Source organism: Amphiura filiformis, chromosome 3, assembly GCF_039555335.1.
Source record: "Amphiura filiformis chromosome 3, Afil_fr2py, whole genome shotgun sequence".
Lineage (NCBI taxonomy): Eukaryota > Metazoa > Echinodermata > Ophiuroidea > Amphilepidida > Amphiuridae > Amphiura > Amphiura filiformis.
The window spans coordinates 27,054,462-27,126,550 of NC_092630.1; the positions used below are offsets into that span (position 1 = coordinate 27,054,462).

A 72,089-nucleotide genomic window follows, 5' to 3' on the forward strand; every position below is an offset into this window, starting at 1 on the left:
AAAAACATGTTGGTTAACGTAATGTAATGTAATGTAATGTAATGTAATGTAATGTAATGTAATGTAATGTAATGTAATGTAATGTAATGTAATGTAAGGTATATTATTTATTTAAGATTCTTAATTGTACACCCAGGTGAAGTAAAAACTGCATTGCTTCGAAAATTGCAATGCAGTGGGTACACTGATGTACATATGGTCACCAGTTCATATATGGTATGTATATGTAGATGTAATAGCTTAACAATACTGCAATACTGTTACAGAATGTACAATGTAAGCTTTCTGAAAGTGCACAGAGACTTGCCCATCACCATTGCAGCAGTTGCGAAATTAAAACGTTGTAACATGAGCTGTTTTGCATCGCTATAATAAAATCAAAAAACAATTTTATGACATTTTCATTAAAAAACACATGCATAATTCAATACCGTATATAAACTTTAGATACCATCAATAAAAGGAAGGGTCATTAATATTGATTTCACCAATCATATCACAGTGGTAATAATAGTTTAACCATACTGTATACTTTCCAATTACGAGGGCGGTATTCCAAAATGGCAAGAATAACCATTGTCTTTGCCAGAACTATCGCGAAACGTAGTTTTTAAATAGTGTTTTCACAGCACCTCAAGTATGGCGTTTAATAAAGCACAGCACAAAAAGGGAGAATATGCAGTAGAGGATCGAAGACCTCTTTTATCACGAGAAGAAAAAGATGAATTTACTAAGCATGTGTATCGTTTTGAGAACTTAGCATTAGAGGGCGGTGGTAGTAAAGGTGGCGCGTATGTCGGCGCTATCAGGGTAAGTGACTGTTTTTGTATGTTTGTTTATTTATCTATTTCATTTAAAGCATACACTCTAATTTAATTTTAACAAGTAACTATTCAAATTGACAAGATCTTCAATCAACTCATTACAAACTATTCAAATGTGGTTATTGCTGTTTGTTTGTTTGTTTTGGGGTGGTTTTTTTGGTAATTTTTGAAAAGCTAAACTACTCAAATAAGGCAATCTTATCAAATTTGATGAGTTTCTTGACATTTTCATGAGAATATCCAATTTATTTTGAAGGGACAAGCGAGGTTTAGGACTATATAGGACCTTAGGACTGGCGGACGTAGAAGCAATAAAGTAGCAAGTCCAACTATAACTAATTCGCTGAAAACACATATTTGTTTTTAATTTCATATCTAGGTTTTAGAAGAAATTGGTGTGTGGAAAAATATTCGAAGATTTTCTGGCGCAAGTGTTGGTGCAATTGTATCCATGTGGGCAGCTCTAGGGTACGATTCCTACGAGATAGCGAAGATGTTTGATGTCAATTTGTCCGAGAAATGCTATGGTAACCTTGTGAATATATATATATTTGCCATTGAGTCATCATTTGATGATGATGATGATGATGATGATGATGATGATGATGATGATGATGATGATGATGATAATGATGGTGATGATGATGATGATGATGATGATGATGATGATGATGATGATAATGATGATGATGATGATGATGATGATGATGATGATGATGATGATGATGATGATGATGATGATGATGATGATGATGATGATGATGATGATAATGAAGGAGAGAAGGATATGGTATGTGTATGAGTGATGAGTGATGAGTGGACTGCTTCGATGCATGGTATTCCAGGTAATATAAAACGTGCATTTATGTCGTGCTTGTCCGCAACAAGTAGATAACCCTGTTACAATTTGCAATTAACGAATTATATGAATTAAAATGAAACGCTGATTTTCCCATTTCAGATGCTTTCTTTGGTAGAGCATCTCTTCCTTATAATATGTTGAACCATTACGGATGGCATCCAGGTAACAAACTAATGAAATGGCTTGGCGAAGCCGTAGCCGAGAAGCTAGGACACCCAGATGCAACATTTGCTGACGTAAGTGATCGGATAAATAATTTACTCCGTAATTATACCATGGAGGTAGAAAATAAATTTTCTACCTCACCATGCCTGTGAGCTCGCAAACATGGAGAGAAAAGATGATGACATGAATAGGAAAAACAATAAAGATGACAACTAAGATTATGTATTACGCGGGTTTTGGATGTCAACATTTTCCCATTATGCACTGCGTATTTTGACCTCTCCATCAGCAAACGCTGGAGGCGCATCGTATTATGAACCGACCGAAATAAACTATAACTAACCAAATTTGGGCAAGACTTTAGAATAACTACCAACACTCGAATAAATTATTAGGTGGTTTAGGGTTAGATTTTGAGGGTGATAGGGATTATGATTAGGTTTTAGGAGTTAGGCTATTGGGATTAGAGTTTATAGGCCTTAATATTGAAAGTGTTCGGATAATACTTAGGGTGGGGAATATAAGATTTTATATATTCGCTCTTTAAAATGCATGTGACCATTTGTTCTGACAGTTATATGCAAAAACAGGACGAGAACTTTGCATTGTAGTAGTGAATGTGAACGAGCTTGGCTGCCTTTATTGTCATGTGAAAACCACTCCTGACATGCCAATCAGGATCGCGGCGAAGATGTCTAGCGCAATTCCAGGTAAGAGGTAACAGAATCTGTTGTAGACCAGATATTTTCATAAAGAAATTCCAAGAAAAAATCACTTATTTTCGGCACAGTTTCTCAATGGTAAATGCCAATCGATCCTTTGTTGAATAGTATGACGTCATCGAAAGATGATGACGCCCTCTGGATCAATTGGTCATAAATATGACTAAGTTGCCGGGGGGGGGGCATTTGGGGTCTACAGGTGTCCACAAAAAAAAAATGCCTCCAATTGTCATCCAATCTGTCTCAAAGTGTTCCTTTGGCAAAAATGAATTAAAATGAAAACAGTTGCATTGTTTTGGATGTTTTGTTGCATAGGTAACATCATAAAATAGGTCAAGGTGAACAGCGCCGGGCTCAATGGATTTTGATCTTCTTGGCCATTTTACTAAGGTACCAAACCACATGGGATATGGCAAACCATTCTTATTTAGTGCAAGCGGAGCAATCTGAGACCATTTTAATTAAAATTACTCTTATAGGCCTAACTCAAGAACTATACAGTTTCTAAATCCTTATGACGAGAGAAATATATTGGTATGGTTTTTAACAAGATTTGACTAACTCTGAAATTTCACTCCCTGCATAAGTGGCCATTTTGGATTTATGTAAAGTATCATAAGTATGCACTGTTCCACTACTTGGATTTTCGGGAACTTTTGATTGTTTTACTTTTAACGTTTTTGTGTGAGCTTTTGGCTTTAATGATGGCTTTAATAAAATTGATGTACTCGCTGACATTTTTTTGCTGGTTGCTTACTCGACAGCAAGTCTCGTGATGGTGCGCTCCACCCAGTTGAATAGAATTTCATATATTATTTTCAGTTTTGCACAAGTTTCTTTTTCACTTTACAGGAGTCGTTGCTCCTGTTAGGTACATTCATCATGGAACAGAGAATTTGTTTTGTGATGGCGGATTGATATGTAACTACCCGATACACGTCTATGATGGTGAGTAATCTTCGTATGAGATAATTAAAAGGTCTGTTGATATATGGTGTTCGATATGATAGACCACAACATCCCAATTGAGAAATGTATTCACTTGAAAGTCCGCAGAGCCATCGTTCCTTGGTTGTGTAACTTTGTCAGCAACCGTATGCAATATTTATGTCCGCTACAATCAATCACTCTCTGAGTTCAAAGTTCTCAATGGTGCCCTCCCACAAGGAACTAAACTCGGCCCAAATGGCCTGCTGACACTTATAGGATTTAAGATAATCTTGTTTTTGTTTGTCCACTCAGTGAACTCGTCCAGTGTGTCTTGAATCTTGCTTGGTTGAGGAAACAGACGATTTTCAGCACTGAAGCGTCAGGTCATCCACGTACTTCCAACAGTTGATGCTTCCATCTTTGGTCTGAACTGCATCATTAATTAAAACCTGGAAGTCAATTATGCAAATTTCTGCTCACTTTAATGCTTACTTTAGCCTCTATGAGTATTTCTGAGAATTGAAATTAAAGGCGCACAACCATATAATTCTATTTGGTGGTGTGAAATCACAAGAAATTAGTGGTTTGCTATATCACACCAATACTCCCTAACAAGATTTGGGTACAATGGATTCTTATCTTTATTTTTAAGGCTGGTATCTTTCAATGAAACCAAAGGACAATTTTCTTCGGAGAATACCAGACTTGAATGACGCCGTCGCCGCTTGGGACATGAGTTATAAATTTGGGAGCGAATCTAACAAAAATACTATTGGCATGTTATTGGTAAGAATAAGCACACACAAACACAGAAGAAAAAAATTGGCTAAAGCAGGATTCGAACCGGCAACTATCGGACTATGAGTAGTGCGCTAAAACCTGAGCTGAGCTATTCAGCCCTATGATGAAGGGCGATTCCAGTTACGAATATCTCTTTGCAGGTTCGAGTCCCGATTCGGCCTAATTTCCTTTCTTCGTTGAAAATTATTTCCTGGTTAGTTCGTTTAATTATCTAAAAACCGCATATTCACTGTCACATCCCGGGTAATGTATCGTAATGTGGGCGTGATCCTCGGCCTCGCGGTAGCACGGTTTCGTAGCTCTGACCAGCGCCCGAGTAAAGAATGGACGTAAGATTAGAATCAAATTAAAATTTGTTCAAATGAATACAAACATGGTGTATATATATACTTGCTTTCATTGGTTCTATTCTTAACTGTTGCTCTTTTTCACTGGCTTGTTTCATTCAGTATTCCGAGGGAGAGCAAGAGATATTTAAGGTGCAACTGCGTGAAAGGTTGCATAAATACACAACAGAATCCAACCCATATCCAGACACGAAATTGGCAAGGTACTAGTATGTAGCTCTACTTATTTGAACCTGCTATTATTATTAACCTGCATTGGACACATATACTAAAATATTCTAGCCTGGCTGGAATACTTTGCATTCATGTTCTAAAGCAAAAGCAGCATTTGGCATGGTCATTTTAGTTAGTTTGTTCTTGTTTCAAATTTTTACTGTAAGATCAAAATTTCACAGTTTAAACGTATTTATTGCCGTGTAAGATATAAAATATCATGAAAAGACAATCTTGAACCGTCTGTTGATTCTCAAAGAGCAAGAATTAAACATTCGGAGTAATAATGCTGTCTACAATATTGATATTTTATTTTATTGAGATGGTTATTAAAGTCGCTTTTCTTTACTTTCTGCTACTACTAACACTTATAGGGAACGCGCAAATTTCAAAGAAAAACAGACACTGATGGCTGACAAACACAAAGAGCTAGTTGAAGCAATGATGGCTTTCGTAACTTTGTTGAGAAAGAGTGATATCGATGACAGCGGGACGATTAGCAGAGACGAATTGAAGAATGCACTGGGAGAGGTAAACTTACAGAATCTGTTTTTGTCCTGATCTGACAAAGATTTACGCATAGCTTTGAAATAAAATTGAAGCGCACGATTTCAGATGGGTTAGATTTTGGAGTAAGAGCCCGTCGCCATCTTAAGAACAGGATCGTACGGCAGGCAAAATGAAAGTGGACTTGCCCACTGTCAATTGATAACAATCATTTGCAAAAATGTTACAATTTTGTGACCCTTAATATTGATATGTTTATGGATCATGTTTATTTTTCCCCTGTATGATCATAGGGCATTTTGAGTTCCTGTTTTAGGGTGATCGGGTTCACATACCGCTTGGGAGATGATAGTCAAATTCAGCAAACCCATATTAACACAAATAAGTTGGTTGTCAGCTTCAATACCTAATCTGTTTGATAGCTTTTACTTTACCTATAGACCCTTCCGCAAACAAATTTTACTGGTATTCAATGCTTTGTAGAAAGTTTTCTTGGTTTGTTTCGCAGGGCGGATCTCGATTCTCAGATCATCAAAAAGAGCTTCTATTTGGGAAGACACCAGTTGATGACCTGTTTGACTCTCTGGACAAAGACGGCAATGGAGAGGTGTGTATAACATGAGTCCAGGCCCGTAGCCAGGAATTACTTGGGGAGAGGGTGCGAGGGGCTAAGATGACCTTTTGTATATTTTTCTTCAATAATGGGCTGATTTCAACGTTTTTACAGAAAAAAACGGACCTTTTGTGAATTTGGCTTGACATTTGGAGAATGGAAAGGCGTCGCACCACGCATCCTCCTGCTACGGGTCTTATAAGCACGACATAAAAAGATAACATATCGCACGTCAAAGTTTGCCCTCCCTACAGCTGTATTCTGTAAATAAATGACATGGCTGATATTGCCTTTTGATTGTGGGATTATGTTTTGGATGTTTTGTTATAGGTAATATCACAAAATTGGTCAAAAAAGGGTCAACAGGGCTCAATGGACTTTGATCTTTGATCATGTTGCCAGGGTAACAAACCCTCTAACAAATCTTCTTTGTTTAAAATGTTGTTGCAAGCGGAACATCTGAGCCTGTCAAAATCAGAGAATTTGTCAATATTTTCCCATATGGAACCAAAATTTTGACATTTTATATTTTCTTCTATAATTCAAGAACTGCGCATTGGAGATAGGTCAAACTATACTTTTTCTTTATTTTTTAACAAAATTTTACCAATTTTGAAATTTCACCCCTGCAGACGCAGCCATTTTGGATTGATGCAAATTAGGCACTGTTCCACTACTTGGTTTTTCCGTGACTTTTGATATATTTTTATGTGAGCTTTTGGGAGATGGATGCATGTGAAATGGATTCTGTTGCAATTAATCATGTTAGTGGTGGGTCATATTTTAATTTATTTGGAAAGTATTGGCGCGGCTAGTAAATTAACACTTGATAAGGCAGAAATGGCTAATTCTGGAACGTTAACATGTCTTTTATGAGCAGCCGTGACATAAACCCCGCATTTTTCAGTTATTAGCAAAATCAACATAATAGTCAAATCATACACCACTTGCATAGCTTAAATAAAGTCATGCTAATGCTTGCGGTTGAAATTTGTAGGATGTTGCCTCATAATTTCTATTCCAGATTACTGTACTTGAATTGACAGCATTTGCTGAGCAAAAAGGAATGGCAGTGAGAAAGTTGTTTCGCGGATTTGAAAGCAGAAAGGTTACCGACATGACTGGTTATTTTGATGCTGTCGTCGAGACTTTGTTGCTGAACATGAAACGAATATTCATACGAGTAGGTATTTTAATGAAAGTATACATTAGTCTGGTACGCAACTAAAATACGTTATATTTTTCCACCCTGATGTGGCAGTGACGTCAGTGCGCATTCCATTGGGCACAGCAACGAATCGCTAGTGTTCGTTTTAGCGCGCACACGCATTGAGAGATTTCACCAAAAAAGTGCGGCCTCAATTTTGATCAAAATCCAGTTTTACACATGTACGCAATGTTTGTCCATATACAAATCAGCATCTGAAATGGTTAAACATCTTTCATGTAAACCTGCACGATTTTCTAAGTAAATAATTAATATCTGGATCCAGACATTAATTCCCTCGCACAGTTCTATATAGACCACTTGCCATGTGACGTCATTGCCCGGCAGTATGTGCGCGCATTATGGCAATTTCCATTGTTCTTTGCCCTGCAGTGTGCGTACACATCGTAGTCTGCTAAGGCCACGTGCAGTTTAAATCGCCCGCCACATTTCATATAGTACAGGAAAGCCATTGAACAGTGTAGCGGCTCGTTAGACCATATCGACAGATGAGTCCCTCGCCTTTGTTGATAAACAGTGATGTCAAGTGGTCTATAGGAGAAAAGCTTAGCACAGCGTTAACAATATGTCTCTTATTTTAAATTTTATAGGTTTTGTTGGCTACTGCTTGGTAGCTTATCTGAGTATTCAATCTATCAAAATAAAGCGAATTTTTCTGATTAAATCTTCTCAAGAATTCTCACCTTTAAAGACGCCGCATAGATGTCCCCGCGAAACAGCTCAGTGGCGTGCGCAAGGGGGAGGCGCCCCCCCCCCCCACTTTTGTTGGTCATTGGGGGAAATTCGGGGGAAACGCTAAAACCGCACCTTACACACCTAAATCAGACTCCATTCGGGAACATGCCCCCCCCCCTTTCAATGTGCTGCGCACGCCACTGAAACAGCTACTTCAACGCTTTGACGTCTGACTGCCACATCAGGGTGCAAATGATTTACCTGAAATTGTCGACACAAATACGCACATAATGTGCACACAAAGCACTTCCAATTAAAAAAATTTCAATGAAGTTTAGAATAGAATTCTTAAGGAGAGAAGGGGGCAGTTAATTAAAAAAAATGCCCTATATAATGTCTTTTTATAACTGTCTTTTGTTGCTCATCGGCGAATTGTAGGACGATCGGTAAATGCATGTATTTTTTTCTGTTTTTTCTCATCAAATTTTAAACCTTGCAATACTAGTTTTATCATTGACTAAACAGGGAGAGGACCTCCACAGAACCATTGGCATTGATACTGCCTACGTGGATACCCTGGACTTTGGCATGGAAAGTGCAGATAAACAGTTCTTGACCCAGGTGATTAAATTAAGAGACGTTTTACACATCAAATTTCCTCTTTAATGTAGACTATGCATAGTCGATATTTTGGTCAATAAAAATATGTTATTAATCATGATAACACTCATTTAAATTTTAAAAATAGCTCAACTATCAGATCTTAAATCAGATCTTCTTTTAAATCCACACTACACATGTTTCTGTTTTACCTGTGCGATATTGCAATGAGCTGATATTATAGTTTCAGTTGGGTAATACTGTATGGGCCGTTGTTTCCCAAATGGGACAACAGTCTGCATATTGTTAACCAGCATTCTTGAAAATGAGAAACATAAGTCTGGTTGTAGACTTAACACGGTTTGGAAATAATTTCTTCATTTTTTTTGGTGTTATCTGTCATTTACATATCAGGGAGGTACGACCATTTGCAGATGCCCAACCTACTCGGTTTTTAACCTACATGTATAATGTATTCATTATTCTTGATTGACATCAAGTACAAAAAATATCCGTCAAGTGGTTTAGCTTTAATGCCCTTCGCAAGAGAGCGGTACACAATGAGTGATATGATACATTTGATTTATACAGAACATTTTGCAGGCCATGTCGTGCCCTTCCTTCCTTCCTAAAACACCAAAGTGGGCATATTTCCAAACACCTAAATTAGCTAAAAATTTAGGACACGTTACAAAACTATATATTTTCTAGAATTTCAGAGAGTACTTTAAATATTGGCCGGTTATTTTTCACACAGTGACGTTAACTAGGCAATGCCCTATACCTATAACATACACTGTTTGTAGAGGTCACGCGTCAATGGTGAGAGTAATTTGTATTGTGTATAGGAAAATGAACAGTAACTGTAGTATGACATGTCGCAAGTATACATGTAATAGTAATACTACTGCTAGTGCACCCCAGTTGGGGTACCCCACGGTAGTTTACCACTCAGTTGTATTGCTGAGGTACTCCAGGGGTGTACTGAAGTATGTCATATACACGCATAGATTAGAAATCCTCAAGAATCTTGCCAAATGTAATCACAGGGCGAAATGAATACCACTTCTGATTGGAATCTAGGAATTAATCAAAGAAAATAATACTTTTTGACCATTTTATTTTTCTGTCGATTTTACAGCAAGGGAAACTAGCATGTATGGCGTTTCTTCGTGACCACCTGGCAAGAAACATCGTTGAAGGCGATTAACAGAACAGTCGACTGCAGATCCGTCGGATAATGCTTTTTCAATGGAAAATGAACGTTGCTGCTTGGATGATGTCACGATGAGGTTAGCATTTATTCCGTATTGAAAAGCGTGTTCCGACGGATCTGCACTCGACCGGCCTCTAAAATGCTATATGAAATCGAAAAGCAAGATAACAATTTGTGTACCGTAACTTTAATGTACAATACATATATATATAAAATCCACAACATTATTATCCCGTGTATAGTTTAGTATCAAATATTACCTTGTGGTGGTCAATAAAAGACCCATTCAGTGATTTGCCCATCCGAACGATCGTAAAAATTATCAAAATTATGATATTGGTTGTAGTAGATGACCTAACATAGTCTGCTGGTTCAGCCGAAGACAAAATAAGACATTTACATGAATCTGTAATTTATATACTGACAGTGTATATATAATTAGCTACATGTATTTGAATGGGACTTCAGCTTCGTTTCAAAAATTCCAAAATTTACAATTATTCTTCATTTTTAAGCAATTTATAAATAAATTTGATTTTGTTTACACTTTCGCTGGGATCACTAAATTGGACTTTAAAATCAGCAAAAATAGACAGAAGTATTGTTTTATCTTATTAGCTTTTAAAGATCGATTTATCAGCTTTCAATGGGTCAAAATGCAATAACAAAATTTAAAAAAACCCATAAATCCCGCGTACTGCAATACCGGCCTTTCCCTAAATAAATGAGACAGGTCTTTGTTTTAACCTAATCTACCCAAATTCAGATAATGAAACCCCAAATTGTAAACAAAGGCAGTTGTACATTTTATACAACATTGTTACCAATTGATTTGATTTCACAATAAAACTATGATAACCGATTAACTCAAAATCTCAAATGTTAAATTGTTACAAAACTTTTAGGATTTACACAAGGTGAAGTTTCTAAAATCTTGAAGGGACGTCGAGAGACCGGAACTACTACACCTAGACCAAGGTCTGGTCAGCCCCGAAAGACAACCGCCAGGGAAGATTGATCTCTCTTGAGACTTTGCTGCAATGGCGGCACGAAGCCTGCATCTTGGCTAGGCTACGAACAGAATGGCTGAGGTCCAAAAACGCGCCTGTTACCAGGAAACTTGTGACCCATGAGAAAGACGCTACTTCTGCAAATTAAGACATCGGCATGCGAGCTTGCGTTGGCCACAGAGATAAAGAAATTTACAGTAGGCCACTGGCGTAATGTGATCTTCAGTAACGAGGCCCGGTTCCTCCTCTACAGACAGTAGACTTCGGTTATATATATATAAATGCGCACGTGACCAGATGGCCAGTGCCATATTTGCATTACATCACTGTAAATCACTGAAATGACGACCATTGAGGGAGTGGCTGCAGTTGTGACCTTGTTTCGTGGCTAACACTGGCAAGGAACACTGGCTGGAGGTTCGATGCTATAAATTTGCCAGGATAAATCATGGATATTGAAGGATCATGATTATTGCACAGCACCCCCACCCATGTACAAACATAACTACTTTTTATTTATTTATTTATTTATTTATTTATTTATTTATTTATTTATTTATTTATTTATTTATTTATTTATTTATTTATTTATTTATTTATTTATTTATTTATTTATTTATTTATTTATTTATTTATTATTACTTATGTACATAAGAGAAGAAAAAAAAACCCTGTTCTACGGGCAAGACCGACCCAGATTTTGAACAAATTGGGAAATAAATTTTTTCGGTACAAATGAATGCCGACCCAAATTTCGGAAATTTCAGGAACAATTTTTTTAATTTTTTTAATTTTCTCAAATTGCAAATTATTTACAGATTTTGGTGATTTTTTGGGTTATTTCAACAACAACAAAACAACTGACCGACTGACCCTACTTGAAAGGTCCGTCCGCCCGTAGAACAGGGTTTCTTTTTTTTAGCCTTACTTATAATTTTATAAATATTATTTGTTCCCCCTTTCGGCTAGGCAAAACCCACCCTCCCCCCTTTTACACTCATAAATTACTTGTTTTTTGCTATGTTTCCCCTTCCGTGTAAAGTAAAACTTTATAAGCCGTTTGAACCAAAATACAATTACAATATATTATACCATGACAATAATGTGTATGACGACCATACTACCATAATAATTGCTCTGTGTGTATATTTAGTCAAACCCTGCCCAGTTGTTATTTCTATTTAGGGAGCAAGACATTTGAAATATTGCTGAGAGTGATGTGCTGGCAACCTCTCCTCTCCAGGGCTTTTACCGTGTTTTTTCGTCTGTGCCGGTCACAGCTTTTTGATTGTTTTTATGCGGTGGTGTGCTCGATATGCTGTTTTTGGGTTGTAGTGCAATTCTATTTTAAACTCTGTGTATATTTACATTTTATTTGCTTATTATGTGCTTATTGATATTATGAAATATGTTCTAAAGTCATTCTCCTCGTCGCTTCATATGTGCCTTTTGTCGTGCCTCCTCGTTTGCTTTTTTTTTTTTTTTTTGGCTCATGGGAAGCGGCGTGGATTATGACTTTTCTTTTTGTTTATATTGTTGTGTTTAAAATTTTGTTTATTTTTAAAATGGAAAAAAAATTGTATTTGTTAGGCCCTTAAATTTTCTTTGTTTGTAGCTTAAGATATTTTAATCTGTTTCTGGTTGTGTAAAGCGCCTAGAGGCATTTGCATTAGGCGCTATATTAAATCTGTCTTTATTATTATTATTATTAGCTGAATAAGCCATGCATAACATAGGTTATTGTACGTCAAATTGTCAGATAACGTATGAGCGTGATGTATAGTATGCGAGTCTTCCTCAACATCTTCCAGCCGGGATGATTAGATCATGTACAGTCATCTACGTGTTTATACTCTAAATTGTACGTCAAAGGGTGTACAGATTACCGATTTAGCATGGGGGACACAAAAAAGGTGCTTAAAGACACATTTCGAATTTGCTTTTTTTGTCCATTTTGATACTTAATTGAATGTGAGCGAGCGAATGAGTAAGTTGAGGTTGAGGAGGTCGGGCGGAGACATCTAGCCTATGAAGTTCGAGAGGATCATTATTCCGAAAAGGGCTAAAGTTATAGTTTCGTCAATTTACGTTAAAATTAGAGTTAAAATTAGGGTCAGGGTTATGTTCAGTGGCGGCACTACGGGGGGGGGGGAGTGGAAATACTTATCTTGACTCCCAAATAAATAAATCCATGACCCATTCCTCCCGTAGAAAATCACAGCCCCCTAAGTTCCCTATCATCATGTACAAAAATTATCAAATAACATCATCGGCAGCTACTCAGTTCTGACCTTAATGCCATCAATATGGCCAATTGCCACGCCCATTTAGCACGGAAATAATGAAATACAAGTTTTTAAATCAGCTATATCTAACCTTTCCGTCATTAATGTTTTTTGTCCGTAATGGAAAATCCAAATAAAGAGTTTATGTTTCTGGTCAAATTATTTTGCCCTTTGCAATCAATGCCACTATTTTGCAAAAACAATTTTCCTTGTAACCTGTCATTTTCGCCTATACTTTTGCGTGTGGAATTTGTGTACATCCGGGTACCTTACATCGTTGAACACGGTATGGCGACTTGTAGATGTCACGTGCGCATTTATAAAAGCGCATTTATATATATACCCGAAGTCCACTGACAGACAAGATAGCCGATTCAAGATCCGAAGACAGGGTGGTCAAGCCCTGCTTGAGGATTGTATCCTGCCTAGAAACCAGGAAGGTGGTGATGGAACCACAGTATGGGGAGCATTTCACAGTAGGTCGAAATCACACCTCTACATGCTAGAAGAACACATGAACCAGGACCAATATCTGGATGTTTTTGACACAGTTATGCTTCCGTTTGGAAGAAGAGACTTCGGGAACAATTTCGTGATCCAAGATGAAAACACCACGGCGCACAGAGCCGGAGGCGTGAGGGAATTCTTTGAAAATGAGAATGTAGAACACCTGGATTGGCCGGCCTTGAGCCCGGATATGACCCCTATAGAGAACTTTTGGGCAGGAGTATCCCGCAGGTTAGGTAACATGGGCAACCAACCAATCACCCTGCAGGAACGTAGACACGCACGCCCTCATTGCTTTCTGGCGAGGTATTCCACAAGCAACCTTGTCAAACCTGGTCGAGGGAATGCCACGTCGCGTATGTGACCTTTAGCTGAGGGGGAGACACACCAAATATTGAGTGTTTTCTCATGCAAGAGACCTATCCGAACATGTCACAGTGAGAGTTTAAGTTTTTGTTTAAACAATAAAGTTTGCTAGTGTCTTTAATCTCATTATGTGGTACAAAAAGACCGCCAAAAAGTGTTGCATTGTGTGATCATTCCATTGTAATGCGTTTCCTCAGGTAATTCTTTGCTTAATTGACAAACTGTGTGATGTAAACATCAAAGGACATTTTGTACCTTTCAATTAAATTCAACTGAGCACTACTCCAGAAAAAAAACCCGTTCCTAATATGTAATGATTGAAAACTGCGTTTGATACAAAAAATAAGAATATTCCAAACTTTTGTCCATGACTGTAATAAGCAATTTTTGTACCATTCTTTTATCCAAATCTCATTACCACAATCATGTATTCACTCCTAGAAATATCTTCAAAATTATAGCATTATATTTTCCAATAAATCAAGTTAACGCGTTTCTGTCAATTAGTAGCTATTAGTATCAGCATGTTTTTACTATAAAATGTTCATATTGCACTTTTAGGTGTAAATGGTATGTATGTAATCGTTTAAAAATACTGAAATATTGTTACAAAATGTACAATGCAAGCTTTCTTGCCAGACAACATTTGCTCATCATTGGCGGTAGATACAAAAGGTATAACGTTATAAAATAGGCTACTTTGCATCGCTATAATAAAATCGAAAAAAAAAACCGCCTCAATTTTATGACATTTTTATTTAAATATGTGCATATCCATTGAAAAAATACATGTATGATTAAATATCTTTGGATATCATTAATAAACATTAATGGTAATTTAAGTACAGCTGCTAAGCTCCCAAATAGGGAGCCATTGTGCACTTTTTAGTAGAAGCATGAGAATTTCCACACATGAAGTACAAGATCCAATGTTGATTTTAAGACGTGGAGCCATTTGGATTTGACCCCTGGTGACCGCTGTCACACAGGGGTAAAAATTGAAAATGCTCCGATCTTGTTGAGAGAAATACCAAATTACTCGCCTGATCACACGGATTAAAACAATGTATATTTTGTGCTATCTACGACCTATCGGTATGGAGTTATCGTACAAAAACCACATTTTTTGGTAAAAAGTCGCTGTTTTGGTTGTACAGGGGTAAAACTTACTCCAATTTTGAAAATCATGGTGGCAAATTGTTCGCGTAGCTATAGTTTTGCCTATGTGATGTGTTCCCCTACTGATAGAGGGCAAGCAAGGTCAAAGACCATTGGGTGTCCATAGGCCACTGTTGATCTTTGACTTCTATTCCACATAACAAGTAAACAGTTTAGAAGGCAAGTTTTATAGCATGTCTTGATTCTTATGTCAAGACGAGCAATTTGACACAATTTGCTAAAATCTGTGGAAGTTGAAACTTTTACCCCTGTACAACCAAAAATGTGATATTTTACCTATAAATGAGGTTTTTGTAGGATAACTCAGCTCCGTAACGATAGTTCGTAGATAACACAAACTATACATTTTTTAATCCTTGTGGTCAGACGAGATCGGAGCATTTTAATTTTTTACCCCTATATGACCCCTTGTGACCACTACCGGTCACAGGGGCCAAATCCAAAATAGCTCCACGTCATATATAAAATCAACATTGGACATTCAGGCGTGGAAATTCTCATGCTTCTACTAAAAAGTGCACAATGCTTCAGCTTAGCAGCTGTACTATCATATTAGAATCAATTATATTAAATAAAGACCATATTGTATACTTTGTAAGCACGAGGGCCGTTTTCCGAAATAGCAAGATTGCCTTCGCCAGAGCTATCGCAAAATAGAAACTGTTAGAAAGTGTTTTTACAATGGCGTTCAAGAAAGCGCAGTACGATGATGATGATCGAAGACCTCTTTTATCTCGAGAAGAAAAAGATGAATTTACTAAGCTTGCGTACTGTTTTGAGAACTTGGCATTAGAGGGTGGCGGGAGTAAAGTTGGCGCGTATGTTGGCGCTATCAGGGTAAGTGGTTGGTTTGTTTGTTTATTTATTTGTTTGTTTGTTTATTCAGTTTAATGATTATTACAATCAAAATCATAATCATCATTTTCGATGAATAGTGTAATAATTATAATCATGGGCAATGAAATAGAAAGTCTGATTTTGGTAAAATGCATTCTCTAACATTCTAATTCGCTGAACAACATCGCTTTGTTTTTGAATATTTGTTGCAATTTTCATCTAGGTTTTAGAAGAAATCGGGGTATGGAAATATATTCGACGATTCTCTGGTGCAAGTGGGGGTGCGACTTTTGCAATGTGGGCAGCTCTTGGGTACGATTCCTACGAGATGGAGAAGATGTTATCTGTCAATATGGCCGAGAAATGCTATGGTAACGAACACTATTCTTTGTCATTATTTCATCATTATAGATGACCATGCTTACATAGTCGCTCCTTACGGAGACACACTTGGGTTCTGATCACAGAGTAGTAATGAACATGTTCACGTAACCGCCTTCAACTCATTTGCATAGAATTGGATACAGGATCGTATTCTGATTCGTTGATCTTCTAATTAGCATACTTTTGGATACCTCCATATTTGGTATTACCTAATTAATTATTAATCCCCGAATTGTTGTCTGTGGTTGTTTACATAGTGACGTCATCAGAGCTGGTCACTTCGTTCTACAGCCGACGAACGAACGTTTGCAGTTTTCTTTCCATTAATGTTATAGTCCAGTATGATAGGAAAATATGACCCCATGTTCACATTGGCTAAATAAGCTGTAATTTCGCTGGAAAGGGGCCGAGTCATGTCCGCCAGTTTTTCGCAAAAGGCATGTACTTCCTCCTGGAACCCGGAAGTGACACAGCACCAGAACAAATGACATAATTTCTGGATTTCAGCCGGGACGGTTACGTTCACGGCCATGCATCAGGATACGCATAACCGGGTCTAGTTTTACTAAAGTAAAACATCTTTGGTCCTGATGGACAATGACATTGAAGAATTGAAGATAAAGAACAAGTTTTTAAAAAGTCCACTCCCAACAAATCATGTGAAGAATTTTAATGCTATAGCCTTTGGGGTCAAGAGAGAGAGAGAGGAAATCCTTAATTCAATCTCAGCTGCCATAGAGAGAGAGAGAGAGGAAATCCTTAATTCAATCTCAGCTGCCATAGAGGCTGTAGATGATGATACAGATGATGATGATGATGAGATGACGACGATGATGATGATGATGATGATGATGATGATGATGATGATGATGATGATGATGATGATGATGATTATTTGGATTAAATTTTTATTTCAGATGCTTTCTTGGGTAAAGCATCTCTGTTGTACAATATGTTGAACCATTACGGATGGCATCCAGGTAAAAAACTAATGAAATGGCTTGGAGAAGCGGTAGCTGAGAAGCTAGGACGCCCAGATGCAACATTTGCTGATGTAAGTTCACTCCATTACAGGTTGCTCTCGATAGTTTTTCAGTCATTAAGGACTTGGCATTTTTCTCTTCTGATAGCCCTCAGTCTCACCGTAACAGCTTTTAAAGATGTATCTAGGACTATAGGAGGTCTTCTTAACATTATCTCTCTGCTACAGCCGTAACCATGGTAACCCTCATTTCAAATCCTAACCCCAAAACATTATCAAAATGGTGTTTACCGCAATTCGTCTCATTTATCTTACAAATTTTATAAGGTTTTTGGCATTATGAAAAGACTTTAGGGTTATGATTGATGATTAGAATTGGTATTATGGGATTATAGAGCAATGGATAAAAGTTAATTTTAAGGGTTCGGATATTATGGTTAGGCGACGAATACTATTGAAACATTAAATATTGTATTATTAATTTTGTTCTGACAGTTATATACAAAAACTGGACGAGAACTGTGCATTGTAGTAGTGAATGTTAACGAGCTTGGCTGCCTTTATTGTCATGTCAAAACTACGCCCAACATGCCAATCATGATCGCGGCAAGGATGTCCAGCGGAATTCCTGGTAAGAAAGTAACACAGTCATTGCGTTGTCGTTACATTTTAGTGAAATAGTTTAACAACTGATTACTAGCCAATGTTCATTTAACATGAGAAATTATTGGATTATACTATTACATTTAAATGAACTCTTACATTAATTTAATTTGTGTTTTGTATAAACCAAGTGAAGCAACTACCCCAAATATTTTTCTTGTCAAGTTAGTTTTATATGACCACCCCGCTGTTTCATTTTATAACATCTCAAAATAAATGTTGCAATCTAGATTATTGTTTGCTTTTTGGAGTCTTGGTTAGCAGCGACATAGGACAAGCATGCCAATGTATAAGCTTACAAGCATGCCGATGTATAAGCTTACAAGCATGCCGATGTATAAGCTTACAAGCATGCCGATGTATAAGCTTACAAGCATGCCGATGTATAGGCTTACATGCATGCCGATGTATAGGCTTACAAGCATAGCGTAGCGTAAGTAAGGGGGTCGTTCACTGCTGGCCATTTGGCGTTTTGAACGACTCCTTCATGTCATAATAACAAAACAACTTGTCCAATTTTCTAAGTCTCATAATGTAATGTAACCACCATATTGACTTACATATATATGTTTATGTTTGTAATATGACATATATAAATAAATTTAGATAAAAATTTTCTAAGTCTCATAATGTAATGTAACCACCATATTGACTTACATATATATGTTTATGTTTGTAATATGACATATATAAATAAATTTAGATAAAATTTATATAAAATAAATGTATAAGCGTAAAAGCATGTCGATCTATAAACTTAATTATAAGCATGCCGATGTAAAGCTTACAAACATGCCGATACGAGCCGTATGTATAAGCTTATATTAAGCATGCCGATGTACGCTTACAGACATACTGATGTGTATGCTTACAAGCATGCCGACGTAAAGTTTAGACCCCTACTGGAAACACTGTACGTTACCCCGAAAATAACAACAATAATTGGGGTTCGATGCCTTTGACTTTTGAGCTCACCAAATATTACTTTATTCGCTACATTGTCCTTGTACCACTTACACAACTACACCGCCTCGTTGGTGCACATCACGTACCCAGGTTATAATTATATTCTTGTATTGTGCTTGCCTGGCTGCTGCCGAATGTTATAAATAGATAAAAATAAATAAAAAATTCTTTTTCACTTTACAGGAGTAATTGCCCCTGTTAAGTACATTCATCATGGAATAGAGAATTTGTTTTGTGATGGCGGGTTGATTTGTAACTATCCAATACATGTCTTTGATGGTGAGTAATTTTAATTAAAATGTTCTTTTCGTTACATTTTATGACTTTGCAATTTTGAAAGTATTCCATTATAGTCTTTGTCAAAGACTACTTGCGATCGAGGGCGAAGCCGCGAGCGGAGCACCGAAGGTCAGAGCATCAGAGCGGCGACAGCAAGCCGCGAAGCGGTTCCCACTTTGGGTGGTTACTGTAAAATAATATGTGGTACCCGGCCCAGTAGTTTCTTTTCCTATGGACAATATTATGTACATGGTCTATATAATAGCAAAGACTAATAAATATGATGTAAATTCGTCAGCGTCCATAATGGGATAGGTGCAGCTTTTTGCATCACCTTAGTACTCTAGGACGAGATTTGGGTACATTAATATGTGGTCGACTTCTTTGTCTTCAGGCTGGTATCTTTCAATAAAACCAGAGGACAATTTTCTTCGGAGAATACCAGACTTGAATGACGCCATCGCTACTTGGGATGTGAGTTCTAAGTTTGGAAGTGAACCTAACAAGAAAAACATTGGCATGTTATTGGTAAGAATAATTAAATACACCACCACCACCCACAAACACCTACTCGTAAAACATGTGAATTGGGGATATGGATAAGCAGCTATCCAACTGGGACTATCCAAATGCGCTTATGCTATAATATTGAATTGCATGTGTGGATATATCCCCACTGTGTGTATCCCAGTTAGATAGTTTGGAATCAGACGGTGCATAGTGTCGACACCCTGTATTATAAATATAAACTTAATACTCCGTTGGTGAGCGACTAGTATTTCACCGAACGCAAGAAAAGATGTCCTATCTGATTGGCTAGAAATCGATCGCTAGATCGCACAGTGGGGGAGTACAAACTCAAAATGGAGAGATGTATTCAATTCGATTGAAATCAATATTCTATTATTGACGCAGATAAAGAAAGTGGCACAGTGTGTCGATATGTACATTGTATTATAGAGTTGTGATTTAATATTCTTTACAGCACCTTTATATAATTGTAATTCTCAAACAGTTGAATATATCACAATTTTGATGAACGATTTAAAAATCGTTATGGATAAAATGCAGTAAAATATATCCGCAGCAAACAGCAATCGCCGCTAATTAGTGTATTGCTTTTCGAGTTAGTGTATTGGAAACAAAACCTGGGTTTTACCTGACAACAAATCGAATTTTCTTGCAATGGCAATATGATATGGGGTACTGATCATGCGCAAATCGTAAAAACGTAGAATAGAAACTCTGTGGCAGGCTCTGTGGTATCTCATATCGTGTAAATGGTATACTTAGCCTGAGTCGCTCGGCCTATCTCGAACAAAATCGCCATGCGTAGCTGCTGAAAAACGAGAGGATTCGTCGTACTATCACGGCCATTTTTGACACGAAGATATAGGGATGATGACGCTGTGCGGTGTGTATATGGTCCGATTCTGTACGACGTACTATGCAATAGGGATCTCACGCCCGATGCCTAATTAATGCTTTTAGCGCCTCCTACAGAGAACGTTTGGCCCATCATGCAGTTATTGTTGCCTACATGTATGCACACAACACAGGGGCACTCACGATCGGCAATTAACCCCTACTGGTAGCGCTGTGTTGTAGATATATGAGATGAACTAGTTAGCGTCATATATCAAAAAGTATAAAAGCTATGATTTTAGTACTTGCTCTATGTTTCAATTACTTATTCTTTTCAAAATATCTGAATTTTCAAAACAAGCTTTGATAACGGGGGACCATACATTTGTATGAGAAAGAAATCCCACCATCTATCCAAACTCCCGTGTTATTCCAATGCACATTTTGCTTCACCGGGCCGCCCTGGCTTGGTCGCATTTGGAAGAGGGGTGTCACGAAACCGTAATAGGTACAAATTTAGTACTTTCTGTCAATCAAGTATGGTTTATTCTCTACATGTCAATCTTTAGTTTTAAGATTCTGTGCAGCGCCTTGAGGCTGTTTTTACATCGTAGGGCGCTTTATAAATCCCATGTATTATTATTATTATTATTAAATCATTAGCATAGTCCTTATAATAACGGGGGACCGCCTTGATGAGTAAATGACAGCAAACCAGTGAAAAATACCCCAAAACTCGGTCAGTGGAGCTCCGCCCGTACATGTCAATAGCGTCATTATCGATTGGATTAGTCGACCGTAGCGGACAATATGATCGCTCATTGGATTAATATTATCACGTGGTAATAAATGTGCATTAGACAATCGATTACTATAGTGGTTTAGTACTGCATATCTCGGTTTAATCTTCACTAAGCGGGTTTATGGCTGGAAAGGTCACGGTGAATTTGCCGTGGACATAACTGCACTATGCGAAGCTCGCAGCTCTAATGTTGCCGGTTCGAATCCTGCTTTTGCCAAAATTTCTTTGATCCCTTATTTTTCAAATGAAAACAAACAGCCTGGATATACAGTCATGCTTTCATTGGTTCTATTCTAAACTGTTGCTTTTTTCACTGGCTTGTTTCCATTCAGTATTCCGAGGATGAGCAAGAGGTATTTAAGGTGCAACTGCGTGAAAGGTTGTATAAATACACAACAAAATCCAACCCATATCCAGACACCAAATTGGCAAGGTACAGTAGGTCTAGTGGTTTGAACCTGCAATGCATTTGACACATAATATCAAAATATTCTAGCTTGTCTAAAATACTTTACATACACGTTCTAAAGCATATTAAGGTTTTACTATAAGATCGAAACTTTACCAATTAAACTTATTTCAACTAATATTATGCATGTTTATACAATATAGGCTATAAGATATCTTGACAAGTCTTCCTTTAACCTTCCTAAAAAATTAATAGTCACAGCTAATGTTGTCTACAATGAAAATCATGACAATATTAATAGTTTAATTTGAGACCGGGAATTGAGATGGCTTTATAAGTCACTTTTCTTTCTACTACTCCTTACTTTGATAGGGAACGCTCAAATTTGAAAAAGAAACAAACACTGATGGTTGACAAACACAAAGAGCTAGTTGAAGCAATGACGGCTTTCGTAACTTTGTTGAGAAAGAATGATATCGATGACAGCGGGACGATTAGCAGAGACGAATTGCATCATGCAATGGAAGAGGTATACTATCAAACAGAATTTGTTCTTGGTCTGAAGTATAGGACATTGGTATAATGGCCAGCATCTTTAGAACATGATTGTACGGCAGGCAAATTGACCGTGGATCTGTTAAGCCCAGCTTGGTAACTACAAGTCCTATTATGCAAAGAATTTACAATTTTAGGACCCTTAATACTGATATGTTTTTGGATCATGTTTATTTTCCCCTGCATGATCATATACATGATATAGGGGCATTTTTGAGTTCCTTTTTGAGGGTGATGGATTCAAATAATGCGCGCTTGCATATGATATTCGACTTCAGCATACCCGAATTAACACAAATAAGTTGCCAGCTTTTAATGTACATTCTACTTGATTGCTTTTAATTTGCCTATATCCGGATTCACATTGTACTAGTATCCAATACTTTATTTGCATGGTTTGTTTCACAGGGCGGATCTCAGTTCTCTGATCATCAAAAAGAGCTTCTATTTGGGAAGATACCAGTTGATGACCTGTTTGATACTCTGGACAAAGACGACAATGGAGAGGTGTGTATAGCATGCGTCCAGGCCCGTAGCCAGGAATTACTTGGGGAGAGGGTGCGAGGGGCTAAGTTGACCTTTTGTGAACGGTTACTTCAATAATGGGCTGATTTCAACTTAAATACCGTAAAACCCCGTCTACAAGCATATATGGTGTTTTTTATGAAAGCTAAATTAATTCGAAGTAAGCGTAAATATACCAATACAATAGATGGGTCATAAAATAATACTTGTTTGTATAATGTTTGAATCCGTAATTTATTTGCTCAAACTCCATAATGGCGCCTGGATTAATGTAGCTTTCATCAGAAGCACTCTATATGCTTGTAGACGGGGTTTTACGGTAAAGTCATACTAATGCTTGCGAAGAAAACTGAAGGATGTTGCCTCATAATTTCTCTTTCAGATTACTGTACATGAATTGACAGCATTTGCTGAGCAAAAAGGAATGGCAGTGAGAAAGTTATTTCGCGGATTTGAAAGCAGAAAGGTTACCGACATGACTGGTTATTTTGATGCTGTCGTCGAGACTTTGTTGCTGAATATGAAACGAATATTCATACGAGTAGGTATTTTAATGAAAGTATACATTAGTCTGGTACGCAACTAAAATACGTTCCTACCTGACATTGCGGCAATAATATACACGTAATGCGCACATAAAGCATTTCCAATTAAAAAAAAAATACCATGAAGTTTAAAAATACGTGCCTACTTGATATTGACGGCAGCAATACATACATAATGTGCAGTGGCGGCACTGGGGGGGCAAGGGGATGCACAAATATTTTTCTTGCCCCCCCCCCCCCCCACATTTTTTAGGCAAAACACCCAAAATTACGAAAATATTCACTTTTTGCGGCAATTTTGCTCATAATTTGTCGATTTTGCCCCCCCTGAAATTTACTTTTCCCCAATGCCCCCCACCCCCGAAAAAAATTCATGGTGCCGCAACTAATAATACGCACACAAAGCGGAATTTTTTTAATCCGATTAGGTTTAAACAATACACCTGACATTGACGACAGCAATACACACAGAATGCGCACACAAAACACTTCCTTATTCTTAAGGGCTCGGATTGCAATGTTTGCACAGTATTTTTTTTCCTTGGACATCAGAGCACATCAGACATATCGAAATGCATTCTGAATACGAGCATTTTCTTACTGATATCAAATAATCAATTTTTAATCATTAGCCATAAAATTTGTATTATATCACCAATTTTTAAAAATCAAAATTATGCAATGCAATTCGATATGTCTGATGTGCTCTCATGCCCCATAAAAATACTGTTTTAAAATGTTCTCAATCCTTTTCTCATCGCTCTCATCAGCGAATGATATGACGATTGGTAGAAGATTAATCAGAAAATAGTGTGTGGCTTCGGATAAATACGTACTTGAATCAAGACTACTCTGAACAAGAACTATCTTTAAAAAGACAAAACGACATGGATGAAGATCATATTATTTCATAATTTTACTCATAAAAGTACTTTGAATGCAAGTAATTTTTGTGTGTGTCACAACTAACCAGGTGGGAAATATCGGTATTTATTGGTAAAGGTCGTAGCCCAATCTCCTACATCATAGCACCAAGTTTGTGCTTGTGGTTTTGAAATATTGTAATTAAACATCGGTTCTCTCAAATATTGGACGGAAAACCACAAATCTAGTACAAACAATCATTATATTTATAAAGATATAGCAAACTTCTTATGGCAGAGATTGGACCCAAGAAAAATTACACCTAAATTAAGTGTAAATTCAGGGTTAAACCGCTATGGCGGAAAATTGTGCTTTTTTTCATCAAATTTAAAACCTTTTGATACTGATTTTATCATTGACTAAACAGGGAGAGGACCTCCATAGAACCATTGGCATTGACACTGCCTACGTGGATACCCTGGACTTTGGCATGGAAAGTGCAGATAAACAGTTCTTGATCCAGGTAATTAAATTAAGAGTATTTTACACATCGAATTTCCTCTTTAATGGCGTAACCAAGATAGATATGCTAAACTCATTACTAAGGTACTACATGTAGTAGCATAATTACTCCGGGAATGTACCACATTATTGAGTACGCGTCGGTTCAAAACCTTTCAAAGTGCCATATCCATGGTATCGTACTATCTACAGCGTTTACTTAGCACGTACGTGACGCATGTAATACTAGTACACCACGTGGTAGTTGGGATACCCCACGGCAGTTTACCACTCAGTGGTATTGCAGAAGTACTCCAGGGGTGCACTGAAGTATGTCTTATTACAACCATGGATTAAAAATTCTTAAGAATCTTACAAAATGTAGTCACTGGGCGAAATGAATACCACTTCTGATTGGAATCTGTAGTATTTTTGATAAGTACTATTTCAATTGATCAAAAAAACTTTTTGACCATTTTATTTTTCTGTCGATTTTACAGCAAGGGAAACTAGCATGTATGGCGTTTCTTCGTGACCATCTGGCAAGAAACAACGTTGAGGGCGATTAAAATGCTATATGAAATCCAAAAGCAAGATAACAATTTGTATACCGTAACTTTAAGGCGATATAATACCCTGATTTTCATCAGTACCCATCTTCTTTTTTTGTTGCAAATTTATGAAGTATATAAATATGTTCATCATCTCATGTCCTGAACTTATAAAATATCTCTACATACAAAGTGGTTTTAAACCATTTTAGAAAATCATTTTAACCCTATATATTTTTTTGTTTTCTGTATCCTGGTAACTGAGATGTGTGTTTCATAACAAACCATAATTTATTCTATTGAACATGTCCAAGTAGAATACATGAATAGAATACATTAAATCCTTTGTTATACTATCTATAGAAATATACTCACTGCTTATAACACTGAATAAATTAAATAGGCCTAATCTCTTCCACATAGACAATTTAATACTACTCCATGTATGTGTCTTCTATAATGTGTTGTTAGGAAAAGAGATTAAAAAAGGCTATAAGGTCATCAAAGGTCAGGTTATAGGTCAATTGGTTCAGGTCAAATTCAGGCATCAATTTTGAATACATGTGATAGTCTGTGATATCATACATGTCATAATGAGGCATCAATTTTGATATTTTGTCTGTTACTGGATATATAATGGAAATGCGTGAGGTGGATATACTAAAATACCTTGGGATGTAAATGGTGAGTACAATTTAGATTGCCTAGTTGAGATGGATTGGGCAAATAAATATAAAATAGTTAACAAAATCACAAAAATGAAGCTTAGGTGACAAAAAATACAATCTTTTTCAATATTGCTGTAGTGTGGTTGTGGTAACCTGTTACCTATGGCTTAATTAAGTTTCAGTGACATAGTGTCGCAAGTTCAAAATACAAAATATAGCTCGACATTGAAAATAGAAGCATTTTAACCGGTTCGTTTTTTGATAGTTTTGGAGCACCAAGTTCATGAAGTCATAAAAGAAATCAGGGACCACTTATTCCCATTTTACATATCAACATTATTTCCCTAATGTGTTAGCAACACATATCCAAAATTTTAACGAAATCCGTTGATAGTAAGCTTTCCAAAATGAAGTGAATTTAAAACATCAGTGATGTACCACTTTTTGGCTTATACCATTAGAAGCATGTACGCGTCATTGATACTGATGCCACCAATTGAACGAGAAGATTTGCCCCTTCATTTTGCATAACAATTTGTCCAATTTCTTTTCCTCATTTCTTCACAAAATGCAAAAAAATGCAAAAAAATGCAATGGGTGTAGTACCCCCTTAATGTAAAATATTATTACAAATATAGAAAATCCACAAAATTTTATGATCCCATGTAAATTAGTTTAGTAACATCTGTATCAAATATTAACATATGGATGACAACTAAAACCAGCAAAAACAGACAGAAGTATTGTTTTATCTTATTGTCTAGGCCAACACAAGGCTGAACTCGGCTTCGCCTCATTTAAACTGATGTCGCCAGTGTTATATGAGACGATTGATGCACTCCAGCGGCTAAAAACAATACCTTTATTCTCTAATTGTGTACGGATACCAAAAACACTAGTTCCACTAATGTAGCAAAATAAAACACCAAATACATAAACCTATAAATTTACGCTGATTTACACACCAAATTACGTACACAATACGATTCCAACGCCCTGCTTGCTTTAGTGTATGTGCTCTAACATTGGTCATTTAGAAATATAGGATGTTTCTCTCTCTCTCTCTGATAGATTAGTACGGAGAGAGTTTGGGTTTCTTTGCTTACATGTTTAATTGAAACTCAGAAACAAAAGTATGGGTTCTACTAGACTATGCCATAGTCGATTTTTGATAAATAAAAACATGTTATTAATCATGATGAACGCATTCAGTTGAACTCGAAATTATACTGATATTTATTACATCAAAATACTAGTATAAAATGGTTATGAAAATGTTTATATAATTATTAGTAACAGTAAAGTAAAGTATACGTAGGCTTATATTATTGAATGCAACATAATCATAATGGCATAATTATAATGGCACTTCAATACTGAACAATTTTGATTTTAGAATCTACCAGTTTATTAATCGCGAAAGCCCGAGTTAAAAATCACTTGGGAAGCTAACAAACAGAGGGAGTACGGTGACCAAAAAGATCAGATGTGAAAATCTATCAATTGTGCACAAATTTATTAAATCAGAGTTTTTTAAAGCTTAAATGCAATAGCCAGAGTATGCACAATGGACAAGTGGACTACGGAGAAGTTTTTTAAATCGTCGGATTTACTTATGTTGTTCAGGATATGGGCTAATCCATTTGAAATCCACACTACCCCTGTGGAAGATTTTGAAAACATCCTTCCACAGAGGGAGTATGAATTTCAAATAGAATTAGCACATTAGACAGCTCCATTTGAAACTCACCCTCCCTCTGTGGAAGATTCAGGTTGAATTTTCTCACAGTGTGTATGAAATTCAAATTAAGCTGCCTAATGTGCTAATTCCATTTAAAACTCATACTCCCCCTGTGGAAGATATTTCCAAACTCTTCCACAGGGGTAGTGTGGATTTCAAATGGAATAGCCCAATACATCGATTTCCCCCAAATTCATTACTGGTTTACTCATTTTCTTCAACCATAACAGTAGCTGCGGGTACATGGATTTGTTGAATATTTCCTTGGAGTCATTGAGAAGGCTCCTGGACCATCCTCGTTTGAAATGAAGTAGCGGCACCCATCGATGGCACTTGCTCATTGATGACCCCTGAGAAGGCTCCTGGTAGTGATTGAGGGGGGTCGATGTTAGTTGCAGGCTGCACAATGTAAACTGGTTATGGAATCTGGTTTGAAGACGAATGAGATAATTAAGTTAGTTTATTTATTTATTTATTTATTTATTTATTTATTTATTCATAATTAATTGTATATTAATTGTCATCCACAATTTACAAGTTAACAAAGAAGTGGGCTTCGTGAATGGATGTAATAAATGATGCAAATGGCATTACGCTAACTGAAATTGAAGGTATCAAGAAAAGGTGGGTGGAGTAAAACAGCACCAAACTGTTTGAGACACAAGACCAGCCAGAGTATACTCGCGGTGAATGAATGGAAGAGGATCCCTTCCCGTTGGCCTTCTTCAGAAGCATTGTGGAGTCAAAGTCAACTTCAAAGGAGCCGCCACCACTGATCAGAAGTGGAGTAGTCAATGGGTCAAATGAAGAATGCAAAGTCACCTGGCATTGATGAAATACCAGCAGAGCCATGGAAAGCAATGAAGGTGTTGACATACGACGTAATGTGGCGTTTATACAGCTTGTCTCCAAAAAAATTGTGCAAGTGAAAAGCGCCCTCTATGGCAATTGGAAAATACCGTTGTGACATGATGCTTACATCAACGTCAAGGGCGCAGTCCTAGCTCTCAAATGCCGTTTATTCTGTTCAATTTGCTTGTTTTAATCTCGAGATATAGTTAAAGCCATATTATAACATTTACTGAGGAAGTCGCCCTCACTGAATTTTTACACGATTAAATTGTACTTTATTAAACCAATATACCCTGCAAAAATCAAGACTCTAGGTGCTGTAGTTTTGTCAAAATCCGAGATTTTGAATAAAACACCGGATTCGGCGCTTTATTATTACGATGGAATTATTAGTCGAACGCATACACGATGTTCATAACACACAGTACGTACACGGCGTGCGGGACGGTGATATACACAACAAAGGGTCGTACCACAACATGACCGAAGGAGTGATACGTATTGGCGACATGTGCGCTGGTAGTAAATTCCAATTTTCTTTGCTTTGCCGTAGTTGTTCGGCTCAAAAATAAAAGGGGATATATCTGACTGTATAAGCTAACATTATATGGCAAAGAAATGCTAATCTATTTTGTTTGAAAATGTTATAATATGGCTTTAACAACGAAAAGGTAAAATCACAATTACGCCCTTGATGTTGATGTAAGCATCATGTCACAACGGTATTTTCTAATTGCCATAGAGGGCGCTTTTTATTTGCACAATTTTTTTTGAGACAGGCTGTACTGTCGCATATGGACGAGCAGGAAAGGCCCAAAGTCTGTTGCAGAGCTGTATTTGTTTCACTCCCCAAGAAGGATAACTTATAAAAGAATGTTCCAACCATTGCACCATCAGCTTGATATCTCGAAGCAAGTAAGGTTCTTTTAAAGATCATCATAAGAAGGCTGAAGCTAAAACTAGACCAGATTTCTGAGGAGCAGGCTGGCTTTCGAAAAGGAAGAGAGACTATAGACCAGATTGTAAACATCAGGAATATAATTGAGAAGAATAAAGATCACAGACTATCAATTACGGCAAGGCCTTTGACTTTGTCAGCCATCCCCAATTGTGGAAGACAATGAGAAGGATGGGATTTCCTGGTCACATTATTGATTTCGTGAGTCAACCATTATGGGGACCAGTAATCTGCAGTCTGGACAAGTAATGGAGATACCAAATGGTTCAAGATTGCAAGAGTGCTGCGACAGGGCTGCCTTAACATTTACGCAGAAGACATGAGAGATACCTTGAACGGGTTTACTGGTGAATGGAGTGAAATTTGGCGGCAGCAGTATCACAAATCTACGCTTTTGAAGTGCATCAAGGTCGCAAGTGAGGAGAAAGGCCTAAATGCTAAGAAGAATAAATTAATGGTTATTGATAGAAATGGAACTGGACAGAAATTTTTTGATAGATGGTCGAAAGATCGAGGAGATTAAACAATTTGAATACCTGGGTTCAATGATAGACAACAAAAGGAGATATAGCACATCTGAGATCAAAAGAAGATTAGCTATGGCAAGGACAACAACTGCCATAGACCAGTTAGAGTCTTGGTATAACAATCAATATCAAGGTACGGTTACTGTGTGTGACAATCTTCCCAATTGCTACATACAGGTGCGAATCCTGGGCAATGACATAGAATGACAAACAGGAAAAAGATAGATGCATTTGAGATGTGGTGCTATGGGAGCATCTTAGAGAGACAAGAAGACAAACATTTGAGTCCTGGATAAACATCATGAAGTCCATCATTGAGAAGAAATTGCGCTACTTTGGCCACATTGTAAGAAAGGATAGTGGAATTGAGAAGCAGATTCTCCAGGGAGCCGTGGGTGTAAGGTTATCGTGGCAGGGGATGTCCATCAAAGTCTTGGACAAATGATATGAAGAATGTTAGAAGTAGATGGCGTGCGCTTGTGAAGGCCACACCAGCGCAATCCTGCGTAATCTGACCCAGAAAGAAAAACATAATTTCAGTGCGCATCAAAATAATCAGCGAAATTGTAAGACTAGATATTTTCTCTGCCTAAATGTCCATTTTCCCAAAGAAGCATGTACTAACCCCCCCAAAAAAAGCTTTTTCAAATATTTATTTCTCAAACATTTGTCCTGTGACCCCTATTTTGTATTTTAGATATTCGAAGTATATCGATGAAATTTAATTTGTACGAAATTTCAAACAAATTCCAGGAAGAGATCTTATATGGACTTATTAAAATAAAGTTCTTTCTGAATGTGAAGATTAACGCCTATCGCCCGTCGCGACCAGGGCCGGATTTACCATTTGGCCAGATGGGTCCGGACCCAGGACGCTCAAAATTTGAGGGCCATGATGCAGTCATGTCTACAGTAGAATTCATCTCGACCTTTGCAGGACTTAAACCCCATTAAAAGCTATTAAACCAAGATAACACTCATTGAAACAGCTCAACTGATTAAATCGGATCTTCTCTGGTTGTGCACATGTGTCTGTTTTACATGTGCGATATCGCAATAAAGCTGGTATTATAGCTTCAGTTGGGTAACCGATTATAAAGGAAACAATGGTATGTGGACCTTTGTTCACGAAATGAGACAATGGCCTGCTTTTTGTTAACCAGCATTCTTGAAAATGAGCAACATAATGATTGTTGACTTAACACGGTTTGGAAATAATTTCTTCATATTTTTGGTGTTATCTGTCGTTTACATATCCTTCCTAAAACACAAAAGTGCGACCCTCTCCAAACACCTAAATTAGCTAAAATTTAGGACATGTTACAAAACTATATTTTCTAGAATTTCATAGAATACTTTAAATGTAGCTTGTACCGTTTTTTTGTGGCATCCTTCAGAACGGAGCGGTCCGTTACCAATATAGCTCAATATTTTCGGTCAAATCTCCATTCAATTAACACGGGGAGTTGGCTAGCTATGAGCTAGCTATGTTTTGCCCTCACTCATATTCTACGAAAGTGCGACCCCTTCTGAACATCTAACCTAGCTGTAATTTTAGGTCATGTTAGAGAAATATATTTGCTAGAAGTTTGGAGAATACTTTAAATATTGGCCGGTTATTTTTCACACAGTGATGTTAACTAGGCAATGCCCATATACCTATAACATACACTGTTTGTAGAGGTCACGCGTCAATGGTGAGAGCACTGTGTATTGTGTATAGGAAAACGGACAATAACTGCAGTATGCCTCAAAAATTGCCCTGTGCATCTTTCTTTTTAGCCCGAAATACACCATGTTTTGGGTAAAATTGCAAAAGGTTGCGTGCTTCACGCGCACTTACTCATTTTGGGCTAAAATAGTCTGAAATAGAATTTTTTTTCTTCACGCACTAAGCGCGCAAATGTCCTATCGGAACAAAATATCCTCGTTTACATTTAAATTATAATGCTTCCGCCGTCATTGCCGATCTTATACGTAAATCAAAATTTGAGTCCACGTGTCTTCTTCACGGTGAGTTTGGGGCCTCCTATAATGTAAATCCGGCCCTGGTCGCATCGGACAGGTTAAACCCATGTGTTTATGTGGTGCATCATATTTTATAAATTCAGATAATTTCAATCAGCTTACCATTTGTGGTGAAATGTGGCACCACATGAATGTCCCATATATGGTCAGAGAAGACGATATGATGTTCAAAATCATCATAGCACATGCGCAGAAAATAATGGCTACGTCGACTATGACCCGTATCCACTGTAGGAATACATAAAAAAAACATGTCAATTATTTTAGCTTTTGTGCCAGAAACAAAAAGATTTAGGCACAACATCCTTTTTGGTCCTATAGCGCTATCGGTGCCCGAAGAGCTACCGATGGCACTTTTTATCGTACCCTAAACATTTGTGCAGTGCATTTATTTTTTATTTAAATGAAAAACAATTACACTGTACAACTTTTTATTATTATTATGCTTGATACAATTTGATATATCTCCAGGGAGAGATGTTCAGAGTCATCGGTAACTAACCGGGCCCTGATAGTTCTATAGGACCAAATGTAATGCCTTATTTGCTTGTTTTAGTATATGACACAACTTTGAGGCTTTGAAAAAGCTATCACTATTTTGCATGTACTAAATGCAACTTGTACTTTTATTTGCTATTTCATGTTAATACGTTATTTATTCCGTTATTTATTTTATTGTTTTGATTTTAATTCATGTTAATTGATTATTTTATTAATTAATTCGACCTATTACAGTGTGATAGCCTCTCCAAGGTGACATCATATTGATCTATCTTGTGCTTTCCTCATCCATGTTTATCTGCACCATAGATCATACTAAGTACATGTAGTTGACAGGACAAACCTGAGAGTACTAAAATAAAAGTGGCGCTACTAAAAGTGGCGCTACTAAGAGTATGCCGTGGCCATGGTCGTTGCCATCCCAAAAGGTGATTCTGATTACGTAATTTTATTAATGAGCTGCGCTAACAAAAAGTGATTCAAGTAAAGTCAAGTCAAGTCAAGTAAAACTTTATTAAATCCACAAGGGAAATTACACTCATGAGTGCTCATACATACAAAACACAAATTACTACAAAATATCAAAAACACAGTATAAAAGATGAAGCTCTGTCAATTACATGTTACTAAGAACGGCGCCCCGTGTGTAGTTATGTAGAACGAAGGAGGAAAGATTCACTCGGTCGGACATCCGGGAACATTGTCCCCTTCGTCCCCTTTGCACAAGCGCGCGCATAGCAACCAGCTCGAGAAAGGGGAACTGCACATGCGCACACTGGTTTTTCAAGGCTATTTCCCCTTTGTGACGTCAGCCCGACCAAGAGAATATCGGTTTGTCAAGCTTTATTTCTCATATAAATAGAGCAGACGACGCCGCAATAAAAAGGTATTTTCTCATCTTTTCGGAGTAATTATCTCTTTCATAAAATATTTCATTACCTTTTAAAACAAAATGTGTGGTAGATTTACGTATTTAGATTTGTTTTTATAATTTTACTACTGATTTATTAAACTCGTGACACAGTTCCCTCTTCTCTTCTCTTCTCTTCTCTTCTCTTCTCTTCTCTTCTCTCCTCTCCTCTCCTCTCCTCTCCTCTCCTCTCCTCTCCTCTCCTCTCCTCTCCTCTCCTCTCCTCTCCTCTCCTCTCCTCTCCTCTCCTCTCCTCTCCTCTCTGATCCTCTCTGATCCTCTCTGATCCTCTCTGATCCTCTCTGATCCTCTCCGATCCTCTCCGATCCTCTCTGATCCTCTCTGATCCTCTCCGATCCTCTCTGATCCTCTCTGATCCTCTCTGATCCTCTCCTCTCTGATCCTCTCTGATCCTCTCCTCTCTGATCCTCTCCTTACTGATTCTCTCCTCTCTGATCCTCTCTGATCCTCTCTGATCCTCTCCTCATGATCCTCTCTGATCCTCTCCTCTCTCTCCTCTCTGATCCTCTCCTCATGATCCTCTCTTCTCTGATCCTCTCCTCTCTGATCCTCTCCTGTCCTCACTGATCCTCTCCTCTCCTCTCTGATCCTCTCCTCTCTGATCCTCTCCTCTCCTCCTCTCCTCTCCTCTCCTCTCCTCTCCTCTCTGATCCTCTCTCTCTGATCCTCTCTTCTCTGATCCTCTCCTATCCTCTCCTCTCCTCTCCTCTCCTCTCCTCTCTGATCCTCTCTGATCCTCTCTGATCCTCTCTGATCCTCTTCTCTCTGATCCTCTCTGATCCTCTCCTTACTGATTCTCTCCTCTCTGATCCTCTCTGATCCTCTCCTCATGATCCTCTCTGATCCTCTCCTCTCCTCTCCTCTCTGATCCTCTCCTCATGATCCTCTCTACTCTGATCCTCTCCTCTCTGATCCTCTCCTCTCCTCTCTGATCCTCTCCTCTCCTCTCTGATCCTCTCCTCTCTGATCCTCTCCTCTCCTCTCTGATCCTCTCCTCTCTGATCCTCTCCTCTCTGATCCTCTCTTCTCTGATCCTCTCTTCTCTGATCCTCTCCTATCTGATCCTCTCCTATCCTCTCCTCTCCTCTCCTCTCCTCTCTGATCCTCTCCTCTCCTCTCTGATCCTCTCCTCTCTGATCCTCTCCTCTCTGATCCTCTCCTCTCTGATCCTCACCTTTCTGATCCTCTCTTATCCTCTCTTATCCTCTCCTCTCTTATCCTCTCCTCTCTTATCCTCTCCTCTCTTATCCTCTTCTCTCTTATCCTCTCCTCTCTTATCCTCTCCCTCTCTCTCTTATCCTCTCCTCTCTTATCCTCTCCTCTCTTATCCTCTCCTCTCTTATCCTCTCCTCTCTGATCCTCTCCTCTCTGATCCTCTCCTCTCTGATCCTCTCCTCTCTGATCCTCACCTCTCTGATCCTCTCTTATCCTCTCTTATCCTCTCCTCTCTTATCCTCTCCTCTCTTATCCTCTCCTCTCTTATCCTCTCCTCTCTTATCCTCTTCTCTCTTATCCTCTCCTCTCTGATCCTCTCCTCTCTGATCTTTCCTGGGCTCAGATGTCTCTACTTAACCTACACGAAGTTAGAGACTGATTTGTAAGGCAATTGAAGAAACATGGTCCGATTTTTCATTTTCTGTTCCCGAATTTTGAGTTGTATTGCTCCAACGGTTTTGATATGAGAAGCAAAAACGTGTATAACAATGCCCAGTAAGTACATATACTTCCGGTGTAGTAACCACAAAATGCACAAATCACTACGTTTTTGTTCATGCCAAATAATCGCGCTTTCTTCTGATACCAGAATTTAGATCATGAATAAAATGGGTGGTAAAGAACCTAGTAGCTGGATGCTGCGAATAAATGAGAACTATAGTTTGTTCGGCTTATGATTGGCGAAGACTCGTGGATTGATATAGAATCATTAGAATGGCGTTCACGCAGTTGGGCGCTAGTTAAGTTTTGAGTGACGGGTATCGCGTTGTAGGTGAATTTACGATAAACCGAATAATTATTGCCAAAGGTGAACAAAGTACAGCATAGTGCAGTTATACTGCACAGCAAACATGATTCGACCTTTGCAGTACTTAAACCTGGTTAACAGGAAATTACTCAAGCAAACGATAAAGTCTAGCCCATCCTCCACATTGAATGGTGGACTGCACTTATGCCCAAATATGACACTTGACAATCAATAATCACCCACTTGAAATTTCATGGCTCGCTCCACTGACCAAAGTTATCGACAGATATGGGAGTTGTTTTTGCTGTTATTTGTCACTTACATATCAGGGAGGTACGAACATTTGCAGATGCCCCACCTACTCAGTTTTTAGCCTACATGTAATATATACATTATTCTTGATTGACAGCAAGTACAAACAATATCCTTCAAGTGGTTTAGCTTTAATGCCCTTCGGAATAGAGCGGTCCACAAGTGAGTGATAGTCACTAAAAGTTGCATTCGATTTACACAGTGAAATTTGCAGGCCATGCATGCTAAAACACCAAAGTGCGAATATTTCCAAACATCTAAATTAGCTAAAAATTTGTTCCAAAATATATTTTCTAGAATTTCGGAGAGTAAAAACAATATTGGCCGGTTATTTATTTATTTATTTATTTATTTATTTATTTATTTATTTATTTATTTATTTATTTATTTATTTATTTATTTATTTATTTATTTATTTATTTATTTATTTATTTATTTATTTATTTATTTATTTATTTATTTATTTATTTATTTATTTATTTATTTATTTATTTACCACGGGAGGACAATAACCTTCAGTAGGATCACCACCACCAGGAACGGGAGAACAAGAATCCCATTCGTCATATTCTGAAGTAAAGTCTCCACTGCACGCTAAAGTGGCCACTACGATAAGCTGAAGCGAGGCGATTGCCGACAGAATTGACATCACCAGAAATGAAACGTTCTGAAATAAACAATCAAATTTGAGTAATTGAACCACACGAGCTTGCTCCGTCATTCAAAGGGGTGGGGGTAAAACCGCTTAAAGCCATTAAGGGTCGGCGGCCATATCATAAACATGATAAATCCGTAAACATTTCATGTTTAATACAATATAAACTAACCAAATGAATCATGGTGCTAAGTTTCCGATGTGGTCAATGAATCAAATTATGGCGCCCGAGTGTTTTAACGAAAATCAACCAGATCTGATCAAGTTGTACAACCATTTATGATATACTATTTTCAGTAGAGAGGCTACATCAGTCTATCTGCTAAGGTTTTTGTGCATCATTTTAGACAAAGGTGCAATTGGGGTTTTGCATTGGGTAATATCTCAGCTAAAAGTATTCTAATAGGCTCAATATTGGATAAGAGTAATGTCCTACCAAAGGGCTCTGACTGGCAAAAAAATGGACGATAAAATTATTTTTACTTTTGGAGTTCTGACCCCCAAAGTTGGTCCTGGATGGACGAGGTTGCATTTTGAGGGCCCTATATCTTTTAAAGTAAAGGAGTTACAAGTTTTCTGATGCCAGATTTGAATTCTACACAAATAAGTATCCCAGGATACATACTTTTCAAAGTCGTAAAGGGTTCCCTTTATACATTTATGAACCTCCAATCGTCGTCTTTCGCGTTACGACACATTTTTTATGCTGACCCCCCTAAATTTCAAATTGATGCCACGGGAAAACGAAATGGAGTATGAAGCTCAAATGTTCGGGATTTTACTTTCTCATCAATATCTACCACCACACAGAAAAAAAAAAAAATTGAAGAGGTGCTGCGGTGCACATCCCTGGAGTTGACATGGAATGGGTCCGGGGCTTTCCCCCCGTACCCCAATAAGGACACTAAAGGTAGCCCCTACATCACCGTACGCTCTTGGGCTCGAGCTACGCGCTTCGGCTTCGGCAAGTCTCCTCATTTCCTTTTTATATTAGTTGGCATGCCGGGACACTATCTATCGCCATTCAGAATGCGCTACTAGTAGTGACGGTCCTGTTTTCTCTGAATGTAGCTCTAAAGCATGTGCTAATACACTTACCAAACAAAACTTTCCCCGGGATTTGTGTACGTTAAGTCCTAGAATACCACACGCAAACACGGACTGAAATATATATAGAAAGAAATGAACAGGTAATAAATTAATGCACCGTCGTGTACGTTTTATTTTAAGTTCTAAACTAATAGGCCTAATAAATGTACCATATACAATTCCCCACAGTGGCGTAACATCATATGGGCACGGGGGCACGTGCCCCCAATCGATTTGAAATATCCCACTGGAAAAATGGCCTGTGCCCCCCATCCCATATCATACCAGTTCCCCATCATGGTCGATGGCACTCCCCCCATCATGGTCGATAGCACAACCCCACCCCATACGAAGACTCATGCTACACCACTGATTCTCCAAAATCTCCAAACATATTTTATTTATTCCAAATGTGGATGTACCTCTTTGAGATACTACTTCTACGGCGAAGAGTAAGGTACTGAGCACTACATTATACAATTACCGGGTGAATGAATTTGGACATAAGTCGAGAAATAGACATTGGACTCATAAAATTGAAATAATGTAAAAAAATTGAGATTACATAAAGTGAGATCAATGCAATACGTTCCAAGTTTAATCAACAGGCGGGTTTTTTTTTTCAAATTCACTCATAATTCGCTGTCTATTTGTTTAAGCGCTCTGGTAGCAACGTTTGGACAGTATTTTTTTTCGGAGACACTCTGGGATAGACTTTGGCTGTGTTGACACCATGGAATGTATATTCATTCACATTCCTAAGAGATGGTTGGCCACACGAAACAATTCATCCATAGATTAATTCCTGGATTCGGCAGCTTTAATTAGCATGAGGCCGCATTGATATGTAAATAGCGTATTGTTATTTAAATTTGTGCCTAGACGTATTGAGGGCGACATGTCATGTTATCCAGACGGAGAATGGTTGCATATGCCGGGCATGTCAAATTGCTGATTGAAAGCTGATAATCACATTTCTGTATAGGTAATAAGCTAGTATATTTCGTGTACCAGTTGGTTATAACAAAAATTAGTATAATATTAAATATATTAAGTGTATAAACTTTGAAATTTACATGAATTTGAAGAGCAGAGCTTCGAAATCTAGCTAAGTCAGGTGGTGTGAAATTCTGCTCCGTGACCCCCTCTGCGTGGTAGAATTATATTCATTAAACATTGAATTTAACATATGGCACATTCTCCGATAAAGTGTCCAAAAAGCCAAATCTGTGTCGCCCATAGTGTCAAGTCGTATTCAGACTTGTTTCGTCAGAAAGAAATGACTTTTATTAATATAACTAATACTTAGGAGTTGCTTTCTAAAAGGTGTGAGGCTAGAGGTTGTAACATGTCTAGAAAGTATAAAACAATAAAGCTGATTATGCATGTCCATTGTTTTCCTCCATGTCGCCAGCCAAGGTACGTTCCATACAATGTGTCCCTGTTCGTTAAACATGCGCGCATAATAATGGAATATAGGTACTTTTCATTAGTGGTATCATGCCCTAATTATAAAGTATAAAACATCACAACGCAAGTTATTAAATTTTTCCAACAGGTCTTTGAGACTATGTCGCCAAAATTGTTCACAGATACGTTACCATATTTCTAATGAATAACAATCTGTCAAAATAACTGGCTATATGAATGTTCCCATATGTTATGGATCAAGCAGGCTCTATAGTTATATTATATATGTGGTACATAACACAATGGTTTCAAAGTAAAAAAATCAGGTCTATTAATGGCAAAAATTCCTGACGTTACGTTCATGCGTTCACAGATACGTTACCTAAATTCTACTCCCTCGGAAAAACGCTGTGATAAATGAAGCCAAATACCATACCAGACTTTAGTACATTGGGTGATGACTGATCAAGTATGGGTATTAAGTCGGTAAGTGTTTACACTTGCACGATTAAGACAAAAGTGGGAAAGGGCTTCACAGATACGTTACCACTGATACGTTACCCCCAATGCGTACAAGTAATATTGCTCAAAAATGAAGTATTGTTGAAAAATCACCCATGCATTGTTTTGTGTTCTGAAACTATTAAAGTTTACGATTCTGAATGATTTTCACGAATTCTTCGTGGTTGGCATTTTGCAATTCCTGAGCCCAAACTTGGACGCTTTATCTGAGAATGGGCCATATATCATGGGCAGCCAACCACGATTTATCAGCATTTAAAATATATGTTAATTAACAAAGATAAATAATAAAGAGTACAAATGGCAATTAACTAGTAAACAAGCCTGAAATCTTAAAATGTTGCCACGTGATTTCCCGAACACATGATATGTCAACATGTGACCACTATTCAGATTTACCGTAAATATTTGGAGTATTGTTGCACGGCTTGCATAGTCGTATAGTCAACTGTGCATTTCTTTACCTCCGTATAAAATCAATAATTCATGCTGGGAGCCAAGTAACATTCTGTCTGCTTAGTGCAGATTGGTATTTTATTTTACTTGAGAGCATAATAGAAATACATAAGACGAATAAGGCGCCATGATGGAAAGGTCAGGTCGGGTATCAAAGGTTATTGCCTCTGTCACATATTTCCTTCATATTATTGACAGCAAGTCCTAATTTTGACTTTGCTATTGCAAAATGTCATTTCATATCAAATTAGTAGACTTTCTTTGAAAAAACATATCACTGGTGCCTGATGGGAATACCCGTCCGCCATTTCATTAAACTGGATCGTTTTCGCCTGGTTTGTGCCCAGATGTATTGGGGGCGCGCTATACTCTCATTGAACAGGCAAAGTTCGCAAAACTATACAACGTTGTTATGTGCCAATATCAATTAACATGATCCAAGGGGTCGAACATGAATTATTCATAACGGATCGATAACTGGCCTCACTTTCTAGCTAGTAAACCAGCGGAATTTTTCATAGGTTTTCCGTTGCTAATAGAACAACCGTGAATTTAGTGTCACCCCCTTGCAATTCATCATGTCGTCTGACGATTGCTTTTTTGGCATGAAACTCAAAGTAACGACTACTTATGAAAAGTCAAAATTTTCAATTGATCGTCGGCTTTTTATCAAAGCTACATACACTTTAAATGTCATTAGATTTATAAAGTTTACTTTGAAGACTCAAACATTTGAAAAATTTGTGTTATATCGCGAATTTCAAAAAATCAAAATTATTTTATATCAAAAGGGCATTCCTCGTATTCAGAATGCACTTCGATATGTCTGCTGTACTCTCAGCTTCCACAAAAATACTGTGCAAACGTTAGTATCCGATTCCTTAATAATGAAATATTTTTATTACAAGTTTAGTAATAAACATGGGATTTCCAGGTTGGAAATTGCACATATACATTTCTGTAAAAAAAAATATATATATCCCATATATTTGGATTTTGTCTCTTTTTTTTTTTTTTTTTTGAATTCATGGCCTTCGAGAATTTTTCTTGATTTAATTCAGGTTCCGTCCAGGACCCGTCTTATATTTAATTTTGGTAATGGACGCACGTCTGTTTGCCCTTTGCTCGCGTCCGCGGTGACACTGCGTTCATTTGATCATTTCTTGCGTCCATTTTGACATTTTGGCGTCGGTTTTAAAACGGACGCGCGTCCATTCGTCACGTCCAATTGGCCATAAATGCAATCTCACATAGCTCAGATATGTCAAGGCATTCACACTTGACCATGAGCTTGTACATTTGGTTTCGAGGACCGCGGCCTCTCGAGGGTCAACCGACATGCACAAACCCACGGTCAAGTGCGATTATCTTGACGAAAGCACTGGGCGCGGTGAATACTCACGAAAAGTCCAATGAGTATAGGGTCGCCCATCCATGACATCCACGCCTTAACTCCAGCAGCAATACCACCTAGAAGAATTAATACTATAGCCACAATAATGGTTGCAATGGAGAGACACTTTATGCCGGGAATTGGCCGGATACTGCTTGGGTTACGTTCTGCTGGTATCAATGGTGCGGTACCTGGCACCGGAAATAGAGCCGGTGCTTCAGTAGAAGCCATTGTAGCCATTCGAGTATTCTAATTAAATAAATCATAATATAATATCCAAGAATAACCAAGTATAAAAGTACTGATATTATGATTTAATTACGCTACCATTTTCACCTACACGGTCAATACAAATACCTCCAATCACATGTTCCAGCAGCTTGATAATATTTATCTGGCAATACTTATCTGGCAACATCCTGGCTTCAACCACCTGTTAATTCCGTTGCTCTTTGAAACATCATTAAGAGAGATGTAAAGGTGATTCAAAACCAGGCTTTGGCATAGCAAAACAGTTAACAAAGAAGTGGGTTCCAAGAATAGATGTAAATAAAATGATGCAATACGCTAACGCTAACTGAAAGTGAAGGTATCAAGAACAGGTGGAGTATAAAAGCACCAAACTGTTTCAGGCACAAGACTAACAAGTGTATACTCGCGGTGAGTGAAAGAATGGAAGAGGAACCACTACCACTTTGATTAGAAGTGGAATTAGGCAATGGATCAAATGAAGAATGCACCTGGCATTGATGAAATACCAGCAGAACCATGGAAAGCAACAGGCAATACAAAGAAGGTTTTGACATACGACGTAATGTGGCGTTTATGCTGTCGCATATGGAAGAGCAGGAATGTCCCCAAGACTGGTACGTGCAGAGCTGTATTTGTTCCACTCCCCAAGAAGGGTAGCTTAAAAGAGTGTTCCAACCATCGCACAATCAGCTTGATATCTCATGCAAGTAAGGTTCTGTTAAAGATCCATGATGCAGTCATGTCTACAGTAGAATTCACCACGACCTTTGCAGGACTTAAACCCCATTAAAAGCTATTAAACCAAGATAACACTCATTGAAAACAGCTCAAATATGTTACATCAGATCTTCTCTGGTTAAATCCACACACACATGTTTCTGTTTTACCTGTGCAATGAGCAATGAGCTGGTATGAACGATTATAAAGCGAACGCAATGTAACAATACTGTGTTGGCCTTTGTTCACGAAATGAGACAATAGTGTGCATATTGTTAACCACATTCTTGAAAATGAGAAACATAATGGCTGTGGACCGTAACACGGTTTGGAAATAATTTCTTCATATTTTTGGGCGAAAAACGCGAAGTTTATGCTAGATGAGTGCCTCAACCACCACCCTACTTATTTCCTCACAGCGTTGCAGAATAAAAATAAAATAATCGTGCTGCCTATGTAATCAGGAAACTACAGAGGCGATAGTGTTCATTTAAATTTGTCATTACTACTTCATGTTGATATTCAAACAGTGCTATAAAGTTGTCTTACCAAGGAATGTGTTTGTATTAAAAGAAATAATTGTTTTACAACTTGAATGAACTAGAATTACTTATATGCAAATCCGAAAATTGCAACAGATATTTTTCCTTTCTTTAAGATTTGGCGGTATTGCCAGATTGTACGTACAGTTGGGCTACATTAATAACCTCATTATAGTTTTATTGATACAGGCAAAATACTTGCCTGTATGTGCTTGTTGTTCTGCAATAGCGTATAGAATCTGTTAATGATACTATAACCACACAGTCAATTAATTTATGTCATCATGTCCTTTTCACGAGGCTGTGTTTATATAACTGAATTCATTTATACAAACACAACCTTGAGTAAATTAAAGAGAGTACTTACGGGATCTGGAATGAGCGTTTCGATAGTATTTTTTGTGGGACATGAGAGCACATCAGACCCTATCGAACTGCATTCCTAATACGAAGAATGTCTTTCTGATATCAAATAATTTTCATTTTTTGAAAATCACGATGTAATACAAATTTTATGACAAATTATTAAAATTTGATATTTTTCATATTTTTGATATATAACAGTCCTCGAAGTAAATTTTATAAATCTAATGACATATTCTTAAAGTGTATGTAGCTGGGAGGAAAAGCCGATCAATTGAAAAATTTTGACCTTTCATATATGGATTTTTTTCCCAAAATGACCTAATTTTTTTTGTGTTTTGGGAAAAAGATCCATATCTTCAATACGAAAGGTCAAAATTTTCAATTGAACGTCGGCTTTTTCATCCCACCTACATACACTTTAAGTAAAAATCATCATTTGCGAATTTCAAAAAATCAAAATTATTTTATATCAAAAGGACATTCTTCGTATTCAGAATGCAATTCAACACATGTCTGATGTGCTGTAATGTCCCACAATAAATACTGTCCAAACGTTCATACCCCACCCCTTAAATGGGGAAACTTGGGCAGGCGATAAGAGAAAATATATTTACTTTAGCACTTATGGATCCTGCCGATTGAGAATTAATGTCTGTTAAGTGAGGGCTGTTGTTGACATTAAAACATGTTAACATATTATAAATATTTGAACAGTTATGGGATTAGTTAATAATACTATTTTGATAGGTTTCAGGTGGTGGTCGCAGTGCATTCTCTAAATTCAGTAAATTTCCATCGTCAACCGTGTAATTGAATGGGATTATTTTGAAATTTTAAAACGCTTGAAATATCACAAACAAATAGGCCTATGTTAATAAATAATATAAATACAAGCTAAAACCGTTGGGCTTCGATAATGAACCCCACAAAATTAACCGAGTATATTGGAAAATGCCATACGGCCGGGCGGTGTCACAAGTTGCCGGCTCTATCATGCCACTCGCCGCCTGTTAGGTTTCGTCCTCTTACAAATGTTATTCGGGTCAAATTTATTGTCAGAACACGGAGATAAAATAGCATTGAAATAAAAATAGATGTATCAAGGACGTTTATGAACATTAATAAATAGATGTATAGAGGATGTTACGCTTATGAACATGATTTTCAACATTGTTAACAATATTGCTAGTATGTCAACAAATGAAAGTTCTGTAATTTGTTGAAATTTTTCAATACTAAATTATTTTGAATGTCATCAAATTGTAAATCTCTAGTCACATTTTCGATGTATTAACAACTAGCTATGTAGCAAAGACGCTAACTTCATGTACAAAACATTAACGCTATTATTTTGTAAACATTGTATACCCCTACTTTAATCAACAATAAATGTTCTGTAATTGTTCATTATCCTTCATTTCTATTAGACTTTCAGTGTATTAGCAAGTAGATGTATATATGTATAACAGATAATATTCGTTTGTAAACACTTTTTTCATAAACATAGGATACCCAAAGCTACTTATTATGCTAATAATGAACGTTCATTGACTGTTAGGTTAAGTAAACGTTACAGGATAATATGTATTCAAATTCTGCCTCAAGGTTCCTGCTTAAATTGTGTTCAAGAATCAACTAAGATTTATTTGGCCCACCTTTTGCCAGTAAATAGGCTGTCATGAATTATCCAGTGTATTTTTATTATACGTGCCCGGTCTTATCACTTGGTACACAATAGCTCACCAATCTGAAAGCCTGTTTTAATCACAATGGTCAGAATTAAAAAGTCAAAATGATTAGACAAATAGGCTACACTGTCCATACACTGAGTACAGTCTCATTGCAAGATCATGGGCTAAGTACCGTAGTTATTTTTCACACAGTGACGTTAACTAGGCAATGTCTTATTACCTATAACATACACTAAAACAACAAAGTGCGAATATTTCCGAACATCTAAATTAGCTAAAAATTTAGGACATGTTACAAAACTATATTTTCTAGAATTTCAGAAGAGTACTTTTAATATTGGCCGGTTATTTTTCACACAGCGACGTTAACTAGGCAATTGCCTATACTTCTAACATACACTATTTGTAGAGGTTACGCGTCAATGGAAAGAGCACTGTGTATTGTGTATAGGAAAACGGACAGTAACTGCAGTATGCATCATCAGAAGGCTGAAGCTAAAACTAGACCAGGAGATTTCTGAGGAGCAGCCTGGCTTTCGAGAAGGAAGAGAGACTAGAGTACAGATTGTAAACATTATTGAAAAGTATAAAGATCAAAGACTACCCTTTTATATGTGCTTCATTGACTACAGTAAGGTCTTTGACTTTGTTAGCATCCCCAATTGGATGGGATTTCATGGTCACATTATTGATTTCATTAGTCAACTATACGGGGACCAGTAATCTGCATTCAGGACAAGTAATTGAGATACTGAATGGTTCAAGATTTCAAGAGGACAAGTTAATCCTATGTGTTAATGTGGTACTCGTGCAACATAATTATCTTATAAATAGATTATTTCAACCAGCTTACCATTTGTGGCGAAACGTGGTACCCCATGAATGTCCCATGTATGGTCAGAGAAGACGATATGATGTTCAAAACCATCATCGCACATGCGCAGAGAATAATGGCTACGTCGGTTATAACCCGTACCCACTGTAGGAATACATCAATAACAATGTTATGAACAATTATTATTTTGTTTCCCACAAACTATTTTTGAACAGGTTTTTTACCAAGCCGCTTTACAAGCCTGCTTGTTTTAGTATTGCCTATAATGATATATGGCACAACTTTGAATGAGGCTTCCTGAATGAGGCTTCCTGCTTAACTTCATCAATTCGGCTGTGGTTAATTGTATCCAACATGATGTAGTCATCTCTACAGTAGAATTCACCACGACCTTTGCAGGACTTAAACCCCATTAAAAGCTATTAAACCAAGATAACACTCATTGAAAACAGCTCAACTATGTTACATCAGATCTTCTCTGGTTAAATCCACACACACATGTGTCTGTTTTACCTGTGCAATGAGCAATGAGCTGGTATTACAGTTTCAGTTGGGTGAACGATTATAAAGCAAACGCAAGGTAACAATTACTGTGTGGCCTTTGTTGACGAAATGAGACAATACTGTGCATATTGTTAACCACGCTCTTGAAAATGAGAAACATAATGGCTGTGGGCCGTAACACGGTTTGGAAATAATTTCTTCATATTTTTTGGTGTTATCTGTCGTTTACATATCCTTCCTAAAACACCAAAGTGTGAATATTTCTAAACACCTAAATTAGCTAAAAATTTAGGACATGTTACAAAACTATATTTTCTAGAATTTCAGAAAGAGTACTTTTAATATTGGCCGGTTATTTTTCACACAGCGACGTTAACTAGGCAATGTCCTATTACCTATAACATACACTAAAACACCAAAGTGCGAATATTTCCAAACATCTAAATTAGCTAAAAATTTAGGACATGTTACAAAACTATATTTTCTAGAATTTTAGAAGAGTACTTTTAATATTGGCCGGTTATTTTCACACAGCGACGTTAACTAGGCAATTACCCATACTTCTAACATACGCTATTTGTAGAGGTTACGCGTCAATGGTAAGAGCACTGTGTATTGTGTATAGGAAAACGGACAGTAACTGCAGTATGATAGGCCAAGATCCACAATTCTTGTTAGGTGTGGTTAATTATCTGCTTGGCCAAGATATGAAATTCTTGTACCTCTTCCAGTGTTTTTTCTGATATCAGAATTTTGATTATGAAAAAATAAATGGTGGGTGAGGCTATGGATTGGGTTAAGAGGCTAATAGCTGGATACTGAGAAGTAATGACAACTATAGTTTGTTCGGCTTATAATTGGCAGTGGATTGATATAGAATCACTAGAATGGCGTTCACGCAGTTGGGCTCACCACCTAAGCCAGTGGCGCTTTGCGTGACTGGTGCGCGGTTTATTGTATGTGAATTTTTATTTATTTATTTATTTATTTATTTATTTATTTATTTATTTATTTATTTATTTATTTATTTATTTATTTATTTATTTATTTATTTATTTATTTATTTATTTTCTTTTATTTATTTTCTTTTATTTATTCATTATATTTCCCTTACCCTAGGAGGACAATAACCTTCACCTTCACTAGAATAATCATCGAATTGACCAAGAGCGGGTACACAAGTGTAAGCCTGAAAGTCTCCAGAGCAGGCTAAACTTGTCGCTACGATAAGCTGAAGCGAGGCGATTGCTGACAGAATTGACATCACCAGAAATGAAACGTTCTGAAATAAACAATCAAATTTGAGTAAATGAACCACACGAGCTTGCTTCATCCTTCGAATGGGTAGGGGTAAAACCGCAAAAAGCCATTGAGCGTCCACGGCCATACATAAATCCGTAAACATTTCATATTAAATCCAATATAAAGTGACCAAATGAATCATGGTGCAAAGTTTCCAATGTGGTCAATGAATCAAATTATGGCGCCTGAGTTATTTTAACAAAAAATCAACAAGATCTGATCAAGTTGTACGATCATTTATGATAGACTAAAACAGACATTTTTTATACAGAGGCCACGCCGGTCTATCTGCTCTAATTAAGGTTTATCGTGCATCATGTTTAGACCATGGAAGAAAGAGATAAGAAGGAACCACAACGAACGCATTCACTTTGTCCACTCCCTTTACCGACATTTAATTGACATTGTTATTCATGAGGATTTACTTTGATCAATACCCCGCGTTAAATAGGTGATTGGTATTGTATTCCATGTATTTGCATGTCTTCTGGAGCGTGTGTGAAGGATGATTTGAACTAATGACCTTCCGTGCAAGCACCCTATAGGATTTTCTTTGGTGACGTGATCATCGGTCATTGATGGCCTACATCTTTTTCTTCCATTTTGCCCAGTTTTTCCGAACTTTGATGACTTTTTTCTCAGAATTGGCAGTCTTTGGCACTGAAACGAGTTAGCTAGTTACGATTATACACATATAAACTATTAAATTAAACAGGTTTTATGTACCGGACTCAACCGGAACATTGTGCATTATTTAAGAACAATTTACATCTATTTTTCATCGAAAAAGTCACCAAAATCTTACCTTATTTGCTAAAGATGAAACTCAAAGCAAAAAAACGGCCGATTTTGATTACCTTTTCGATGTTTTATAGGACATTTTCTACACAACACGATCAAGAAAACAGTTTGACTGTAGATTCCAAAACAAAGCTACTATACATGTTCAGAGCATCAGTGAAATTCCATAATCTTACTTCTGGGTAGCGTTTGTTTGTTCGTGGATGGGTTTGTTATAAATTTTTTCCAGTAATGATTTTGCCAAGCATCGATCGCGGTAAATGGATCATACATGAAAGTAAGTACCATTGATAGCTTTTCTTTTCATGCGTCAATAGATAAGCGGCTTAAAACTTGGCCGATCGAAGTCGTTGTGGTTCCTTCTCATCTCTTTCTTCCATGTTTAGACAAAGGTGCCAGCCGGGTTAGAGTTAAATATTGGAGTCTCATCTTTCTGTTTAACTCGGCTTGCATTTCTGAAAAGTGACGTGAGCTGAAATATTTGAGTTCAAAAAATGCAGTTTTTGTGATTTGTGGCCCTTTTTTACCCACAAATGCCAATTATCAAAACAGATATAACTTTCAAAGGAAGTAAAGTATGAGCTTCATATTTGCTATGGAGAATGCATGTTACATGTATATTCAATATTTGTTAACACAAATTGATATGACAATTTCCTGAAACCAAAGGTTTTTGACCTATGACGTTTTTGGCAGTTTGCCATTAAAATCGACTGAAAATGGCGGGTAATGTGGTTGCTATGGTACCTGACCAACCTGTGACTCCTGCAACTATCCTAAAATTGTGGTACTAGTTCGTAAAAACAATAAAAGTTTGAAACAAACCAATTTTTAACTCGTGTCACCCCCTCCCCACAATTTGCCCCTCAAACTCCGCATTTTCCAGGGGCTCCTCTCCCCCACGCCGTTTGACTCACGCTTCGCTTGCCCGACGCTTCATTTTTGGTTATTCATGCAATCCGAAGCTATAAAGTAATATTTTTGAGTTTAAAAGTCAGATATGAATTAATGTATTAACGCCGTTTGACTCACGCTTCGCTTGCCCGACGCTTCATTTTTGGTTATTCATGCAATCCGAAGCTATAAAGTAATAGTTTTGAGTTTAAAAAGTCAGATATGAATTAATGTATTAATTTCCGCTACGACGCATGCCAAGCCCCATTTTTTGCACCTCAAACTCTGTAAAACCTCGGAACTTCCGAGGGCTTCGCACCGTTCGCCAATAGGGACAGTTAAGGTAGCCCCTGCAGCACCGTACGCTCTTGTGCTTACGCTACGCGCTTCGATCGACACAAGTCTCGACATTTCCTTTTTTATTAGTTGGAACGCGCGCCATATCTATACTACACATCGCCATTCAAAATGCTCTAGTGATTTCCCTGCGTATCTCTGAATGTAGCTCTAAAAACATCTTTATTACAGTATGCAAATACACTTACCAAACAAAACTTTCCCCGGTATGTGCGTACGAAAAATCCTAGAATACCACACGCAATCACGGACTGAATATGCATAATATAGAAAGAAACGAACAGGTAATAAATTACTGCATCGTCGTACGTTACAGCAGTGATCGCCGTACGCCAAGGTTTCTAGAATGCTGCTAAAATAAGAAAATTTGTAATGCTAATTTATTGCACATTCTAGGGAAGCGTGGTTACCTTTTGAAATCGCCGAGTGGGAGGGTTTTCAATGAAATATTTTTGTGTTAAAACTGAAGCATCCTATGTATAAAAGATACTCAACTCAACTTTTACGAAAATTGGAGCAACCATGCACAACAAGTAAATCGACCTTAGACCTTCTGTGCCCCATAAATTCTTAACTACAGGTCGTACGCGCACAAACTTTACATTTACATTTATTTTCAGAATTCTCCTATTCATTTTGTGTGTGTGACTGAAAATCATCCAGACATCTGACAACATGGACAATGAGCTGTACTCGATAATATAAATTATCGACTTTATATTATCTATGTACAGACTGTTAAACAGATACAAGAGAGTTTGCGAAATGAAGTTTGAAGATTTACTTCAACTGGAAAGGCAACTTCAGAAATATCGATTGGATTTCTTGCTCAAATTTACTCCAACGCCAACGTATGATTGGTTACTACACCAACAGCGTCTTGTCCCTTAAACTCGGGACATGTGTATCAATGTGCGTTCAAAAGTAGAGCATGTGTAAGAGCTTGTAACCGACTGCATCAAAATGTATCTCTTTTGTTTAGTCAAGTGGTTATTAGTCCCACTTCAAGTTTGAATAAACATGAATGAACTCGCGATACCACTCAACGAGGATTATATCGGGACCCAGCTAATCTCCTTATCATATTATTTTGAAACTAGCTGTACGTTTCAATTAATATTCTTACGATAGTCATAGGCCTATATATATTATTTAATAAAGGCTCGTCAGCTTTGTCAATTTCATATTATTACGCAAAGCCTAATGAAATACCTATTCTTTATTTTTCCCCTCCTTCTCAATCTCTCTCCCCTTCCCCTTCTGTTTCCCTACCTTCTCCATATTTCCCCCCTATTCCCCCATCTATCTGTATTCTGTACTCGCTCTCTTAAACTTGACCCCTCCTATAATACCCCACTCGCACTCCTGTTTCCCATCCCCAGTGACGTTGTCAGGGTTTTTCTGTTAGGAGGGCGTGGCTCAAAGGGAAACATTTTTACAAAAATGGCCAAAATATGGCTGAAAAGGCCTAAAAGCGTAAAATATCACGGCGGCCAGCATCCAACAGGGGAAGACAAGATGTCCCATGGGGGAGCTGCCCCCCCCCCCCTTGGCTACCGTCAATGCACCTCACTGTCCACTTCCAATACCCTCCCTCTCCTCCTCCCTACCCTCTCTCTCACCAGGCACAACCTATGCCATGTTATATCTAAAAATGTTATGCACCTGCTTTACTCTTCCAGAAGTATGGCACACTGCTTGCTGAAGTAAAACCAGGCCATTTTTACGGGAACTTAATCCCCTTGAAGTGGAAGTCATGACAAAACTTCGTTTCGCAAACTGATTTGGTGATGAGCACACACAAATCTATATACAAAGCGGCACACTATAGATTCTCGCGTTAACTTCTACTTCCAGCGGCTTTAATGGCAGAGTGGTTTTGAATACATAATCCTCTATAATCCTCTAGACGTTAAAGTTTGTGGTTTCAAACTCCATTTCGCAAACTCTCTAATAAACGAATCTATATACCTACTGGATGACACAAGTTGATTTCTCTCCATGATGTTCGCTCGTTAGTAATGCATTTCGGGAAACTATCATCTCGGTTTGTATTCGCCGTAGAAGTAGTGAAGCAACAGGACTGTTACCATAGCGATAGATGAATAAAAAAAATTGGAATGTTTCGCCCCGCACTAAACGTCCTACGCTGTAACTCTGCATCGCACCATTAATTATCAAAGAATAGGCAAAAGACCTGTATCGTAATTCTATAGAAATTTCACATTATGCTGAAATCACTCACGCCTGTGCGATTAGTGTATGATTGGCATGAAAATGGGTAGTCATATATTTGGAATATGAAAGAATCTCTCACATCCCTGTTTAACTTGCCATATGTTTAAATTTTTTTTTAATATGTGAAGAAGAAAGGCAACACTCTATCATAAGTGCAGCATATTTTGTATTCAGAGTGTCCACTGTTCTCGAATAATGAATTAAATTACAATGTAAATACTAAATTGTTGAGTAAAAAGGAACAGGACAACAAAATGAGTCAATGGAACTTAATATTAATTAAATTGCACTCAACTTGAGTAAAATTAAAACAATATTGAGTTCCATTTGACACGTTTTCTTACTCTGTTTACTCCACATGAGTAATCTTCACTATTTTTATTTAGAGTGTAGGTACAGATCATTTTAACTTTGCACCCTGTATTCCGGGCCTGTATTGTTCTTTTCAGGGGTTACTGATACAATTTTTCTATATAGTCAATGGTACAGGTTCATTGAGCAAGTCATTTGGTTAAAAGTCAAGTGAAATAGGGTCACGAGTAAGCCTTTATTGTTCTATTCAGGCGCGTTACCGAGACGGATTTGCGATGGAAAAAATGCACAGTGTATACATTTTTCACATCCCTGGTAGAAAACTATGAGTGAAGAAAAACCAATGATTAAGGGGGTACTACACCCCTGGCCAATTTTGTGCTTATTTTTGCATTTTTCTCAAAAATTATAGCGCATTGGTTACAAATAAGATATGTATATTATAGGGGCAAGTACTACAACTACTGTACTGAAAATTCAGCAACTCACGGCATGTAGTTATTGATTTATTGATCAAATATTGGTTTTCCCTCATTTTTGACTGTAACTCCACAACTGTTGTCTGTGTTGAAATAAATTTTCCAGTGCAGTAGTCGTAGTCCTTGCCCCTATGATATACATATCATACCTGTCACCAATGCGCTATAATTTTTGAGAAAAATGCAAAAATAGGCAAAAAATTGGGCAGGGGTGTAGTACCCCCTTAACCTGATATTGGTCTGACAATTCTGTAAATTCTTTTCATAAAATTATAATTATAGTTTTCCCAACTATACCTGAAATTAAATTGACTGTGAACCATTGAAATAATTTCACGAACTGTATAATAATCGTCACCCTACCACTGAGTGGCGTAACTATAGGGTTGGTAGCGCCCGGGGCAAGAAACAAAATTGGCGCCCTTACCCCCCCCCCCGCATCCGAGAATATCTTAGACGCGGGCAGGGACATAATGGATATATAATGGCACCCCGTTCTTGAAACAATAGCGCGCGTAGCGCGAGAAACTTTGGACAAAGAAGGCCTACCGCTAATTAATTTTGGCTACACTCTTGTTCCGGCAGTTAACAGTCGCCAAGTATAAGAAGAAAAGTTTAAAATTTTTAAACAATTAATGTTCAAAGGCGTGATTTTGCGCTTAATCTGCAAAGTTTAACGTATGTTAAAAGACTGTTAAACTCGAGCGTATAAAGGTGGTTATTTTTTTTTTTTTAAAAGGCGTTAAACTGTGTAATGTTTAGTGGAATTGTACTTTACCTGTTTAACGATACATCTCGCGCCACGGAATTTTAACCAATTATTGTTTAAAATGACAAAAGCAAATGGCGGCCACGAGTGAATGCTGGTCGTGCTGCTTATGGTCTCCTGAAACTTCGTTCAAATAGGTAGGTTTGAGTCAATCAGGTTGCACCAAACTCGAGATTCGTTTGATAAGTTATGCATAGGCATCGTTGAGACATAAAGGATGGATATTGATGCGTTCATTTGCTAGATTTAACAACGTCATTGGGATTGACATTCTAACGATACTGTACTGTACTGTTCTACGTGCACGGCACATGTATATCACCAATGTGTGTACCGCGATGTTCAGTTTTGGGCATACGCACAATAGCTTACAATGTAGACGAGATGTATTGTATTTTAGCATTGTATCGTAATGCATGCGAGAGAGAAAGGCTTACTAGATTTTAATTTTTTACTCGGATACATTGCCCGGATACATAGCGGGTTGAACTGATAAAAAAAAAAAAAAAAATTTATGCATGAAATTGTATTTTTGAACGAATCTCACAGTTGACCAAGATCTGATGACTTCAAATCTATCATGAATTATGTTTCAGTGTAAAAATTTAAAAAAAAAGAAAGAAAGAAAGTCCCAGTCATAATTAAATCCAATACAACCATTGATTAAGCAGTTGTATTTCTTAAACAATCCTTAGATAAAATAGAACATATAAATCATTATTCTGTTTAGAGTTATTAAGCAAATATTGATTAAAAGACCTTAAACAACCTAGTTGGTTAAGCACTTAAACTTGAAGCTGGTTAAAGTGCTATATGCATTTATTGGTTAAAAGTTTTAACCAACTATTGATTTGAGCCTTAAACAACAAGAAAATTAAGGGCCCTTAACCAATATTTCGACGAGAGGACCACGTAACTAACACGAGTTTAAGATTGATTAAGATTGTTTAAGACTTTTTTAATTGGCGAAATAAGAGTGTACTAGAAGTTGAATATTGGTCTTACAATGTTCTTTCAATTGATTTTTGGCTGAAATGCGCGAAATTTTTTACTTTCATCGCTTGTAGGGGCGCAGAATCGATGCTGAATAGGTCAATTTGGCGCCCCCAAGGGTGGCGCCCGGGGCACGTTGCCCCTCCCTATTTTGAATAATACTAAAATAATTTAGTATTTTTAAACTTTTGAGCTGAACACAAAATTAGACGTACCTCAGTTTCGGTCGTAAAGTTGGCCTTTTGGACACTTGAGGCCCAACACTTTGTCGTTCACTCTTTGTAACTAGTGTCGGCCACAATGCTTATATTAAGCAGGTACGCAGGCTTTTTTTACCCCATGGTTGGCCATGTTTTGGCTCCTGGTGTGTCCAATATTTTACACTAAAACTATAGGACCAGGAGCCATCTTTGGGACCACGAGCTCATTTTAGCTCCAGGTCCAGGCATACTTGATATAAGGCCTGGTCGGCCACTGTCACGGTTAGGTGACGGATAGTACACTGTGATGTAAATAGCTTCCTTTTGGAGATGTAGTGCTAATGTTCGTCATTTTTCGGCATAAAAAACTTTTTTCAAACAAAAAACACCATTCCTCCAGCTAACTCGTCTAAATCCATGATTCGTAATAGGTCTAGGTATTTATATATGATGGCTATAGTGTTTAGTGGCTGTATACAGAAAATGTTTACTGCAATAACAATTAGCCAACGGAGAAACACTTCATTGATAACCCATCCAATACCTATTGATGTATGTTGCTCCATCAACTCGTAAAGAAAACATTATCCAAAACTGTATCTTAAATAGTGAAATGAAGCCGCGGTAAACGATCGTATGGTTCAACACCACTAATTATGTATTACACGGTTTTCAATGGGGAAATGACTAATTTTCTGATATTCGGAACTCTCACAGTCATAGGCGCACAGTGTCATCGACCCTATATCTTCATGGCAGAAATCGCCATGGTAGGTTGAATCCACATTCACGATTGGCCATTTGGTTCAGACCTTTGAAGCTCTTTGAGACGAATAATTAGTCGAGGGACATGACTAAGGCTACTCACAATAGCCGGGTAATTGATCTTGGTTGTGCGTGAATAAGCTTGTATACCCCATTGAGGTCAATGGTCATCGACTTTTATACTGCCTTGTAGTGAGTGCAGCTGTACTACACGCTGTAGTCCATACAGGACCAACGCAATATAAAATTAGAGTTTTGGTTAGATTTTGAGTTCAAAGCGCACGGCCAATTTTCAAAGCGCATTCTAGCGACTATCATATCTGTTCAACACGTATTTTCAAGTGTATGAGACCACATCTGGTTTCTTGAGAAAAAATCATTTACGGAGATATTCATCATTTTCTAACCCGGTATCCGAAGATTTTCGTCTGATATCAAAATCGTGCATAGCAATTCACGTGTATCGATCCCGTGTATTCATTTTAGTGTCTCTGCTGCACCAAATAATTATTAGCCAGGCGGTGTCGGTGTGAGGCGTAGATCCCGGGGGGATGGGGAGATAAATCCACCCAATATTTTGCCAGGGGTATGGTCCATACAACCCCCCCATGTTGACACCTGCATGTGGGTTTCTGACCAAATTAACCTCATATTTGGCCAAAGCCCAAATTTTTCGCGCTTCGCACGAATTTATTCCACTTTTGCACAATATTTCATAAGTTTAGCGCGCATTTGTACCATAAACTTATTGTGTCGCCAAAGGGTGCCGGATTCACCATATTTCAAGAAATTTTTTCCAACCCCATACCCCCAATGTCAAAAGGAAATCTACGCCACTGCTCACAGTTAACCGCCACCAATATCAAAACGAAATGATTTAGGAGCCAAATGATCAAACACTCAACATAGGTTGACCTGAGACTTTTCTTGTTTTAAAGCACTGAACCGTAAACACCTTAAAATGGCAGTACGCCCTCGAACCTGAAAGTTACAATATGGTAGGATGAATTTTGGTAATATGACAACAACAAAATGTCATATTATGAGAGAAAATATACCATTGCGAAGCATCAAATCGCAAAATTTACTTTTTTGGCTATATAACTTTGTCAATTTCAGTGATTTTAAAGCAATCTTTTCAGGCGTATTAGTGGTGTATAGCCTTATGTTATAAACTGAACTAGCACAATTTGGCGCTATAAAGGAACACTCCGACAACGACAACATTATGCCTTATATGTTAGAAAACCAATCATTAAGCACGAATCACATGGCTTTATTTAAAACAAACTCATATTGACCATAAATCAAATAAAAACACGCGATACTCAAAATTCCCGCGCCGAAATTGTCTAGGGTAATGACGCCATGCTTATTTGTGCTCAATTGTCGTCAAGTCTTCATTGTGTTACTGGGACGTCATTGCCACAGGCAATTTCATCCCCGGGAAATTTGAATATCGCGTTGTGAGAGACGGCTGTTTTTTATTTGTTTCTAAATATTAACATTATGTTAATATTTGTTTGTTTTAAATAAAACCACGCGATTCGTGCTTGATAATTATTTTTTTAACATAAAAGGCACGATGCTGTGATTGCCGGAGACTTCCTTTAACCGCAGTGTTGGCACTAATTCACCATATTGTCAATGATTTCTAAACGTTTTGTTCTGGATCGATGAAGTTGTTAAAATAACTGACACTCTATGTTCATATAAACCAATACATCAAGACGTGAATAGTATTTTTGATAGGTTTATGGTCAGAAAGACAAACAGATATTGAATATGGCCGCACCAGGATTTGACAGATGAAATGATAGAATAAATAATAACCCATAACAACCACTGCATTAAAGTTTAAACTGCAGAATAGGCTGAAAACAAAATGAACTTCAAGCCCCATTAGGTAAAAAAATGCAAGATTTTTAAAAGTGCGATTCTTGTTTGCGATTCACAAATATGCAAATAGTTTTGGGCATTGATATTAACCAGATTAACTCTAACCCTAACATTGAGCTATAAATATATTATATATGATATCGATCACCACACTCGCTAAATAGCATGACTGGTATAAAAAAAATTGTCCAAAATAGCGCACACTTTTGGACCCTATGAATAACAATCTTATATGATAAATTTCCCAGAGAGATAATCAAACCAAGAGTACAAATGGAGGTCTAGTTTCCCCGCTCTAATGTCTTTAGTCTCGACACATACTGAACCACCGCTTAAGGGTCTATTTTGTGGGTTTCTGGTAGGTATATCATCTGATTAGGGAAGTGCCACTAACTTAGTGGCACTTCCCTGATTAGATGTTGTAATTACAGCTTCATCATTACTGTTATGCTCATTCTCTTCGATTAGATTTGTTGGACATGTTGGATCAATCTGGATATTTCCTTGGAGTCCTTGAGAAGGCTCCTGGACCATCCTTGGTTGAGCTGCAGTAGCGGCACCCATCGATGGAACTTGCTGATTGATGACCCCTGAGAAGGCTCCTTGCGGTGGTTGTGGTTGAGGTTGTTGATAATTGGACAAGTGTTGTGGTTGTGAAGGGTTGATGTTGGTTGCTGGCTGCATAATGTAAACTGGTTGTTGAATCTGGTTTGAAGACGGGTGGGATGCTCTAACCGGAGCTACCACCATATATTGATGAGAATTTGGCAGGATTGGATACACCGTTCCTTGAGACAGTGTAGCATGCGTACCCATTGCTGAAAAATGAAGATACCGCGAATTTTAAGTGGTTGGATAAATTGTCATGAAAATGGATTTGGGAAATATTAACCCATTCGTGAAATAACTTGCTACATTTGTCTGGTTTTGTTGTTGTTTGTTGTGCTGCTTATTTTCTTTTGTTTTCGTTTGTATTATTATGTAATTGACTCCTTCCTGACAATATATATCAGCTTAAAATAAAAAAATAAAAATAAATAAAAACATCTCGTCCTTTCTCACGTTCACTTTATCTATTAATCACGAGTTTTTATGGCATTCCTGATTTTGGAAGCCATGGCTTTCCTACATGTGTGGGTGACAAACAACATTGAGGTGGAAAGGAGAGAGGAAATGGAAAAGGGAACGGAAGCCAAGAGAATTGGAGAGAAGATGAAAAGGAGGAAAAGTGAAGAGAATAGTAGGAAGGGTAGGGAAAAGGGGAAAAGAAAGGAGAAATGGAAAAGAAGGGGAAATTTTCTTTAGGAAATTCACATTATTTTGCAAAATGGGGCTGGCTACACCACTGACCATAACATCAATAATAACAAAATAACAAGCGGGTCGTGAAATTACGAGATTATCCAAATCAAAGGAATAACAGAGCTGGAACTTTACATTAGCATTCACTCACATGTTTAATTACAATTAATTTATTCTATTTTGCGTACCTTGGGTTATATATTCACCAGAAACTTGTAACCTCGGGTTGGTATTAGCGACGGGCTGTAAAAAATGCACATTGTCATCATCAATTAAACTTCGAATCTTTGATTGAATGATTGATTGATTGATTGATTGATTGATTGATTGATTGATTGGTTGATTGATTGCTTGATTGATTGATTGATTGATTGATTGATTATTTGATTTATAGCCATTAAGTACATATAGCTCAAGCAATTTTGACATCCACATGTGTGTTCCATTATCTGCGATGCCACTAAGTACAAATGTTGCTAAAATTGACCAATATCGCCGCTATCACCATGCTCATCATCGTCACCATTATTATCATCATCGTCATCATCATCGTCGTCAACGACATAATCGTCATCATGTATCGTCGTCATCACCATCGTTATTAACATAATGTATTATCATCGGGCAAGTTATAAGGACACAGCTAATGAATGTTGAATGTCAAATCAAATACAAATCTTTCTGAATGTGAAGATGAAACCCGTGTCTTTAATAATTTTAATCCGCTCATGGATTTGACGCATGCTGGGATTTATTGGCGCTTCTTGGCTTCTCGGACCATTTTCAATACCTTTATTTATCATACTATGAAGTATTCAATACAGGGTAGATCAATACAACTAGGGAAGAAAACCCAGTTTTATGCAGAAGGAAACCGGAGAACCCCGATCTTGGGGATGGCAGTTCATGGTTTTGTATCAGCCACGCAAACCTATGGCGAATTTTGTTGGCTTGCTCTCAACAAAGTGAGACATTATCAGCGCCCTCTAGCAAGGTCAGGGCATCATTTTTATAACAATACGCTATTTACGTAAGAATTGGACACGTACTAATGGGCAATTGTCATATCCTGATTTAATAATCCTTGCCCCGATTAATCATACGTAGAGCGAGTATCGACTGGAAACCAAATACACGATAAAGTCGTCTGGGAACGGACGGGGCTCGAACCCGGGAACTCAGTGGCTCTAAGCGAAGACAGAACCACTACGCTAACACCCCCCCCCCCAACATCAAGTAACTTACCATTTGAGGCGAAGTATTAAAGCAATTGTAGCAGCAAGGAAATGTCCCATATATGGTCAAAGAAAATGATATGATGTTCAACACTAATACAGGAAGTACACAGAGGCTAATGGGTATGTCAACTACAAACATCCGTACCAACTATAGGAGTAAATAAAAATAATGTCAACAATTCTTTTCGATCATATTTTTCGATCATGTTTTCTATTGTCTATTATTGTCTGTATTGCCATGCAGGTATTGAGTCTTGCTTAATGGCCCATTCAGTGATTTGCTCATCGGGAGTATCATAAAAATCATTAAAATTCAGGTTTGGCACCATAGGTTATTATGTGCAAATGCATGTACAAAATTAATGTCACTTTACAGTAAGCCAAAAAATTAAGGTACCAGTTATGTTCACCCCTGTATATCCTAAATAAAGACAAATAATGTCAAAATTAAACCAAGCAGTCAATACTACACTCATTAGCTCTGATTTAAGACGGTATTTGTTGAAATTGGCTGAGAATTAAAGAAACGGTGATCTAAAACTGAATGAAGAAACGAAATCAAAAGCTGCACTTTTGTGTTCTAATCAATGAATAGTAGAGTAAAGTTACCACATGACCCCAAAAAAATTGCAACAGAAGGTTTTTTTGGTATTTTCTTGCAGTATAAGGTCTAATAAATAACAACTGTGACGTAATCAAAATGGCCGCCAAAAGCTGGAAAATACCCATTAATCTACTAATTTTATCCATTTTTCACTCGTTTTTGTGGGTTCCACAGGTGACAACCTTGTTCAGAAGTACTTTGCTGGATGTAGTAATGTAGTAATGAATTTTTATATTGTGGTATTCAGATGGATCAATTTGACAGCCATAATGAATTTCAAAATGGCCGCCATTTTGGTATTTTGGCTTATGAAGTCAAATCATGCACATTATTGTAAGGCGAAACTTAAGGCGTTAGATTTTCTAAAATAGCCAATATCCTTTGCACCAATATTCCCATTCCAACTTATAGAGAGGTAGGCATACGAACCACATTAGTAACAAGAGGGAATTTCAAAATGGCTATGTTGGCTTATTGAGTTAAATTATGCACGTATAGTAACTTGAAACTTAAAGTGACAGAAATTCTAAATTAACCATATTTACATTTCAAAATGGCTGTCAGCTATAATCGCCATTATAAAACGTCAACATCAACATCAACATCAACATCATCTGAGAATAGTACTTGATTCATATTCTCACATATAGCCCATGTGTCCACATGCTTCAGTGTAATTGAGTCCATTCTTTCTGCAGCTACATTTCATTGTGATGCATCATGTAGAACAATTGCATCGAATCATCTTCAGCAATGATTCTGGTGCTGGACTTCTTTTCATCATGAGTGGAACAAATTTGTCATTGAACAATCCATCCCCAGTCAATTGGATTCATACCATCACTTGTACACATCCACTGGTTTCTCAGGTTTCTCAGGTTTAACGAAGTTCTTTGCTGTGCAAACTTTTTTTGGAAAGAAAACGGTAGCATAAGGATTCTAAAGACTCTGATTGCTGACCATTGAACAGGGATTGTTTTGCAGCCTTCACTTTCTACATATTCTTGATCCATACTGGGAGTGAAAAATGCCTGGAACAAGCTTGTAATACAGGATCACCATTGATAATGTTGTGCATGCCTACCTCAAATATTCTTGAAGTAGTGTCGTAACCTGAAAACGCATGGGCAAACAACAAAACCAAACAAATGTCATCACTGTGTAAGCGCTTCGGAACATTGATATCATACATTTTTGTTTTATTCTGGTCAGATCGAAAGTACAGGTCCTTACAGTCCTTTTCTGCATAACGAAGAAGTAATACCAACAGATCTGTGTCTTCACCAATTATAGGGTTGTTGACTTAAATGATGCCATCGTGACTGCTGCTTTCACTATATCAACATCTGCATCTCCTTCAGCGTGTATATATGGTATCCTTTCTGTTGCATACGGTCCCCAATTAGTTTAATCTGTCTGTTTAATTAGTGTCTGCTTGTTCAGATCATTTGAGAAGAAGGCTTCTTTCTTGTCAGCAAATTGCCAGCATCTGATATGTCTACCTTATTTGCAACCCGACTCTTGCGGCACTAATTCGTGTTATCCTTTGTGCTTGGTCCACCAGTGTATCTATCAAAGACAACCGTGGCCTTGCCATAGTGATCAAATGTGAAAGATGCATTATTATCAGCAAGGGAACTATATGTGCTTCCTTCTGTCCACTTCAAGCGATATAGAAGAGAACCTCCATCAAGAACATAGTTATCAGTCCTTGGAACTGTCTCAGAGGCATCAGCCTCTGATGAGGACCCATGCTCCTGTATGGCGTGTAGTAGTGGTGCTTTATCTGGCTTATGTAAAACATACGTTGCCTCAAACAAAGATGGTGGATATGGTGATAGTTCATGATAAAGCACCTTATCTCAGCACAGATCTCCAGATTGTGAGACAACCAGGAACCTTTAAAACAACAGAGCTGCATGGATCAATGGTTTGGTCATCAGTGACCTTGACAGTCCGAGCAGATGCAAGGGCCTAAAGTCTAGCCTTCCGTTTGTAGCTAAATGAAAAGACAGCATGTCCTTCCATTTTGTTTGACTGTATCTTTACCTACTTTGAACAGGTTTTGCACATTAACATCCTCCTTGCCACTGATTGGACTGTCAAGATCACTGATGACCAAACCATTGCACCACTATTACAAGCTATACAGGATCATGTGACTCACTTATCGGAGGCTGATGCCTCTGAGTCAGTTCCAAGGACTGATCACCATGTTCTTGATGGAGGTTCCCTTCAGAAAATTATGCATCTTTCACATTTGATCACTATGGCAAGGCCACGGTTGTCTTTGATGGATACATGGGGGACCGCATGCAACAGAACGAATGCCATGTGATCCACGCTGAAGGAGATACAGATATGTTGATATAGTGAAAGCAGCAGTCACAATGGCATCATTTAAATCAACAACCCTAATTGGAGAAGACACATCTGTTGGTATATACTGCTTCATTATGCAGAAAAGGACTGTAAGGACTTGTACTTTCGGTCTGACAATAATAAACCATATGTGTATGATATCATGGTTTCGGCGTTTACTCAGTTATAACATTTGTTCGGATTTGTTGTTTGCCCATGCGTTTTCAGTATGCGACACTACTTCAAGAATATTTGGGGTAGGCAAGTCTGTATTCAACAAAATAATCAATGGTGATCCTGTATTACAAGTTTGTTCCAAGGCATTTCGCACTCCCAATATGGATCAACAATATGTATATTTGTATAAAGTGAAGGCTGCAAAGCAATGGTGGCCATGTTTAATGGTCAGCAATCAGAGTCTTTGGAATCCTTATGCTACAGGTTTCTTTCCAGAAAAGAACTTTCTTAAACCTGAAAGACTTCCACCTACAACCTCTGCTGCAAAGCTTCACTCCAGGAGAGTATATCTGCAGGTCATGCAGTGGATGTGTATAAGTGATGGTATGAATCCAACTGACTGGGGATGGATTGTTCAAGGTGACAAATATGTTCCACTCATGATGAAATTAAGTCCAGCACTAGAATCATTGCTGAAGATGATTCGATTGTAATTGTTCTGCAGGATGCATCACAATGAAATGTAGCTGCAGAAAGAAGCATGTGGACACATGGGCTGTATGTGAGAATATGAATCAAGTACTATTCTCAGATGATGATGATAACAACTCATTGCAACATAAAGTATAATACAATGTGGTCGATGTATACTACTGTTAACAAAGGCATCACATCGTGGTATAGCAAGATGAAATTTGTGTACTTCAAGAATATACTGTAAGCAGTATATTGCTTTTTATAATGGTGATTAAAGCTGACAGCCATTTTGAAATGCTATATGGCTGCCAAATTGGTACATATGTCTACTTAAAAGTATAATGTTAATGGTACCATTGGTGCATAGCACGTTGGTTATTTTAGAATTTCTGACGCTTTAAGTTTCAAGTTGCAATACGTGCATAATTTAAGTCAATAAGCCAATATACCAAAATGGCGGCCATTTTGAAAAATTCACTCTTGCTACCAATTTTGTTCGTATGCCTACCTCTATATAAACTTTAATGGGAATATGAGTGCAAAGGATATTGGCTATTTTAGAAAATTCAACGCCTTACAATTACGTGCATGATTTGATTTCATATGCCAAAATACCAAAATGGCAGCCATTTTGAAATTCGTTATGGCTGTCAAATCGATCCATCTGAATACCACAATATAAAGATTCATTACTACATCCAGTAATGTACTTCTGAACAAGGTTGTCACCAGTGGAAGCCACAAAAACAAGTGAAAAATGGATGAAATCAGTAGATTAATGGGTATTTTACAGCTTTTGGCGGCCATTTTGATTACGTCACATTTGAACCCCTCGCCAAGGTTCAATTTTTCTAAACTTTTGATATGTTATTTATTAGACCTTATACTGCAAGAAAATACCAAAAAACCTTCTGTTGCATTTTTTTTGGGGTAAGGGTATAGCTGTGTCATATTTTGATCCTACTAGAAAGCACGAAGCTGATTTTAACGTGCTAATCAATGGAAGCACAGCGCTAGTTTTCTTGTTCACGAACGCTTTGTGTACAAATCAATAGGGCACTTAATGCAGAAAACTGCAACTTTTACATAGGTATCTTCCTTGGGTGTTTGGGATCGCCGTGTCTTTATTTCTTGAACAATTTCAACGAATGAGGTCTTAAATTCGAGCTAACAGATGCAGCTATTGGCTGCTGGTTCCAATTATGGCATATCTGTCTTTGTTTAGGATATACAGCAGGTGAACATAACTGGTACCTTAATTTTTTGGTTTACTGTATTTTTCCCCATTGTTGAAATCAATTGCCGAAAACCATACCATGGAAATCGCCGTGCAAATGCTGCTTGTTGACTTTAATCAACTAACGGGTTTTTATTTGCTGTTTGCATGTTTATCTTTTTTTTTATTTCATTAGTTATTTCATTTTATTTCATTTTTTTTTTCATTTTTTTTTTTCACTTTCATTTAGTTATTTTTTAATTGATTCGTAAATTAACGATTATTTGATAAATTAAATTAATACTTTATCATTAATTAACTTTTAGCTAATTAATAATGCGCCATTATGATCTTGTGACATTAGCACTTACGGCTGGAGTGCAATAACTTTCCCAATCATCAGGAAAAGGTTCACATGAATAACCATCATATCGTGCATCTCGCGGGGTGACAACCATGGTAGTAACGCAAAACAGCTGAAACGAGGCAATTGACGATAGAATCGACATGACCACAAATAAAATATTCTGAAAGGAACGATAACAATCAAATTTGGGTAAGTGCACCACAAGAGTGCTATGTTTTCGAAATGGCAATCGAGAGAGAAGTAATAAAAGCAACAGCATGTCATATAGATGAGTTGACCCCAATGTTTATCAACAAAGGCAAGGGGCTGGTATATCGATATGCTTGAGTGAACTGCATACAATCACTACACTGTTTAATAGCCTTATTGTGATGTGGCGGGAGTTTTAAAACCAGGAGCCCAGAACAATATAAGATGCACGCGCATACTGCCAGGCAAAAAAGAATGGAAATTGTGATGATGCGTGCGAATACTGCTAGGCAATGACGTCAGAAGTCAATTCATCTATACGGACAAACATAAGCACACAGGAATTCGTTGACCGTCCATGACCCACCAGCATACACAAATAATGTTTTTAAAACGTTATAATCGTGTTACAATTGCGTTTTGGTACTGGTCAAAATAGTTTAATAACATTTAAATGTTGGGTTAAATAAAGGTCATGAAACACTTTTTTAAAACATTTATATTTAAAAAAAAAAACCACTACAACAACATTTTTTAAATGCTGTCAAAATGTTATTGCAAAATATTTTTGCAAACATTTTTGTAAAATATTTTGTCGACACATTTGTAGACTATGCCATAGTCGAATTTTATTAAAAATATGTTATTATTAGTCATGATGAACCCATTTCGTTGAACTCAAAATTATACTGATGTTTATTAAAATTAAAGCCTATTCAATAGTAAAATGGTCATAAAGAGTTAAAAATATCAGATGATTAGTGACAATAAAAGTAATTGAATGCAACATTATCTTGCATAATTATAATGGCTCACTTTAATACTGAACAATTCTGATTTTGGAATCTACCAGTTTATTGATAGCGAACCCCGAAAATCCGACTATGGACTTTGAATTTTAAGCAGAACTTTACCCCGGGACTTTGCTCTCTAAAACACACTGTCAAGCATACTTGTTTATCAGTCCATTAACCACAAGTACTAAGCATGGTATAGTACAAGACGCGCTAGATGTTTGATGAGAGATTAACTTTCGCGTCGACACAAAAGCGCCGCAAATACCACAGATAGTTGTGTACGGTGTAGTTAATTGTAATGACGCGGGCCCGGAAGATTTAAACCATAGCGAGATACAGGCGACCAATCACAAGGCAGATCCATTTAAAGATGCATTACATCATGGCCAATTTTAGTTGCCATAGAGTCCTGTGTTAAAAATCTTAGCCGCAAGGCAAAGTCAGTAGTCCACTTGGGAAGCTAACAAACAGAGGGAGTGCAGTGACTGAAAAGATCAGATACAGATGTGAAAATCTATCAGTTGCACATAAATCAATATAAATCAGAGTTTTATGCTTAAATGTAATAGCCAGAGTATGCAAAGTGGGCAAGTGAACTACGGAGAAGTCTAACACATTTGCAGCAATGTTTTCCGAATGTTATTAAACGTTTTGTACCCTTTATAAAACCCGACATTCTGTCAAACGTTTTGCGTTTGCTGGGCATTAAGGGCTCTGGTGTGAACGTTTCGACAGTATCCATGAGATCACATGAGGCATATCGAATTGAATTCTGAATACGAGGAATGTCCTTCTGATATCAAATATTTTTATGAAATGCGCGATATAGTACAAATTTTATGACAAGCTATTAAAATTGGATATTTTTTGAATTTTTGATATTTAACACTCCTCGAAGTAAACTTTCTAAATCTAATGATATGTACTTAAAGTGTATGTAGCTGGGATGAAAAGCCGACGATCAATTGAAAATTTTGACCTTTATTGAAGATATACATTTTTTCCCCAAAAGACCTAATTTTATTTTTATTTTATTATTTTTTTTGGTGTTTTGGGGAAAATCCATATCTTCAATATGAAAGGTCACAATTTTAAATTTAATAAATACATAATTATTTAAATGTATTTTATAGTATTTACACTTACCAGACGTAAGTTGACCCTTTTGTGTACGAAAATTCCCAGAATTCCACACGGCAACATAAACTGTAATATTATATAGATACGATAATCAATAATCCATTCTTCGTAAAATGTATAGGCCTACAGAACAGTGGCGTAGCTGCCGGGGAATTTCACCTCCCCCCGGCAATTGCCTTTTGGGCCCCCCCCCCTAGTGCAAGGATAAAATAGGAAAAAGGAGGGAGAGAGAGGAAAAAGAGAGGAGAGAGAGGGGAAGAGGAAGGGAAGAGAGATGGGGGAATCCATACGATATGCAATACCATACGATTATTATAAGCCCCCCCCCCCCCCCGTGCAGGGAAAAAAGAGAATGGAGGGAGAGAGAGGAAAAAAGGGAGAAGGGAGAGAGATTCAGAAAAAGGAATCCATACGAAGTTCCATACGATCATTACCAATATAGGGCCTACTTGAAGACAAAGAAATAGAAAGCTTTTGCAATGCTAATTGCACAAAAGCACCTATAGGAGCAGTATATTGACTAATAAAAATAAAACAATAAAAGGGCCAACCTAAAAGAAAAGTCGAAAAAGGTGGTCAAGAAGGCTGTGTACGACATGTTTCTTGTATTGCATGTCCCAACCGAAAATGGTCAGTATCGACACAAAATTGGCCGATTTAGACATTATACCATTGAGCTATTTCAAACTTAGGGCTGGATTTACCATTAGATCAGATGGGTCCGGACCCAGGCCCCTAAAATTGCCTAATGTATGTTCCCCAAAACAACATGTTTTGGACCGAAATATGGTAACATTGCAAAATTTGGCCAAAATTTTCTGAAATTGGAAATTTTCAGCGCGATTCGCGCATTTCTATTAAGGCTAAATTAGTAATAAAAAAGCAAAGTAATAAAAAAGCAAATATTTTTCGTGGAGCACGCAAATTCTTTGAAAGGGTAATAACCCAGTTTACCATTTTCCCTCTTGGGCCACTGTATTGCAAAATTTAAACTTATTTCCTTTTTTTATATATTTTTTTTTGGATATTTTTACTCTGAAAGTACACTTTCTTTTCAATGGGGGTGCGTCGCACCACCCGCACCTTCCCCCATTTTTGTTTGGTGGATTTGGGCCCCGCCCCATACATGCTTGCCCCCCCTCCCCCCCCCATGGAAAAAAATCCCAGCTACGCCACCGCTACAGAAAGTAGATATGAACCTCTTTCAGGTTAAATAAAAAGTTATTTACAAATTTGAAATTATTTTGCATCTCAAACAAAATGCATTGTTGGTTCTAACACCATGGTAGATGATATCATTATCAATCCCAAATACCAAAACTGTACATTACAAATAATATTTTTCAAATAAAATGTCACGCCTTTAAGGCGTGTGGGATGGCATGACATGAGCCATATTTTAAAAAACACTATAGTGTACTACTGCGGTACTATAAAACAATTGAGCGCCGCCAAAAATGGTCAAGATCAACTGAGTATAGATTTATGGATTGTGATGAAACTTGGTGGGTGTGATCACACTTGAACAATTTTCAAGATCACTTCAAGGTCATCTGAGGTAAACTGGATATAGATTGTTGGAATAGTGAAACTTGGTGGACGTGATCTCCATTGAGTTTTTTGTTACATTTGTAAATTTAGCACACATTTTAAAACTAAATTCAGCTTTCAACATGAAATAAAAAAAATCTTGAGCATTTCATGGTATTTGCCAAAATTTCATGGGTTGCATCAGAGAAGAATATTCTCATCTTCTCTGGTTGCATTTACCAATAAATACCAATATTTTCCACCAGTTACTTATTCACACACAAAACAAATTACCAGTATTCCAGGCACTAATTAATTAAAAATTATGAAACATGATCTTCAAACGTGGCTGTCTTGCTTATTATTGTTTGCTTTCTTGTTCAGCATGATCATCTCCATATTTTAAAGGGTCCACAAAAATTGAAAGGGCATTTAAAAGAATTATATTATAAAAAAATCTGCGTTTTTTTAATAAAAAAACAGATACCTCTATCCGTCATTATTTAGTTAGATACTCACTAAAAGACCAGTCCATATCGGGTCGCCGATATAAGACCAGGTTGCCTTCAGTGCCGCAACAGCAATACCTAGAATAATGGTTCCTGCTGCAAAAACGATGGTTGCAATGGAGAGACACTTTATGCCGGGAATTGGCCGGACACTACTTGGATTACGTTCTGCTGGTATCATTGGTGCGGTATCTGGCAACAGAAATGGATCTGATGCAGGAATAGGCGCCGTAGTACTAGTCATCTTTTTCTCTACATGATATACATTTATTGACAAAATAAAAAGCAACAAGTTTAGTCCAAAGAGTTCAAGATAATTACACCAGCACGTAAATTGTTCATAACAAATGTTTTATGCTAGCGCAGGTCGTTGTAAATGGTACTTTATCTGATTATTTAAATATTGGTATACCCCAAGGTTCAATCCTGAGACCTATTTATATTAGTGACTTCCCAGATATAAATGATAACTGCAATGTAATTTAGGGAAGACAGGTTTTGAGAAAACAACTTCCATTAAGGGATCTAGAATGAGCGTTTATGGCGTTTCGACAGTATTTTTTGTGGGATATGAGAGCACCTCAGACGTATCGAATTGCATTCTGAATACGAAGCATGTCTTTCGATATCAAATAATTTTCATTTTTGAAATTACGATATAATATAAATTTTATGACAAATTATTAAAATTTGATATTTTTCAAATTTTTGATATATAACAGTCCTCGAAATAAATTTTATAAATCTAATGATATATTCTTAAAGTGTATGTAGCTGGGAGGAAAAGCCGACGATCAATTGAAAATTTTGACCTTTTATATTGAAGATATGGATTTTTTCCCAAAAAGACCTAATTTTTTTGGTGTTTTGGGAAAAAAATCCATATCTTCAATACGAAAGGTCAAAATTTTCAATTGATCGTCGGCTTATCATCCCACCTACATACACTTTAAGTATAAATCATCAGATTTATAAAGTTTACTTTAAGTACTGTTAAATATCAAAAATATCAATTTTAATGATTTGCCATAAATGTGTATTACATTGCGAATTTCGAAAAATCAAAATTATTTGATATCAGAAGGACATTCTTCGTATTCAGAATGCAATTCGATATGTCTGATGTGCTCTAATGTCCCACAATAAATACTGTCCAAACGTTCATACCCCTTCCCTTAATGTTTTATATATTTGTTATATAGTATATATAATATATACCTTTATGGTACCTTCGCGCGGCGCGCACTGGCCATAAGTATTGTAACATCCTAAAAATAGAGGTTTTCTGTTAAAGAAAACAGTTAACACTCAAATCGGATCCTATGAATTCTACATTACGTAATAGACTTCAGGGTTCTTTCAATAAAACAGTTAGTCACAGTGCAAAAGTGTGTACAATTTCGTGGTATATAACATCCCTAAGTTAATATACAAGAGTTAATGGCGAACGTGCAAATATCGTTTAACTCGGAGAGGGGAGGCTTTTGATCCAGAGAATATACAGAAGGCTTCAGTATTGGGGCCAAATGGTGTATCTGGATCCCGAAACTTGTTTGGGTAAGTTCAGTGTACAGAAAATAATTAATGGAGAAATTTGAACAGGAAATAAGGCAGCCACAAGTCTTCAAATGATTACGAATGAAAAAAGACTGATCATAGTGCAGTTATGTCCACGGCAAATTCACCGCGACCTTTCCAGCCATAAACCTGCTTAGTGAAGATTAAACCGAGATATGCAGTACTAAACCGTTATAGTAATCGATTGTCCAAAGCAAATTTATTACCACGTGATAATATTAATCCAATGAGCGATCGAATTGTCCGCTACGGTCGACTAATCCAATCGATAATGTCGCTATTGACATGTACGGACGGAGCTCCACTGACCGAGTTTGGGGGTATTTTTGACTGGTTTGCTGTCATTTACTCATCAAGGCGGTCCCCCGTTATTACAAGGACTATGCTAATGATTTAAAGATTCACAGGTAGAGAATAAACCATACTTGATTCACAGAAAGTACTAAATTTGTACCTATTACGGTTTTGTGACACCAATCTTCCAAATACGACCCAGCCTGGGCTGCCCAGTGGAGCAAAATGTGCATTGGAATAACACGGGAGTTTGGACAGATGGTAGGATTTCTTTCTCATACAAATGTATGGTCCCCCGTTATTAAAGCTTGTACCGGGTTGAAAATTCAGATATTTTGAAAAGAACATGTAATTGAAACATAGAGCAAGTACTAAAATCATAGCTTTTATACTTTTTGATATATGACGCTAACTAGTTCATCTCCTATATCTACAACACAGCGCTACCAGTAGGGGTCAATTGCCTATTGTGAGTGCCCCTGTGTTGTGTGCATACATGTAGTTGCGTGAATACGGCAAAAGGATTTATACTCTCGTCATGAACATGATTCTCTTTGTGCCACGATAGCACGTCTTATTTCAGTTTCGCAATCTTTAGAGGACTTCTACCTTCTTTCTTTGTGGTTTTCTTCCGATAACCACTTCTGTATGTGCAACTTTCTGCCATCAACGTCATCTTTACACCTTTGCCAAACCAAATAAACGCTTTGGCTCCAATACCGAAGTATTCTGGATATTCTCTGGAGTGGACCAAAAGCCTCACTCTCTCGGCGTTCGGTGATTTTTGCATTTTCGCCATTTTAAGTGCTCGTTACGCTTGGGTATGTTACCACCAAATCAAACACCATTTTGTGACTACCGAACTGTTTCATGGAAAACCCTTGACCTCCTTTTACATTACTGTGTAAAATAGAAAGGACCCGATTGAGTGTTGCCTCATTTTTAACAGCAAAACTCTATAGGGATGTTGCAAGTTATGGCCAGCGTGTTTGTACTTTGCAAATATAATAAGATGATCATTGCTAAAGCCTAATTGGAGTCTAGTACTGCCTAAACTCGGAAAAAATTTCCGTGTATTTCTTTTCAGTACATTGAAATATTATTATTAGT

At 37.3% G+C, this 72,089-nt stretch overlaps 3 protein-coding genes across 3 annotated transcripts; 1 reads left to right on the forward strand and 2 right to left on the reverse strand.

The window, feature by feature from the left end:
• Positions 1-639: 639 nt before the first annotated feature.
• LOC140147167 (uncharacterized) lies at positions 640-9,697 on the forward strand. Its single transcript, XM_072168946.1, has 12 exons — positions 640-810; positions 1,204-1,351; positions 1,786-1,922; positions 2,426-2,561; positions 3,426-3,521; positions 4,156-4,289; positions 4,754-4,854; positions 5,239-5,395; positions 5,880-5,978; positions 7,009-7,167; positions 8,413-8,508; positions 9,629-9,697. Exons 1-12 carry the CDS (start codon positions 640-642, stop codon positions 9,695-9,697), a joined length of 1,503 nt encoding a protein of 500 aa, XP_072025047.1.
• Positions 9,698-23,751: 14,054 nt separating this feature from the next.
• Positions 23,752-49,790, reverse strand: LOC140148294 (uncharacterized). The gene is made up of 8 exons (XM_072170192.1): positions 49,734-49,790; positions 47,306-47,473; positions 45,706-45,831; positions 41,294-41,533; positions 37,513-37,575; positions 36,273-36,426; positions 32,155-32,280; positions 23,752-28,113 (listed from the first exon to the last, which is right to left on the reverse strand). Exons 2-8 carry the CDS (start codon positions 47,453-47,455, stop codon positions 28,076-28,078), a joined length of 897 nt encoding a protein of 298 aa, XP_072026293.1. The 5' UTR covers positions 47,456-47,473; positions 49,734-49,790; the 3' UTR covers positions 23,752-28,075.
• A 6,174-nt stretch (positions 49,791-55,964) lies between these two features.
• On the reverse strand, positions 55,965-69,351 carry LOC140148296 (uncharacterized). Its single transcript, XM_072170193.1, has 6 exons — positions 69,118-69,351; positions 67,075-67,134; positions 64,947-65,102; positions 59,748-59,888; positions 58,691-58,745; positions 55,965-58,018 (listed from the first exon to the last, which is right to left on the reverse strand). Exons 1-6 carry the CDS (start codon positions 69,349-69,351, stop codon positions 57,576-57,578), a joined length of 1,089 nt encoding a protein of 362 aa, XP_072026294.1. The 3' UTR covers positions 55,965-57,575.
• Positions 69,352-72,089: the final 2,738 nt, after the last annotated feature.

What these genes read in the sequence shown, in the direction of transcription:
- LOC140147167 (XM_072168946.1), top strand. Translation starts at nt 640, where the DNA reads ATGGCGTTTAATAAAGCACAGCACAAAAAGGGAGAATATGCAGTAGAG. An exon ending in CAGATGCAACATTTGCTGAC is followed by an intron (nt 1,923 to 2,425) that starts GTAAGTGATCGG and finishes TTGTTCTGACAG; the next exon opens with TTATATGCAAAAACAGGACG. An exon ending in ATAAACAGTTCTTGACCCAG is followed by an intron (nt 8,509 to 9,628) that starts GTGATTAAATTA and finishes TCGATTTTACAG; the next exon opens with CAAGGGAAACTAGCATGTAT.
- LOC140148294 (XM_072170192.1), bottom strand. Translation starts at nt 47,455, where the DNA reads ATGTCAATTCTGTCAGCAATCGCCTCGCTTCAGCTTATCGTAGCGACA. An exon ending in CTATACTCATTGGACTTTTC is followed by an intron (nt 37,576 to 41,293) that starts GTGAGTATTCAC and finishes TATATATTTCAG; the next exon opens with TCCGTGTTTGCGTGTGGTAT. An exon ending in TGGTGGTGATCCTACTGAAG is followed by an intron (nt 32,281 to 36,272) that starts GTTATTGTCCTC and finishes GTATTCCTACAG; the next exon opens with TGGATACGGGTCATAGTCGA.
- LOC140148296 (XM_072170193.1), bottom strand. Translation starts at nt 69,351, where the DNA reads ATGACTAGTACTACGGCGCCTATTCCTGCATCAGATCCATTTCTGTTG. An exon ending in CGATATGGACTGGTCTTTTA is followed by an intron (nt 67,135 to 69,117) that starts GTGAGTATCTAA and finishes ATAATATTACAG; the next exon opens with TTTATGTTGCCGTGTGGAAT. An exon ending in TGGTGAATATATAACCCAAG is followed by an intron (nt 58,019 to 58,690) that starts GTACGCAAAATA and finishes TTCATTTTTCAG; the next exon opens with CAATGGGTACGCATGCTACA.